A 72,089-nucleotide genomic window follows, 5' to 3' on the forward strand; every position below is an offset into this window, starting at 1 on the left:
TAAATACCACCAAAATAAAGCTCTATTTGTGCTAACAAAATGATAAAAATGTCATTTGGGTACAGCGTAGCATGACCGCGCAATTGTCACTGAAAGCGCTAGAGTGATGAAAGCTGAAAATTGGGCTGGGAAGGAAGGGGGCGAAAGTGCCCGGTATTGAAGTGGTTAATGTGCAAATCAACCAGACCTGCTTCCCTAACTATCGCATTGAGAGGAAGCAGGGATCGAGTCCTGCGGGAACGCATGGGAACGGCGTTCCCGTACTATTTCCACAACGGGAACGCCGTTCCCATTAGCAGCCCGAGTAGCCCGCCGCTCCTCTGCCACCCGAGTGACTGGTTGCTAGGCTAGGGCCGCTCCGCGTCTAGCAACCAGTCACATGACGTCGGCCGTACACGTGGGCACGCACTGGAGTCAGTGGGCAGTGCGCATACGGCCTCCAGCGCAGCCAGCGGCAGACGCACGCTGCTGGGATACGGACTTTCTCCTCCCTCCCCTCTACCCAGTGTAAACCAGGTTAGTCACTAGCACTCTGCAATACCCCGCCAATACTCTGCATTACTCAATACTCTGCAATACCCCGCCAATACTCTGCATTACTCAATACTCTACAATACCCCGCCAATACTCTGCATTACTCAATACTCTGCAATACCCCGCCAATACTCTGCATTACTCAATACTCTGCAATACCCCGCCAATACTCTGCATTACTCAATACTCTGCAATACCCCGCCAATACTCTGCATTACTCAATACTCTGCAATACCCCGCCAATACTCTGCATTACTCAATACTCTGCATTACCCCGCCAATACTCTGCATTACCCCACAAATACTCTGCATTACTCTGCCAATACTCTGCATTACTCCGCCCATACTCTGCATTACTCCGCCCATACTCTGCATTACTCCACCAATACTCTGCATTACTCCACCAATACTCTGCATTACTCCACCAATACTCCGCCAATACTCTGCATTACTCCACCAATACTCTGCATTACTCCACCAATACTCCGCCAATACTCTGCATTACTCCACCAATACTCTGCATTACTCCACCAATACTCCGCCAATACTCTGCATTACTCCACCAATACTCCGCCAATACTCTGCATTACTCCACCAATACTCTGCATTACTCCACCAATACTCTGCATTACCCCGTCAATACTCTGCATTACCCCGCCAATACTCTGCATTACCCCGCCAATACTCTGCATTACTCCGCCAATACTCTGCATTACTCCGCCAATACTCTGCATTACTCCACCAATACTCTGCATTACCCCGTCAATACTCTGCATTACCCCGCCAATACTCTGCATTACTCCGCCAATACTCTGCATTACTCTACCAATACTCTGCATTACTCCACCAATACTCTGCATTACTCCACCAATACTCTGCATTACTCCACCAATACTCCGCCAATACTCTGCATTACTCCACCAATACTCCGCCAATACTCTGCAATGCATTACTCCACCAATACTCTGTCAATACTCTGCGTTACTCCACCAATACTCTGCTATACCCTGCCAATACTCTGCAATACATACCCTGCCGATACTTACTCTGCAATACTTACCCTGCCAAGACTCTGCAGTACTTACCCTGCTATGCCCTGCCAATAATCTGCAATACCCAGCAATAATCTGCCATACCCTGCCAATACTCTGCAATACCCTGCCAATACTTATCCTGCCAATATTCTGCAATACCCTGACAATACTTACCCTGCCAATACATATTCTGCTAATACCCAGCCATACCCATCCATGCTCAGCCAAAATATTATTGGGGGAGATGATGTGGATATTACAGTGGGGGAGATGTATATTGCAGTGGGGACTATATGGTGGTGACATTTTTCACAGGTTTTTGCAAATTCAATTATTATTTGCTGATCCGAAAAAAGATCCGATCTGTGACTCAGATCCAAGGAATGATCCGATCCGTAAGTTTTTTGATCCGTTGCCGATAATCTTGCACGGCAAGGGCAACGTTATTCCAGTTTGTGTGATATTTTCTAATTTGCTGTATTTGAATTTGGAACAGGGTGTATTTGTGTTAGAAATTCCCTGCGAGGGTAAGATCATCACCCATTGTGTTGATTATTCTGTTTGACAAGTTAAGTTATTTTGTATTTGTAAACTGGCACTTTACAATAAATGTACTGTATTGTCTGTGAAATATATATGCATATGAGCGTACCTTTATTTATTTTTATTTTTTTTGGTGGGGGAGTGGATCTTGGGTGAGAGTTCCCACACTTTTTTCCCCAGCACTTGACCCCTGAGAGGAAGCCTGTCATAGCCCAGCTTATCTCTGAAACCTCTCCTGTCTTTAGACCTAGTAATGGTGTTGAAATCACCTCCAAAGATAACCTGCTGGGCTGTAAAAAGAAAAGGCTTAATCTTTGTAAAAAAGGCATTTCCTGTTCCACTTCGTCTGGGGACCATAGATGTTAATCAGGCGCAAGTCCTGCCCCTTCACAGAGACATCCAAGGCCATGCATCTCCCAATCTCTACCTCAATTACTCGTCAGCACGTTACCATACCAGAAAAAAGGACTGCAACCCCGCTGTAAGGCTCGGCCTCAAGAGACCAAAATGAGGGGCCACATCTCCACTCCTTTGCCAGATGTATATTGGCCAGACTACTCAGATGGTTCTCTTGCAAAAACAAAATGTCATCATCAAAACTCGCTGAGCAAAAATAAGGCCATATGACGAGCGCTTACTGATCTTAAGCTGGCAACATTAATGGTTGCCACTTTTAACAGAGTGGGAACTGCCATTAGGGTAGTTGAGGTAACCGTTTCTTAGCCTGACTACTCCCTCTCCCTGGAGAACCAGCACGCTTCATTGCACCCTGGCACTCATCATCCACAGATGACGCTGAACTGAACGAGTCCCATTCATCGTCATCATCATCTGACAGGACCCCAAACTTATTTTCTAAAGGCAAAACTTTAAGATTAGGTAACTGAACCCCTTTTTTTCCTTCTTTTGCCCCTCCTCCTATCTTCCAACCACTCCATATCATCCTTAGACAAACCAGAATCAACAGCCTCCCCACACCTATCCTCCCGTTCACCCCCCTACCCCTTCCCTTATCTACCACCAGACCAGCCTCTTCACCATTTTCCCCACTCCTCTTCACCCCATGATCCTCAATAGAAACCCTGCAGTGTCGGGAGAGGGGTACTGGCACTGCACTTGATGCACCTGCCTCAGCACCTCTTGTTGCCTCTGCAATTTTAGAAGACATAGACACAGAAGCAGGGTCGTCTTTAATTTTGATTGGGCCCTGGGCAAACATTTTCTTAGGGCCCCCCCTCCATTTTGACACATACAAAAAATAGCAGGCAGACTCAAAATCAGTTTACTACAGAAGATCACGCAGTGATTGCAATTGTTTGCCAGAGGTTACAGCCTATCCTTACTGCTCGCTGGCTGGTTGCTAGAGGTTACAACACATAATTTCTGCTTGCCGATTGGTTGCTAGAGGTTAATGCACATCATTACCACTTACTGGGGACATACTACAGGAGACAATCAGAGACTGCGGACATACTGCAGGAGATTACCAAAGACTGGGGACATACTACAGGAGACAATCAGAGACTGCGGACATACTGCAGGAGACAATAAGAAACTGTGGACATACAGCAGGAGACAATCAGAGACTGCGAACATACTGCAGGAGACAATAAGCGACTGCGGACATACAGCAGGAGACAATCAGAGACTGCAGACATACTGCAAAAGACAATAAAAGACTGCGGACATACTGCAGGAGACAATCAGAGACTGCGGACATACTGCAGGAGACAATCAGAGACTGCGGACATACTGCAGGAGACAATCAGAGACTGCAGACATACTGCAGGAGACAATCAGAGACTGCGGACATACTGCAGGAGACAATCAGAGAGTGCGGACATACTGCAGGAGACAATCAGAGACCGCGGACATACTACAGGAGACAATCAGAGACCGTGGACATACTGCAGGAGACAATCAGAGACTGCGGACATACTGCAGGAGACAATCAGAGACTGCGGACATGCTACAGGTGATGGTCAGAGAACTTTCAGCAATGCACAGCTTGACAGTTGAATAACACAGCTCAGGGTTTAAGCAGTCAGGCATTTTATGGGTGCAAGGACATACCTGGGCAGCCAAACTCACTACATACATTTAGAGGCATGTGGGCAGGGCTTCCATTCTCTGATCTCACTACAACAGCCGGGCCTCCGCCATTGAGGGCTCAGCAGATGTCTGAGGTGTTGAAGAGCTGGGCTCATCCTCTGGGCCCACTTTCTCACTCTCTGCTGACTCTGTCTGTACCTGCATCTCCTCACTGGTTGGGCCACCCTCAGTGCCGGAAGCGGCTCCTTTTCTCATTTGGCTAAAACGTTCTTAATTTTTGTACTTTTATTTAAAAGCTCCACTACTCTCCTTCAAAGAACTCACCAGTTCTTTCTGCTTCCGCAGAGCTTGTTCCAAGTCTTTCAGCTCAGGCCTCAGAGCCGGTCTTTGCTAACTGAACACCTTGGCACAAATATGTTTTTTCTTTTTAAATTCAGCTAACAATTTCTCTTCTTCCTTCTCAATCTGGTTCAGTGTTTCAACAATCCTCTGTCTAAAGGCCGACAGGGACTCGTCTTTCCTTGGGCCAGGCCCAGAATCTTCCACAGGCTGAGGCCTACGCAGTGAGCCCCCGCTAGGGTTCTCCCCAGGATCCAGCATCTCTCCTGGGGGCAGAGAAGCTACTCTAGCTCCTGGTCTCTGGAAGCACAGGAGCTAAGGAACTAGCAACCTCACTGTCAAGGAGCAGAATGGCAGTTTCCCCACCATCCCTGTGCTGAGTTCGGGTAAACCTGCTCTGCCCATTATGAGGGGTTCTCACCATCCCTGTGCTGAGTTCAGGGGTCTGTACACCTGCTGTGCCCATTATGAGGGGTTCCCACCATCCCTGTGCTGAGTTCCTGGGTCTGTAAACCTGTTATGCCCATTATGAGGGGTTCTCACCATCCCTGTGCTGAGTTCCTGGGTCTGTAAACCTGTTATGCCCATTATGAGGGGTTCTCACCATCCCTGTGCTAGACATGGGCGCCGTCAATAAATTTGTTTTGTTCTGTTCCGTTACGATTCGTAATAAAATTAATTCGTACTTCGTATCTGAAATTCCGTTTCGTTTCGTATGAAATTCCGTTAGGTTTGTTAATTTGTATGAACGACGTTAGTTACGATGAATTTAAAGGCAAAAATATACCTCAATATGACAGTCGATGCTGATGGAAGTTTGGTTTTTATCCTAAATACGAAAATCCGTTGAAGAATTTCCTATCCGAAATACGAAGTTTCATTAGATGAGAAAGAGAAAAGCGGATTGTCTGCCATGCACTGCTGGTCCAGTTTGTGCCTGCTCCTCCTGGGGCTGCTTATTATGAGGGCCCCCACCATCCCTGTGCTGTACTGACTTCCTCCTGGGGCTGCTTATTATGAGGGGCTCCCACCATCCCTGTGCTGTGCTGACTTCCTCCTGGGGCTGTACCTCTGCTGTGCTCATTATGAGGGACTCCCACCATCCCTGTGCTGTGCTGACTTCCTCCTGGGGCTGCTTATTATAAGGGGCTCCCACCATCCCTGTGCTATGCTGATTCGACGACAACTGATCCGAAACTCGTAAACAAAAATTTGTATTCCGTACAGAATTCGGACGCACGGCAATTCGTATTTCGGATCCTCCCAAAATTCGTACGAATTTGAGATTCGTACGAAACAAATCACACATGTCTACCCTGTGCTGAGTTCCTGGTTCTGTACTCCTGCTGTGCCCATTATGAGGGGCTCCCACCATCCCTGTGCTGCGTTCCGGGTCTGCACACCTGCTGTGCCCATTACAAGGTGGGCACAGCCCACCATCCCTGTGTTGAATTCCTTGATCTGTGCACCTGATGTGCCCATTAATAATTATTCATAAATGTGATTTAGAAATATAACAAAGAAAAGTTGATGAAGAGTTGTGTCAGTTTTGTCTCTGTCCCTTTAAGGATCGCTCTTCTGCTGTACGGAGTCTAGTCGCTCTTCTCTCGCCCCCTCTCTCTGTCTTGTGGTTTATTTTGTTTCCTTTAAGCCAAGAGTTGGACAGCTGAGACACAGCCGCTCTCACGTCTGATGATCAGTGGATGGATCTGTACCAGATGAAGAGCCTTTAATGTGACCCCCCCTTCACCATGTCATTATGAGTGCCCCCGGACCATTCATCTCCCTCCTTGGGATTTGTTCCCTTCTCCACCTACCAGGTAAGTCACTTAGTTACATTTTATTCTTATTGGTGGCCTACAGTGCCTTGAAAAAGTATTCATACCCCTTGACATTTTCCACATTTTGTCATGTTACAACCAAAAACTTTAATGTATTTTATTGGGATTTTATGTGATAGAACAAAACAAAGTGGCACATAATTGTGAAGTGGAAGGAAAATGATAAATAGTTTTCAAAATCTTTTACAAATAAATATGTGAAAAGTGTGGGGAGGCATTTGTATGGCGCCCCCCGGAGTCAATACTTTGTAGAACCGCCTTTCACTGCAATTACAGCTAAAATTCTTTTTGGGGATGTCTCCACCAGCTTTGCAAATCTAGAGAGGGACATTTTTGCCCATTCTTCTTTGTAAAATATCTCAAGCTCTGTCAGATTGGATGGAGAGCAATTTTCAAGTCTTGCTGCAGATTTTCAATTGGATTTAGGTCTGGACTGTGACTGGGCCATTCTAACACATGAATATGCTTTGATCTAAACCATTCCATTGTAGCTCTGGCTGTATGTTTCGGGTCGTTGTCCTGCTGGAAGGTGAACCTCCGCCCCTGTCTCAAGTCTTTTGCAGACTCTAAAGCCCCATACACACTATCAGTTTTTCTGCTGAGTTTTTCCTTCAGATTTACCAAATCCATGTAGTACAAGGGCCTGCCTGATTGCATACAAATTGAAACTCCTAAGGTTTGACCTCATATTATATGGTTTTGGTCAGGGGCGGACTAACAACTCATGGGGCCCCTGGGCAATAGGAGATTATGGGGCCCCTAGGCAATCAGAGATTATGGGGCCACACAAACACACACACAGTATACAATCACACAGTATACACAGACATGTTTCTATCGGCTGAGAATGTACTGGAGACTAGAGGTGGGGCAGCTATAATCTCTGGATTTTTAGACCAAAAGGATGTCGGTAAGGGACATTTCAGAGACAGATGTAAAAAAAAAACACAAATTTTTACATACTGTCCCTGCTTTTGCTGAGGCTGGCAACCCTGATGGGGCCCCCTAGTGGCATTGGGCCCTCGGGCAGTGCCCGAGTGGCCCAATGGTCAGTCCGCCCCTGGTTTTGGTAAATCTGAAGGAAAAACTCAGCAGAAAAACTGGTAGTGTGTTTGGGGCTTAACAGGATTTCTTCTAAAATTGCCCTGTATTTCGCTCCATCCATCTTCCCATCAACTCTGACCAGCTTCCCTGTCCCTGCTGAAGAAAACCATCCCCACAACATGACGCTGCCACCACCATGTTTCACGGTGGGGATGGTGTGTTCAGGGTGATGTACAGTGTTAGTTTTCCACCAAACATCATATTTTGTTTTTAGGCCAAAATGTTCAGTTTTGGTCTCATCTGACTAGAGCACCTTCTTCCACATGTCTCCTGTGTCCCGCACATGGCTTCTCACAAACTGAAAATGTACTTCTTATGTCTTTCTTTCACCATGTCTTTCTTCTTGTCACTCTTCCATAAAGGTCAGATTTGTGGAGAACACGACTGATAGTTGTCCTGTGGACAGATTCTCCCACCTGAGCTGTGGATCTCTGCAGCTCCTCCAAAGTTACCATGGACCTCTTGGCTGCTTCTCTGATGAGTGCTCTCCTTGCCCGGGCTGGTCAGTTTAGGTGGACGGCCATGTCTTGGTAGCTTTTCAGTTGTGCCATACTCTTTCCATTTTTCAAATGCAATCAATGGGTATGAATACTTTTTTTTTTTCAATGCACTCTAGCTCATAGCAGACACCACTCAGCCCCCCAAAGCAGACCTGTAATTGGGTAATGTGTCAGTGTAACACTTGGTTATTTTTTTTTACCTCTCACAGAGATCACAGTACTCCCCCACCCAACAATTCCTTAACTTGCTAGTTACAATGTTGCAGTCTGATCACCAGGAGAGGAGAGGATAGTTACAATGTTGCAGTCTGATCACCGGGAGAGGAGAGGATAGTTACAATGTTGCAGTCTGATCACCAGGAGAGGAGAGGATAGTTACAATGTTGCAGTCTGATCACCGGGAGAGGAGAGGATAGTTACAATGTTGCAGTTTGATCACCGGGAGAGGAGAGGATAGTTACAATGTTGCAGTCTGATCACCGGGAGAGGAGAGGATAGTTACAATGTTGCAGTTTGATCACCGGGAGAGGAGAGGATAGTTACAATGTTGCAGTCTGATCACCGGGAGAGGAGAGGATAGTTACAATGTTGCAGTCTGATCACCAGGAGAGGAGAGGATAGTTACAATGTTGCAGTCTGATCACCAGGAGAGGAGAGGATAGTTACAATGTTGCAGTCTGATCACCGGGAGAGGAGAGGATAGTTACAATGTTGCAGTCTGATCACCGGGAGAGGAGAGGATAGTTACAATGTTGCAGTCTGATCACCGGGAGAGGAGAGGATAGTTACAATGTTGCAGTTTGATCACCGGGAGAGGAGAGGATAGTTACAATGTTGCAGTCTGATCACCGGGAGAGGAGAGGATAGTTACAATGTTGCAGTCTGATCACCAGGAGAGGAGAGGATAGTTACAATGTTGCAGTCTGATCACCAGGAGAGGAGAGGATAGTTACAATGTTGCAGTCTGATCACCAGGAGAGGAGAGGATAGTTACAATGTTGCAGTCTGATCACCAGGAGAGGAGAGGATAGTTACAATGTTGCAGTCTGATCACCAGGAGAGGAGAGGATAGTTACAATGTTGCAGTCTGATCACCAGGAGAGGAGAGGATAGTTACAATGTTGCAGTCTAATCACTGGGAGAGGAGAGGATAGTTACAATGTTGCAGTCTAATCACTGGGAGAGGAGAGGATAGTTACAATGTTGCAGTCTGATCACCAGGAGAGGAGAGGATAGTTACAATGTTGCAGTCTGATCACCAGGAGAGGAGAGGATAGTTACAATGTTGCAGTCTAATCACTGGGAGAGGAGAGGATAGTTACAATGTTGCAGTCTGATCACCGGGAGAGGAGAGGATAGTTACAATGTTGCAGTCTGATCACCGGGAGAGGAGAGGATAGTTACAATGTTGCAGTCTGATCACCGGGAGAGGAGAGGATAGTTACAATGTTGCAGTCTGATCACCGGGAGAGGAGAGGATAGTTACAATGTTGCAGTCTGATCACCAGGAGAGGAGAGGATAGTTACAATGTTGCAGTCTGATCACCAGGAGAGGAGAGGATAGTTACAATGTTGCAGTCTGATCACCAGGAGAGGAGAGGATAGTTACAATGTTGCAGTCTGATCACCGGGAGAGGAGAGGATAGTTACAATGTTGCAGTTTGATCACCGGGAGAGGAGAGGATAGTTACAATGTTGCAGTTTGATCACCGGGAGAGGAGAGGATAGTTACAATGTTGCAGTCTGATCACCGGGAGAGGAGAGGATAGTTACAATGTTGCAGTCTAATCACTGGGAGAGGAGAGGATAGTTACAATGTTGCAGTCTGATCACCAGGAGAGGAGAGGATAGTTACAATGTTGCAGTCTAATCACTGGGAGAGGAGAGGATAGTTACAATGTTGCAGTCTGATCACCGGGAGAGGAGAGGATAGTTACAATGTTGCAGTCTGATCACCGGGAGAGGAGAGGATAGTTACAATGTTGCAGTCTGATCACCAGGAGAGGAGAGGATAGTTACAATGTTGCAGTCTGATCACCGGGAGAGGAGAGGATAGTTACAATGTTGCAGTCTGATCACCGGGAGAGGAGAGGATAGTTACAATGTTGCAGTTTGATCACCGGGAGAGGAGAGGATAGTTACAATGTTGCAGTTTGATCACCGGGAGAGGAGAGGATAGTTACAATGTTGCAGTCTAATCACTGGGAGAGGAGAGGATAGTTACAATGTTGCATTTTGATCACCAGGAGAGGAGACTGAGGAAATTCTTCCCTCTGCTTGCAGCAGACAGATGACAGCATCTCACCCTAGGCCAGTGATGGCGAACCTTGGCACCCCAGATGTTTTGGAACTACATTTCCCATGATGCTCAACTACACTGCAGAGTGTATGAGCATCATGGGAAATGTAGTTCCAAAACATCTGGGGTGCCAAGGTTCGCCATCACTGCCCTAGACAATGTGAACAGACTGCAGCTCAAGGACACCTTTTTACTAATTGAGCTTTTTCTGAAAAATTATACTGTGACCTGTCAGGGATGTTTTGGCTCTAAAGATGCACTGAGATTACGGCGGCCGAAAAATATCGACCGAAAATGGTGTTTTCAGCATTTTGCCAATAAAGAAAAAGATGCGGATAATGGCCGACAATAAATCCATATTTATTTAAATTCATAATATTAACGAAAAAGTTGAATATAATACAATTATATATAAAAATATATATTTTTTTAAGTACTGTAATTTTCGGTTTTGGCACCAAAATTTCCCTTTGCTCAGACTTGGTAGCTGACAAGTAAACAAAATTTAACTGCTTCAGCCCCGGAAGATTTGGCTGCTGAATGACCGGGCCATTTTTGGGATTCGGCACTGCGTCGCTTTAACTGACAATTGCGCGGTCGTGCGACATTTCACCCAAACAAAATTTACTGACTTTTTCCCCCCACAAACAGAGCTTTCTTTTGGTGGTATTTGTTTACCTCTGCGGTTTTTTGTGTGTGCTATAAACAAAAAAAGAACGACAATTTAGAAAAAAAAAACACATTATTTTATACTTTTTGCTATAATAAATATCCCCGTTTTTTCTTCTCAGTTTAGGCCGATATGTATTCTTCTACATATTTTTGGTAATAAAAATCACAATAAGCGTATATTGATTGATTTGCGCAAAAGTTATAGCGTCTACAAAATAGGGGATAGATTTACAGCATTTTGTATTATTATTATTTTTTTAATAGTAATGGCTGCGATCTGCGATTTTTATCGCGACTGCGACATTATGGCGGGCACATTGGACACTTTTGACACATTTTTGGGACCATTAGCATTTATACAGCGATCAGTGCTATAAAAATGCTCTGATTACTGTAAAAACTGCTGGCAGCGAAGGGGTTAACACTAGGGGGGATCAAGGGGTTAATTGTGTTCCCTAGTGTGTGTTCTAACTGAAGGGGGGAGGGGACTGTCTAGAGGAGATGACAGATTGTTGTTCATACTTTGTACTCAATCAGTCTCTTCTCCCCTTTAGAGAACCGGGATCTGTGTGTTTACACACACACAGATCCTGGTTCTCGCCATGTCACGAGCGATCGCGTAAGCCCAGCAGTCATTGCGCCCTCTGGGCACTCACATCGGCTCCGGGGGCGAGCAGCGGGCGCGCGCACCCCTAGTGGCCACAGGGCGAAGCGACGTAACATAACGTTGTTTCGCCCAGCCACGCCATTCTGCCGCAGTAAAACTGAGGCGGCTGGTCGGCAAGTGTGTAAAATGGAAACTTTCAAAGAGGAAGGTGACAAACTCCGCCTCCTGGATTTTCCCAACTAAAAGAGTGTCCTACATGTTTGTAAAGATGGCAGCTTTCATAATGCCACAGCCTGCGAGGGGCCCTTTCCAACCGTGCACCCCCTTCCTCAGCCGCTGGAGCTGCCCAGACTGTCACACCCAGTGTGGACACTGGCACTTCCCTACTCCTAAGGGGTACCTGGAGAGACAGATCCCGGCTCCAGACCTGGGAGCAGCGGCCATCTTGCTCCACCCAGACACCGGGCCAGAAATCATCCCTAGCCACAGTGCACCCCCTTCCTCAGCTGCTGGAGCTGCCCAGACTGTCACACGACTGCCTAAAGTGTGGACACTGGCACTCCCCTGCTCCTAAGGGGTACCTGTAGAGACAGATCCCGGCTCCAGACCTGGGAACAGCGGCCATCTTACTCCACCCGGGCACTTCATGGCTTGGTTTGCGCTCTGACATGCACTGTTAACTGTGGGACCTTTATATGTCCAAATCATGTCCAATCACCTGAATTTACCACAGGTGGACTCCAAGCAGGTTGTAGAAACATCTCAAGGATGATCAGTGAAAACAGGAGGCCCCTGAGCTCAACTTTCAGTGTCGTGGCAAAGGTTGTGACTACTTCTGTACATGGGATTTTTTTCATTTTTTTATGTTTAATACATTTGCAAAGATTTTAAACAAACTTCTTTCACGTTGTCATTATGGGGGTTGTTTATAGAACTTTGAGGAAAATAATGAATTTAACCCATTTTGGAATAAGGCTGTAACATGTGGAAAAAGTGAAGCACCGTGAATACTTTACAGACGCACTGTATGTAACCACACTATGACTTCCTAACGCAGGAACACGGTGGCGATAAGAATTGTCACATAACCCCCAATACCCTCATTGACTGTGATTTTTGTTTGACCCTTCCCCCCCCCCAGGGTCCTCATCGGGAACCTCTGTGAAAGCCCACAACCTCACCGTTACCATAGGAGGGGACGTCACTCTGAAGTGTCAGCTCCTGGTACAGGACACCAAAGTCACCCAAGTGAACTGGAACCTCTGCAATGACGTGCACATCGCATCCCACATAAACGGCTACACAACCAAAGGTGCCGTGGTGGGAAGATTCACAGAACGGGTGTCCTTGGCCGAGGATTATGGAATCCAAATCTCCAACGTAAACAGCAGTGACACCGGCTTCTACTGCTGCGTCTTCAACACTTTCCCGCATGGAAAATTCACAGGAAGGATTTACCTGGAGGTTATAAGTAAGTTCTAGACACTGGGGGGGTCAAATTATAAGGTAGATGTACTGCCACAGGAGATGGCCAGAGACTGCAAACATACTACTAGAGACTGTAGACATACTACATGAGATGTTCAGAGACTGCAAACATACTACCAGAGACTGTAGACATACTACATGAGATGGTCAGAGACTGCAAACATACTACCAGAGACTGTAGACATACTACATGAGATGTTCAGAGACTGAAAACATACTACCAGAGACTGTAGACATACTACATAAGATGTTCAGAGACTGCAAACATACTACCAGAGATTGTAGACATACTACAGGAGATGGTCAGAGACTGCAAACATACTACCAGAGACTGTAGACATACTACATGAGATGGTCAGAGACTGTAGACATACTACATGAGATGTTCAGAGACTGCAAACATACTACCAGAGACTGTAGACATACTACATGAGATGTTCAGAGACTGCAAACATACTACCAGAGACTGTAGACATACTACATGAGATGTTCAGAGACTGCAAACATACTACCAGAGACTGTAGACATACTACATGAGATGTTCAGAGACTGCAAACATACTACCAGAGACTGTAGACATACTACAGGAGATGGTCAGAGACTGCAAACATACTACCAGAGACTGTAGACATACTACATGAGATGTTCAGAGACTGCAAACATACTACCAGAGACTGTAGACATACTACATGAGATGTTCAGAGACTGCAAACATACTACCAGAGACTGTAGACATACTACAGGAGATGGTCAGAGACTGCAAACATACTACCAGAGACTGTAGACATACTACATGAGATGGTCAGGGACTGCAAACATACTACCAGAGACTGTAGACATACTACAGGAGATGGTCAGAGACAGCAAACATACTACCAGAGACTGTAGACATACTACATGAGATGGTCAGAGACTGTAGACATACTACCAGAGACTGTAGACATACTACATGAGATGGTCAGTGACTGTAGACATACTACATGAGATGGTCAGAGACTGTAGACATACTACATGAGATGGTCAGAGACTGCAAACATACTACCAGAGACTGTAGACATACTACATGAGATGGTCAGAGATTGCAAACATACTACCAGAGACTGTAGACATACTACAGGAGATGGTCAGAGACTGTAGACATACTACTAGAGACTGTAGACATACTACATGAGATGGTCAGAGACTGTAGACATACTACATGAGATGGTCAGAGACTGTAGACATACTACATGAGATGGTCAGAGACTGCAAACATACTACCAGAGACTGTAGACATACTACATGAGATGGTCAGAGACTGTAGACATACTACTAGAGACTGTAGACATACTACATGAGATGGTCAGAGACTGTAGACATACTACATGAGATGGTCAGAGACTGTAGACATACTACATGAGATGGTCAGAGACTGCAAACATACTACAGGAGTAGGGATGAGCCGAACACCCCCCGGTTCGGTTCGCACCAGAACTTGCGAACGACCCCCGCGTTCGGTGCGAACGTTAGAACCCCATTGAAGTCTATGGGACTCGAACGTTCGAAATGGAAAGTGCTAATTTTAACGGCTAATATGCAAGATAGTGTCCTAAAAAGGGTTTGGGGACCTGCCTCCTGCCTCAGGGGACATGGGTCACTGCAAAAAAAGTTTTAAAAACTGCCGTTTTGGCGGGAGCACTGATTTTAATGACGATTAAAGTGAAAAAAAAAAGGTGAAATATTCCTTTAAATATGGTGCCTGGGGGGTGTCTGTAGTATGCCTGTGAAGTGCCACGTGTTTCCCGTGTTTAGAACAGTCCCTGCACAAAATGACATTAAACGGAAATAACACCATTTAAAACTGCTTGCGGTTTTAATGTTATATCTGGTTCCTGCAATATGGTTGAAAATCATTGAGAAACATGGCATGGGTAGCCCTCCCTGCCCATTACCAGCCTATTTGGGTCTTGTACGGATATTAAGGGGAACCCCGTACCCATATTAAACAAAGGAAATGCGTGTGGCCCCCAGGCCCTATATACTCAGAACAGCAGTATACAGGCGGTGCAAACAAGACAGGGACTGTGTAGGTTTGTTGTGTTAAGTTGAATCTGTTTGTCATTTTCAACCGGTACATTTTTAAAGTGTAGCTCCAGTCAAAAAAACTATCTTTAAGCTTTTTGGAAAACATAGTGAAGGGTTATCACCCCTGTATAATTTGTTTTGTCGTCCATCTTTTTTCATCTCACTTGCTGCTGTCTCCTTGCGTTTGCAAGTAGGAGATGTTTGTAAGTTGGATGTTTGAAAGTAGGGGCCTGCCCTATATTATAGCGGTATGTACTGGGTACAGAGCACGCAGACAGCACGCACTATCTCCTAACACTACTGACTGCAAGCTCTATTATTAACCACTTGTTAGCCCAATGTTTGCATAAAGTGAAAGATGAAGTTATGCTGAGTAAATAGATATCAAACATGTCACTCTTCAAAATTGCACATGCCCGTGGAATGGCGCCAAACGTCGCTACTTAAAAAATCCCCATAGGCGACGCTTTAATTTTTTTTTTTTACTGGTTACATGTTTTGAGTTGCAGAGGAGGTCTAGGACTAGAATTATTGCTCTCGCTCTAACATTCTCGGCAATACCTCACATGTGTGGCACATGCGAGCACATGGGGACATGGGCGCTTTAATTTTTCTTTTATTTTTTTATTGTTCATTTTACTTTATTTATTTTAGTTTGACATTTTTTTCCGCAAAAATATATTTTTGATCACTTTTATTCCTATTACAAGAAATGTAAACATCCCTTGTAATAGGAATATGGGGTGACAGGTCCTCTTTACAGTGAAATCTGGGGGTCAATATGAGCCCACATCTCACCTCTAGGCTGGGAAGCCTGAAATAAAAAATAAAAAAAAGATTCTGGCTTTGATGGTACTGGCGAGTTGGTAGAAGCACCGGAGGGCGGTGAGGGGTGGGGGGCGTCTATGGCTGGGTATTTCAGGGTATCACCGAGTATGGCTGGGTATCTCTGAGTATGGCTGGGTATGGCAATTTATGGCAGGGTATTACAGAGTATTGGCGGGGTACTACAGAGTAATAGCAGGGTACTTCAGAGTATTGAGGGGTACTACAGAGTAATGGCAGGGTACTGCAGAGTATTGTGGGTACTGCAGAGTAATGGCGGGTACTGCAGAGTAATGGCGGGTACTGCAGAGTATTGAGGGGTACTGCAGAGTAATGGGGGTTACTGCAGAGTAATGGGGGGTACTGCAGAGTAATGCAGGGTACTGCAGAGTAATGGCAGGGTACTGCACTGCAGAGTAATGGCAGGGTACTGCACTGCAGAGTAATGGCGGGGTACTGCAGAGTAATGGGGGTACTGCAGAGTAATGGCAGGGTACTGCAGAGTAATGGTGGAGTACTGCAGAGTAATGGCGGGGTACTGCAGAGTAATGGCAGGGTACTGCACTGCAGAGTAATGGCGGGGTACTGCAGAGTAATGGCGGGGTACTGCAGAGTATGCACTGGTATTGCAGAGTATTGGCAGGGAATTGAGGGGTTAAATTCGGTGAGCAGCGATGTGGGCACTGCAGATGCAGCCCACATCGCTGCTGACACCGATCTCTTTCCCCTCCGCTGTACCGATCGGTACAGAAAGGGGAGGGAGGAACAGGCGTCATAACATGACGCCGGTTTGTTTCCAAGTGATCACTCCGTCATTTGACGGAGCAATCACGTGGTAAACGGCCACTATGAGCGGCCGTTTACCGTGATCCGTGATGCGCCGGGTCCTGTGGACCCGGCGGTCACGGATGCTCTCGAGTGCGCGCCCCAGGGGGCACGCGAGAGCAGAATTCTGGGAGGCCGTTAATTAACGGCCTCTCTGAGTTAAACAACCGCCCTGAAGCCGTTAATCGGCAATGGGCAGTTGTTAAGTGGTTAAAGCTAGATCACTAGCTATATAGGTGAGGTGAATATAGTGGTGTATACTGCAGTCAGGGCACAGACAACAACCACTACACAACAGCAAGATAGGAAATCAGCCAAAAACGATTGGTGTGTACTGTGTTGAAGGTACACTGAACACCCACTGCTTCAGATGCAAAGTAACACACTACAGGAGGCCGCCTTAAAGGCGGCCTTATATAGTGTGGGGCGTGCACTACACAGCCTGAGCTATGATTGGCCACAGGCAGGATGCCTGTGGCCAATCATGGCTCTCCTCGCTGCCGGCGCTGCGATTGGCCAAGCATGCGGGGTCACAGTGCATGCTTGGCCAATCATCGGGCAGCAATGCACTGCGCCAACGCAGTGCATTGTGGTCCGCGCGCGCGTCACTCGAATTTTGACGCGAACGGCCAAAACGTTCGGAATTCGCCGAACGCACGAACAGCCAATGTTCGAGTCGAACGTACGTTCGACTCGAACACGAAGCTCATCCCTATACAGGAGATGGTCAGAGATTGCAGATGCACTACAGTGTTTTGAAAAAGTATTTATACCCTTGGAATTTCCCACATTTTGTAATGTTAAACCCAAAAACTTAAATGTATTATATTGGGATTTTATGTGATAGACCAACACAAAGTGGCACACAATTGTGAAGTGGAAGGAAAATTATAAATGTGTTTTCAATTTTTTTTACAAACAAATATGTGAAAAGTGTGGGGGGTACATTTGTATTCAGCCCCCTTTACTCTGACACCCCCTAACTAAAACTTAGGGGAACCAATTGCCTTCAGAAGTCACCTAATTCGTAAATAGAGTCCCCCTGTGTGTAATTTAATCTCAGTATAAATATAGCTGTTCTGTGAAGCCCTCAGAGGTTTGTTAGAGCAGTGGTCATCAACCCTGTCCTCAGGGCCCACTAACAGGCCAGGTTTGCAAAATGACTGAAATACGAGACACGTGCAATTTGTTTCATTCCTAATCCGTTTTTTAACAGATTTCGACAAATTCGTTCATTCGGAAATATTTGAATTAACGAAAACCCAGTTAACAAATTTTTCAGAGTATTCGTAAATTAGAATATTTGAAAATTTGTAAGTTCGTACATTTGCACATTTGTAAATTCGTACATTCGTAAATTCTTAAATTAGTAAATTCAGAAATTTGTAAATTCTTTAATACTTAACTATTACTAACTATTAAATTATAGGTATTGTAATTTCCTTTCAAATTTGGCTGTTAGTGAACGTAAAAAATACAAATTTATCCGAAGTTACGAATTATTCGAAATAACGCATGTCGTATCCAAACGAATGGAACGTAATGCATTAATAATAATAAAAACTTTTTCTTTATTTTATTTATTTGTTCCGTTCCATTTGTTTCGATGCGGCATTCGTTATTTAGGATAATTCATAACTTCGGATAAATTCGTATTCGTTATGTTCACTAACAGCCAAATTTGAAATAAATTACAATATCTATAATTTAATAGCTAGTAATAGTTAAGTTAGTATTAGTTAAGTATTATTTCAGATTTCCGAATTTACAAATTTCCCAATTTACTCATTTACGAATGTATGAATAGTTAATAGTTAGTTACTATTCAGATTTTCTGATTTTCGGGTTTTCTCATTTTGAATTTCTAAATTTCAGAATTTTCTAATTTACAAATTTAAACAATTTACAAATTTACGAATTTACAAATTTACGAATGTGTGAATGTATGAATTTACTAATTGCGATTATAACGAATGACCCGAAAAACTAAAAAAACGAAAACAAACACATTTTTTTTCTTGGCAGAAAAAATACATGAAATACATCACAGGTGATATAATTTGCTGCTCAGTGATTGCAGTATTCTAGTCTGCATCTCCTCAAGGTAAAACATAAAACCTGGCCTGTTATTGGGCCCTGAGGACAGGGTTGATGACCACGGTGTTAGAGAACCTTAGTGAACAAACAACATCATGAAGGCCAAGGAACACACCAGACAGGTCAGGGATAAAGTTGTGGAGAAGTGTAAAGCAGGGTTAGGTTATAAAAAAAATCTCCCAAGCTTTGAACATCTCACAGAGCTCTGTTCAATCCATCATCCGAAAATAGAAAGACTATGGCACAACTGGAAACCTACCAAGACATGGCCGTCCACCTAAACTGACCGGCCGGGCAAGGAGAACATTCATCAGAGAAGAGCCAAGAGCCCCATGGTAACTCTGGGGGAGCTGCAGAGATCCACAGCTCAGGTGGGAGAATCTCTCCACAGGACAACTATTAGTCATGCACTCAACAAATCTGCCCTTTATGGAAGAGTGGCAAAAAGAAAGACATTGGTGAAAGAAAGCCATAAGAAGTCCTGTTTGGAGTTTTCGAGAAGCCATGTGGGGGACACAACAAACATGCGGAAGAAATTTATAATTTTCCTTCCACTTCACAATTATGGTGCCACTTTGTGTTGGTCTATCACATAAAATCCCAATAAAATGCATTGACGTTTTTGGTTGTAACATACATGACAAAATGTGGAAAATTTCAAGGGGTATGAATACTTTTTCAAGGCACTGTACTATAGGAGACAGCCAGAGACTGCAGAAATACTCCAGGAGATGGTCAGAGACTGCGGACATAATACCAGAAACTATTGTTGGCATCCCTTGTGACAGTAATAAAACTGGTGAATAAAAAAAAAAAAAAAAAACAGTTAACAATGTAACTATAAAACAATGTAAATTTTTTTTAAGCGCCCCCCCCCCCGTGATTGCACACAAAGGCGAACACACATGTTGGTCCCACACACATACGTAAATGATAAATCGCACCACACATGTGAGGTATCGCTGTGAACGTCAGAGCAATAATTCTATCACCAGACCGCCTCTGTCACTCGAAACCGGTAACCTGTAAAGGTTTTTAAAGCGTTTCCTATGGCGACGTAGTTTGTTGCCATTTTAAGAGTGTAAGCAATTTTAAAGCGTGACATGTTAGGTATCTATTTATTCCACATAGCAATATGTTTTATATTTTACGGAAAAATAGATATGATATTGTGTTTGTGTGCATTAACATTTTTTTTTTTTTCAAATATAAATTGTATTTATTTAGAAATGCCCAACATGGACTTAGACAATACAATACAATACAATACAATACAATACATATATTATAAACAACTGGGGATTTAAGGGAAGGAACATAATCAACTCCACATGATATATGTCAAGTGACAAATACTTCCCAACTAACCGTTGAGAGGCTGAAGCCCCCCCCACATCAGAAAATCCTGAATGTGACTAATAAACAAACTCATATAGTGTTGAATGGGAATGAACATAGAGTATAAATAGTATTAACCACTTCCCGACCAGCGCACGACGATGTACGTCGACAGAATGGCACGGGCAGGCATATTGGCGTACAGGTACGTCCAATATTCGATGCCGCCCTGCCATCGGGAGCGCGCCGCCGGCGGCGCGCTCCCGCGCTGGTCGGGACCCCCGTGAGTCCGGTCGCGGGACCCGCGGACTCGATCGCCGCGGGCATCCCCGCGATCGTCTCACGGAGCGGCCGAATAGAGCAAATGCTGTGTAAACAACATTTCTCCATTCTGCCTAGCAACTAGTGACGCTGATCTCTGCTCCATGTTGATTGGAGCAGAGATCAGTGTACACTAAATGAAAGCCCAACCCCCCCACAGTTAGTAACACACCCCTAGGAACACTTAACCCCTACACTGCCACCCACTGGTTAACCCTTTCACTGCCAGTGTCATTTACACAGGAATCAGTGCATTTATATAGCAGTGATTACTGTATAAATGACAATGGTCCCAAAAATGTGTCAAAAATGTCCGATGGGTCCCCCACAATGTCGCAGTCACAATAAAAATCGCTGATCACTGCCATTACTAGTAAAAAAAAAAATAATAAAAAATTATTAATAAAAATGCTATAAAACTATCCCTATTTTGTAAACGCTATAACTTTTGCGCAAACCAATCAATAATCGCTTATTGCGTTTTTTTTTACCAAAAATATGTAGAAGAATACGTATCGGCCTAAACTGAGGGAAAAAATGTTTTTTTATGTATTTTTGGGGGATATTTATTATAACAAAAAGTAAAAAATAATGCGTTTTTTTCAAAATTGTCGCTCTATTTTTGTTTATAGCGCAAAAAATAAAAACCGCAGGGGTGATCATACCACCAAAAGAAAGCTCTATTTGTGGGAAAAAAAGGACGTCAATTTTGTTTGGGAGCCACGTCGCACGACCGCGCAATTGTCAGTTAAAGCGACGCAGTGCCGAATCGCAAAAAGTGGTCTGGTCTTTGACCAGCAAATTGGTCCGGTCTGAAAGTGGTTAATGACCACAATGGGTTGTTACAGTCAGTAATGTCCATGAAGAATCAGGTAAAATAATTAAAATAGTTAAAATAATTAAAAAGAAGCTGTCCATAGGGGGCTTCCGGTTCCAAGTAGAAATGTAAAAAGTGCTCTGAAAAAGACAAATGGAAGAGGAACGGCGCCTTCTAAGTGCAGTAAAACGGTAAAGTTTTAATAAAATGTTAAAAATCAATACACTCACAAAAGTGGTTCATAGATGTGCATTGTAAAAATTTCAGCATCCGCTAGTCGCTGTCGGAGAGGAGAGGCCATTCGCTGTGAATCCGGCAGAGGGGTAGGTGATGTGGATGGTCCCAGGCCCGGAAATACCGCTGGATGCGATGTTTCCGGTGGTCATGGAGCGCTACAACACTAGGCACCAGCGCTGGTGGGGAACGGCGTCACTTCCGGGCGTCACTTCCGGGTTAGCGGGGAGGAGCTTGCGTTCGGGACTTGCGTGTCCCTTCTTCAGGCTTTAACTAAAGCCTGAAGAAGGGACACGCATGTCCCGAACGCTGGCGCCTAGTGTTTGCATTCCATGACCACCGGAAACATTGTATCCAGCGGTGTTTCCGGGCCTGGGACCATCCACATCACCTATCCCTTTGCCGGATTTACAGCTGATGGCCTCTCCTCTCCGACGGCGACTAGCGGAGGCTGAAATTATTACAATGCCCATCTATGAACCACTTTTGTGAGTGTATTGATTTTAAAAAATGTATTAAAACTTACCGTTTTACTGCACTTAGAAGGCGCCGTTCCTCTTCCATTTGTCTTTTTCAGAGCACTTTTTACATTTCTACTTGGAACCGGAAGCCCCCTATGGACGGGCACTGTTCCTCTTCCATTTGTCTGGTAGATGAAGAAAAGCCTCAGTCATCCTCTGCCTCCTCCATCCCTCGATCACCCCACCCAGGCAAAACCTCACTGCCCAAGACGGGTGGGGGGGGGGTGGGGGTGTCGGAGGAAGGCGAGATAACACATAAGGGAAAGGAAGAAGAGGAAACTAAGGAGGGGGGGGGGGGATACGGGTTGGGTTGTAGGGATGGAAGGAGATTGAAGGGCTCTGGTTGATTCAGGATGGCCCAGGATTCTGCGTTAACTGGGGAATTGACCTCATCAAGAAGTTCTAAGGGTGGTGCCCTCCGAAGAGAAAATTAAATGGTGCCAAAGTGCCCATGTCTTTTTATATTTTTTCTGTTGGTGTCTCACCGTGAGCACCAGGTCTTCCATTTTACTAATGTCCTCTACCCTCCGGATCCAGCTCGCCACCGTTGGTGGGGTTTTAACATTTTTTAAAGTGTATTTTTTCCCAAAAAATTGCGTTTGAAAAACCCCAGCGCAAATACCACGTGGCATAAAAAAATGCAAAATCCACCATTTTATTCTCCAGGGCTCTCTCTGCTAAAATATATGCGGTTGTGCTCATAAGTTTACATACCCTGGCAGAATTTATGATTTCTTGGTCATTTTTTAGAGAATATGAATGGTAACCCAAAAACTTTTCTTTCACTCATGGTCAGTGTTTGGCTGAAGCCATTTATTATCAATCAACTGTGTTTACTCTTTTTAAATCATAATCACAACAGAAACTACCCAAATGACCCCGATCAAAAGTTTACACACCCCAGTTCTTAATACCGTGTATTGCCCCCTTTACCATCAATGACAGCTTGAAGTGTTTTTGGTATTTGTGGATGAGGCTCTTTATCTTCTCAGATGGTAAAGCTGCCCATTCCTCTTGGAAAAAAGCCTCCAGTTCCTGTAAATTCTTGGGTTGTCTTGCACGAACTGCACATTTGAGATCTCCCCAGTGTGGCTCAATGATAATGAGGTCAGGAGACTGAGATGGTCCCTCCAGAACCTTCACTTTATTCTGCTGTAGCCAATGACAGGTCCACTAGGCCTTGTGTTTTGGATCATTACCATGTTGGAATGTCCAAGTACGTACCATGTGCAGCTTCCTGGCAAATGTTCTTCCAGTATTTTTTGTGATAACATACCACATTTAGTGCCATCAATTTTGACCACATTTCCTGTGCCTTTTGTAGCTCACACATCCCCAAAACATCAGAGATCCACCTCCGTGTTTCACAGTAGGAATGGTGGACCTTTCATCATAGGCCTTGTTGACTCCTCTCCAAATGTAGTTTTTATAGTTGTGGCCAAAAAGCTCAATTTTGGTCTCATCACTCCAAATGACTTTGTGGCAGAAGGTTTGAAGCTTGTCTCTGTGCTGTTTGGCGTATTGTAAGTGGGATACTTTGTGGCATTTGTGTAGTAATTGTTTTCTTCTGGCGACTCGACCATGCAGCCCATCTTTCTTCAAGTGCCTCCTTATTGTGCATCTTGAAACAGCCACACCACGTGTTTTCAGAGAGTCCTGTATTTCATCTGAAGTTATTTGTGGGTTTTTCTTTGCATCCCAAACAATTTTCCTGGCAGTTGTGGCTGAAATTTTAGTTGGTCTACCTGACTGTAGTTTGGCTTCAACAGAACCCCTCATTTTCCACTTCTTGATTAGAGTTTGAACACTGCTGATTGGCATTCTCAATTCCTTGGATATCTTTTTATATCCCTTTCCTGTTTTATACAGTTCAGCTACCTTTTCCCGCAGATCCTTTGACAATTCTTTTGCTTTCCCCATGACTCAGAATCCAGAAACATCAGTGCATCACTGGATGAAAGATGCAAGGGTCTGTCAGGAGTCCAGAAACTCATTGACCTTTTATACACACACACTAATTACAAGCAAACAGATCACAGGTGAGGATGGTTACCTTTAATAGCCCTTCAAACCTCTTTGTATCAACTTTTGTGCATGTTATCAGGCCAAAATCACCAGGGTATGTAAACTTTTGATCAGGGTCATTTGGGTAGTTTCTGTTATGATTTAAACAGAGTAAACATAGTTGATTGATAATAAATGGCTTCAGCCAAACACTAACCATGAGTGAAAAATTTTTTTTGTGTTATCATTCATATTCTCAAGAAATCATAAATTCTAAAACTTCTGTAAACTTATGAGCACAACTGTATATATATATATACACACACACACATATACACACACAGCGGGTAAAATAAGTATTGAACACGTCAACCCATACAATCCATACATACAAAGACACCAAAACAAATACGTTCAGAAATGAAGTTATGTATAATAAAATGTGATACAGGGAAAAAGTATTGAACACATGAAGAAAGGGAGGTACAAACAGGCATGGAAAAGCCAAGACACCAGCTGAAATCTATCAGTAATTAGAAAGCAATCCTGCCCCTTGTCAGGGCAAATTAATATCAGCTGGTTCTGTCTCAACTGATGGTCGATAAAAAGGTGTTTCATTACCAAGGTGTCACACAAGAAACATCTCATGATGGGTAAAAGCAAAGAGCTCTCTCAAGATCTTCGCAAACTTATTGTTGCAAAACATAGTGATGGCATTGGTTACAGAAGGATTTCCAAACTTCTAAATGTTCCAGTGAGCACTGTTAGGGTCATAATCTGGAAGTAGAAAGAACATAATTTCACCATAAACTGGCCATGACCAGGGGTGAAAAGAATTATCAGAAGAGTTGTCCGAGAACCAAGGAACACTTGTGGAGAGCTTCAGAAGTACCTGGAATTAGAAGGTACAATTGCTTCAAAGAAAGCAATAATTAATGCACTCAACCGTCATGTCCTATATGCACACTCACCACACTAGACTCCATTGCTGAAGAAAAAGCATGTTAAAGCTTGTTTAAAATTTAGACAAACACTGGGAGAATATAGTCTGGTCAGATGAGACCAAAATTGAACTCTCTGGATGCCATAATACACACCATGTTTGGAGGTCAAATGGCAAATCACCCCAAAAAACACCCCCCATACCAACAGTGAGGTTTGGAGGTGGGAACATCATGGTGTGGGGCTGTTTTTCAGCAAACTTCATATCATTGAAGGAAGGATGAATGGAAAAAAAATGTACCAAGACATTCCTGATAAAAAGTCTGCTGCCATCTACCAGGATGATGAAGATGAAACGAGGGCGGACATTTCAGCAAGACCATCATCCCAAACACAAAGCCAAGGAAACTCTCAATTGGTTTCAAAAAAAGAAAGTAAAGCTGCTAAAATGTCCCAGCCAATCAGCTGAATCAAATAAAAAATCTATGGAAAGAACTAAAGATCTGAGTTCATAAAAGAGGCCCACGGAGCCTTCAAGATTTGAAGACTGCATGGAAGAATGGGCCAAAATCACACCCGAGCAACGCATGGGACTCGTTTCTCCATACAGGAGGCGTCTTGAAGCCGTCATTACCAACAAAGGATCTTGTATCAAGTATTAAATATATTTCAGTTAGCGTGTTCAATACTTTTTCCGCATGTGTCATTCCATTTTATTACACAGAACTTAATTTTCGAACCTCTTTGTTTTGGTGTCTTTGTATGTATGGATTGTATGAGTTGTTACCGACGTAATGAAAATTTAATGTCAATAGCACCTTTCTATAAAATTGGTGACATGTTCAATACTACACAATGTGTGTGTATGTATGTGTATATATATATATATATATATATATATATATATATATATATATATATATATATATATAAAATGTTTGGGGGTTCCACGTTATTTTAAAAAAATACAGATTTTTACTTGAAAACAAAAGGTGTCAGGAAAAGGCCTGGTCTGAAAATGTTTTTAAAATACTTGACTTTTCTCTGCTTCAACCTCCTATTTTTGAAGTTGGTGTCAGGGTCTCTTTAAGGACCGATTTTATTTTTCACCAGCAGAGGTTTCTACATGGACACTTGAACATTATTCCTGGACTGCCCTCCCTTGTGGGATCCTTCTTCTGGCTGCTGGAGGTCTGGCGATTTTCTGCCACAAGGTGAGAGAATATTGAATAAACATCACATTTATCGATTTTGGGGAATGAGTCTAGGGAGATAAAGCTTTACTCCTCCGAGGCAAGGGTCACCATTAGTATTTATGGGGTGCCAAACCTGACAGGGCCTCCCCACCTGACTGAGGCCAGGGCCCTAGCCCACTTACCCGTCCCCAGCCTGCAATCGGCCAGTAGAGAAAGGAGGCAGTGTGCACAGTGCGAATAAGTCTCCTTATTTAGGGGGAAGACAACGCTACAATATTGGCATAAATCCAATGTAAAATGCAAGCAAATAAAGTGCTGTAATGCATAAGACAATCAGTCCAAATAATAGACGTGGGTTGGGCCCTCTTTGCCCCTAAGAGAAAATACCGCACTCACCAGATGTTGGCTTTTAAAATGAAAGATGTCAAATAGCGCCCTTCCATCGATGTGTCAAACGTGTAGTAATTGTTGGCCCTTGGTCCCTTTAAGTAAAAGTCACTGGCTCCTTTCCCTTTAAAGTCTATAGGATGCCTCCGTTCCTTGAAGGGTACTCAGCATTGCCCCCATGTTCCAAGCATTAAGAGAGAGTGAAGGAAACCTCATATAGTGTAGTATTTTTTTTATGACAAGCTCATTGAGAATAGTAATACACTTACACCAACAATTAGAAGTAGGAGCCAAAGGAAACCGAAACTAGGAGTGCTGGTTTGTGTTCCACATCTGCTCCAAGAAGCGGAAGTGACGTCACTGGAAGCCACGCCCTACACATTTCCTCATCTACGCGTGACGTCCTCTGGGTAGTTCTGGAGACAAAAGTGGGAAACGTACAGACTGCATGCATCAGAAGTATGTATCGTATGGTGTGCAGGGGGCAGGAGTGGGTGATATACTTAGTTCAGTGGCATTTAATGTACAGAGTGCAAGGGTCAGAAGTGGGTAACATACACAGTGCAGGGACCAGGAGTGTGTAATGTATTAGTTCAGGGGTCAGGAATGAGTTGCACATAGAGTGCAAGGTTCAGGGGTGTGTAATGTATATAGCCCAGGGGGTCAAGAGTGTGTAATGAACATACACTATATTACCAAAAGTATTGGGACACCTGCCTTTACAAGCACATGAACTTTAATGACATCCCGGTCTTAGTCCGTAAGGTTCATTAATGAGTTGGCCCACCCTTTGCAGCTATAACTCTTCTGGGAAGACTGTCCACAATGTTTAGGAGTGTGTTTATTTGTGAAGTCAGGCACTGATGTTGGACGAAAATGCCTGCTTTGCAGTCTCCACTTAAATGCCGTGTACACACGACCGGACTTTCCGGCAGACTAGGTCTGACGGTCTTCCTGACGGACTTTCGGTGGAGTTCAGATGGCCTTTCCAAACGAATGGACTTGGCCACACACAATCACACCAAAGTCCGATGGACTTGACCGTGATGACGTACGACCGGACTAGAATAAGGAAGTTCATAGCCAGTAGCCAATAGCTGCATTAGCGTCGGTTTTCGTCCATCGGACTAGCATACAGACGAACAGATTTTTCCACCGGACTCGAGTCCATCGGAAAGATTTGAAACATGTTCTGAGTCCGTAAGATTTTTCAACAGAAAAGGTGCGATGAAGCCCACACACGATCGAATTGTCCGACGTATTCGTTTTGTCGGACCTTTGCTGTCGAAAAGTCCGGCCGTGTGTACACGGCATAATTCATCCCAAAGGTGTTCTATCGGGTTGAGGTCAGGACTCTGTGCAGGCCAGTCAATTTCCTCCAACCCTAAATTCGCTCATCCATGTCTTTATGGACCTTGCTTTGTGCACTGGTGCGTTGTCATGTTAGAACAGGAAAGGGCCATCCCCAAACTATTCCTACAAAATTGGGAGCGTGAAATTGTCCAAAATGTCTTGCTATGCAGATGCCTTAAGAGTTCCTTTCACTGAAACTGAGGGGCCAAGACCAACCCCTGAAAAACAACCCCACACCATAATCCCCATCCATGAAACGATTTGGACCAGTGCACAAAGCAAGGTCCATAAAGACATGGATGAGTGAGTTTGGGGTGGAGGAACTTGACTGGCCTAGACACAGTCCTGACCTCAACCCGATAGAACACCTTTGGGTTGAATTAGAGCGAGGACTGGGAGCCAGGGCTTCTCATCCAACAACAGTACCTGACCTCACAAATGCATTTCTGGAAGAATGGTCAAACATTCCCATAGACACACTCCTAAACCTTGTGGATGGCCTTCCCAGAAGAGTTGAAGTTGTTATAGCTGCAAAGGGTGGACCAACTCAATATGGGTGGGTAACACAGACAGTGCAAAGGTCAGAAGTGGGTAACGTTCATAGCTCAGTGGTCAGGAGTGGGTATCACAGACAGTGCAATGGTCAGAAGTGTGTAACGTACAGAGCTTAGGGGTCAGGATTGTCTAATTAGGGGTGAGATAACCCCTACATTGGTCTAGCAGGTGTACATCATCTCCTAATGCCCCAAACGACTTACTTTCGTGTTGCTCCTGGGTGGATCCACTCTCAGGGATGATCCTTGGCGTGTATAATAGGTTGGGCTCCAGTTACTTTGGCAGCTTTTGAACTGTTATTGCTGACAACTTCTGGGAGAGGGATAGGGAAACATCATACCCAAAAACAATAAATAGCAGTACTTCAGGGGCATTTTTTTCCTTCCAGTGACACCACCGATTCAGGGGTCCACCACAGGGCTTAGTCAAAGAAATCTCTGTGATAAGGCCCAGTGGTGGGTAAAATGCATCAAAGGAAGAGGTGCCAGGCAGGTCTTGGAACAATGGAGTTTTACAAGAGTTTGACTTTATGGCGTGCCACTGGCAGTTTTTCTTTGGATGCATTGAAAGTTCAGAGTAAGGACAAATTACAGTTTTGGAGCTAGTACCCAGACAACCAAAAAGGTGATCCATTACAAAGGACTTGATAACAACAGGAAACCTTTATTCGTAGGAATAAAAGCTTGACGGGGGTTCAACCTCATGCCTAATCTATGAAAAATACTTTAATGTGTGTGTATAGTCACATTTTTGTAATTTCAACTAAATATTTTCTATATCAGGAGTGGTGTTGGTGGAGCAGGAGCCATTTATGGACCATGGGGGACAAAAGAGGAGGCAGACAATGGCTGAACATGGATGGGGTGGTGCACATAGAGGAGCTAGAACATGGAGTGGAGAGTTAAAGAAAGCAGAGTGCAATTTGATGACAGAGGGGAGGGAGGAGTTTTGGTTGAATATGGAACCTTGAGATGGCTTGAGAAAACAAAGTAGGAGCTGACAATGAGAGTGCCAGGACCCAGGTCTGAACCTACAACTTGTTTGTCTGGAGATGTCTTTTCTTGCTCATCCAACTGGGATCGTGGACTGCTCCTTGGACAACTGCTTGGATAATCTTGACTTGTACCTTGTTTCTTGTGACCCTTGAACTCTTTACTCCTCCCATGAAATTCCTATTATAAGCCGTGCCTTTGCACTTCCTGTTTGCCAGATTATTGTGCTCCCTCCAGCCATTTCTCTCTCTTGTCACTCCAGCTGCCCTCCGTATCATCACTACCAACCTTTGCCTCATTTCCCAACTATGCTTCTGCTTTATCCCCTGTAGTACTACTCGACTCTGACCCTAGGCTTGTTCATCGACTACGATTCTGTCTGATCCTGTCCAACTACTACTTGGTACTAACCCTTGGCTTATTCATCAACTATGTTTCTGCTTGTTCCTTATCTGATTCATCGGCTAACTGACCCCCACTTGCTCTCTCTCTGCTGGGGCAATCCTGAGAGCTGTAACCTGGCATTGGCAAGCAGCAAAACCCATCTCCACCATCAGGAGCTCTGGTGAAAACCAGCTGGTGCTTAGACCCAGTGTGTCAGGTCACCTGAGTCCAGGTGACAGGTGCACCCCATTGGGGTCTGGAGTGCACCACAAGGTAGTGGACCCTACGGCTGACTGCTGCGGATGAACACTGGGTGGTTCAGGAAGGCAGGTACACTAGAACAACAACACAGATCCCACTGAGAGCTAGAGCATACGATTTCCCAGGGATACGGAGTCTAAGCCCTTGTACACACGGTCGGAGAATCTGTCGGAATGAGTCTTATCGGACCGCGTCGTCAGATAATCCGACTGTGTGTGGTATGCATCGGACTGATTCCGTCCGAATCTCCGTCCGATCCAAATTTCCAACATGTTGGAAATATTTCCCGACCAACTGGGCCGGACGGACCTAATCCGATCATGTGTAGAGCATTTTGATCGGACCAAGTGCCACGCATGCTCAGATCAAATTCCTACATCAAAGCTATTGGCTACTAGCCTGAATGTAGTCCCATCGTAACGAAATTACGCCATCACGTTCTGAAAGATCGGATTTTTCGCCAACTTGGCCCGACCGTGTGTATGCAACAGTTTCGGACACAATCCGCCGGACTAAATCCGACGGGCAAAATCTGATGGATTTGGTTGGCAAAATCTCCGACCGTGTGTACGTGGGCTAAGAGCCAGCAGGTGTTCACCAGAGCCTCTAGTGGTGAGGATGGACTGTGCCTCAACTGGCTCCAGGTTGCGGCCCCCAGGGTCTCCCAGCTCATGCTCACAGTAGGCTACAGGAGGACAGAGAGGAAGCAGCAGTCCAGAACAAGGGATAGTAAGGAGATAAGCCAAAGGTCAGGGCAACTAGCAGACAGGAATAGACAGAGAACATGCCAAAAGGTCAGGGTCACAAGCAAGCAGGAATATTCAAGAACAAGCCAAGATTGGTAAAGAGTATCAGACGTAGGACACGGAAGCCAAATCACAATATTAATCAGTGAGGTTGGCTTGCAATGCACAGGTTAATATAGTGTTCCTAATTAGAGGCTGGGTTGGAGCTATGCTGAGGGAAGATTATTTAAGCAGCCAGGTGAGAGTAGCTGGCCTCTAAAGGTGAACATATGGAGGAGAGGTAATCGGACAGGCAAGCGTTACTGCATACCCATGACACAGTGCCTCAGGTGAGCCCGTGTCATCTGCTGTACTCGTGAATCTCTCAACTGCTACAGCCACTGGCCTCCAAGCCTGACTCCAGACCATGAAAGAGAAGTATGATGAGAATTAAGTGTTGTTTGAGGAGTAAAAGGGAGGAAGGACCAGCACCCGATCGTGCTCTATGGGGGAGGGTAAAATGGCAGACTGGCCATAGAGAGTGAAGAGAGAGGAGGCAAAGAGGGAGTTTATTGTGGTCTAAGGTGAAGGTTCATGTATAGACTACCATTTCTCCTCCTTGGGCAGTTCAAATCTCTCTCTTGATGTGTAAAGTCAGAGCACAACTGTTTTCTGCAAACCTGACTCACTTCTGAGACGGGGTGGGGCTTAGCGTGATAGGTCAAAGCTTAGCTCATGCGTGTTTATTAAAAGTCAGGTGGTATCTAATATCTTCTTTGAAGCTTGTCTCCAGTGTGGCAGTCAGTGGGGGCAGTATTCAGAGACAGCATTGTGGAGAATGGGGGCCATAGAATACCAGACACACTGGCAGCAGCCACAGGGCTTAGGGAATGGGAGAGTGTATTGGGCTAACTGCAGCAGATGCGATTGGGAAGTGATCAGGGTGGAATCCTGGTGTAGACTTGATTGAGTGTAGCGTGGTCAGTAGGGGGAGATCTAGAGAAGCTGCTGTAGACCATTTTTAGAAGAGCTTTCAGGAAATGTAGGGTGGGCAGAATCCCTGGGATGAGGGAATGCCAGAGAATGTAGTGCTGACTCTGGGGAGAAATGGGAAGATGATTGTTATAGAAGATATTCTGAAGAGGGAAGTGGTCAGAAAATGCAGTGCGGAGAGTGTGAGGGAAGGGGGCTGTCATTTAAGTCAGCTTTGCTCTGGGGCCAAGAGTGCAAAACACGCCAAGTGTAGAGGACAAAAGTACGTAAAAATTCCCTCTCCTTGCATTACAACCCCCATGACAAAACCACCTTCAGCAGAAAATTCTCTGCTTTTTGAATTGTACTCACCGGACCTTGGTATGCTGTTGCTGGTGAGTCCCCACAGTCCGCCATCTGCAATAATCTACCAATACACTCTTCTCCAGTTTGCTGTATATTTCACTTACCAGTTTTTTTTTTTTAAATCTTTGTAGAGAAGATCAAGATGGTGGCTTAATGCCGGAAAACCAAATAGCTTACCCATAGACCCAGCAAATATGGGAGTACCAAGTCCAGTGCCAGCTGTATCTGCTGCTCAAGATGGAGAGGACGACAGCCGAAGCCAAGAATACTTCAATGTCATTCCCTATGGCAGCCTACGTGCTCATTAACATTAACTTCTACATTTTTTGCTACAAGTACCGCACTGCAAAAAAATACACTTTTTAAGAGAACTGTTAGTGGGATGGTGATAACTGAAAAACGTTGATGATTGTGGTGGAGCTGTGTTTTGATGAAAGTGCCTGAAAAAGGAGACCTGTTATGAGAAATAGGTCAGCTGCCATTGCTGACTGTTTGTTCTCGAAATACCAGTTTCTTAACTGTCATGCTGATTCACTGACATCTGTAATTTTTAAGTCACTGGCTCAGGAGTTCATGAATTTTCTTGAAACTGTTGGCTAAAGATCTTGCAGAATCTGACACTTCTGGGACTAGTTCCTAGCCCGAACCCACCTTAGCTATCCCACCAGAAAGCTGTCACAGCGCCCCGGCAATCAGAAGCGGCCCGGGGCATTCCTCGCCGTGCAGCCACACTTATATGTGCAGGGCAGGGATTGCTTTCAACCACTTATCAATGGCGGTCCACAGTGACAGTTTCCTCTTGGGACAGTTCAGGCAGGTTGGGACTAGGATCTGAACATGCTCGAGTTCATCCCTACTATGGACACGCAGGAAGAACCACACTGCAAAGAGTGGGAAAAAAAGAATGTGCTACTTCCAGAAATGTCGTATTCTCCAGGATCATTAGTTGTTTTATTGTCTTCACTACTTCAGAGATCAGTGGCCCAAGCAGGAGAGGTGAATATTCCATATCTCAGGGGGCACTTCATGTTTTAATATGTATTTTGCCTACTCATCACCTTAATAGATTTTTTTTGTGGGCTCTTTTTTAACAGCCTGCATACGTAGAAATACAGCTGAACGGATAAAGGCTTAGAATAACTATGTCAGTCCTTTAAGGAGGATTTGGCACAACCCTATGCCCCCATACCAGACAACATGGGCACTGACTAGCCTGTTGGCAATTTGATCAGGGCACCAATGCTTTGGAAGCATTTTGGGGAGCTTGCCATCCTGAAGGTTATGCAGGCTGGTAGCATGCCATAATGCCGTACTCGGCACCATGGGGGTTGAACAGCCTGTTGGCAATTAGAACCTGTCAACAGTGCTTTCATAGCATTTGGGGGGGCCTTCTTAAAGCACCTTGTTATTCCAAAGGTTACATGGGTTGCTATCAGTATCCCACTACCATGCTGTACTAGACACCAGGGGCGTTGAAAAGCCTGGTAGCAATTAGGATTAGGCTCCAGTGCTGTGGGAACATTTGGGGGGGTCCTAACTTAGGGACCTTGCTTAGGGTCCTAACTTAAGGACCTTGCTATACCTTGCTATACTAAAGGTCATGCAGGCTTGTATCAGCATGATGAGGCCTACATGCTTGCTGAACACTTGCTATAGGAGTCTATGGGGATACCAGGCCACATTGTTGGTAGCATTGTACCAGACATCACGGTATACTAGATACCAGGGGAGTTGAAAAGCCTAGTGGCAATTGGCATCAGGCACCACTGCTTTGGGAGCATTGCTTTGGGTCCTAAAGGACCCTAGCATGCTAAAGGTCACGTGGGTTGGAATCAGCATGATGAGAGATTCCTGACTTAGTTGGGGTAGGCGGAACACTTTGATAAGGGTGGGTCAGCCTTGCCTAATGACATTTGACCCCGGGGACACGCCTACTGACCTTTGACCTTTGGAGGAGGTCCCTATTCCAATCCCTGAGTCCTAACCTTGTTCTTCAAGGTGAAACCCTAACCCCTAACCCCAACCCTAACGTTTGCTGACCACTTTCTATAAGGGACTATGGGGATACCAGGCCACATTGCTGGTAGCATTGTACCAGACACCATGCTGTACTAGACATCATGAGCAGTTAACAGCTTGGTGGCAATTAGCATCAGGCACCAGTGCTTTTGGGAGCATTTAGGGGAAGCTTTTTAAAATAACTTGTTATGGTGAAGGTTATGCAGGCTGGTACCAGCATGCCACAATGCCATACTAGGCACCATGGGTGTTGAACTGCCTGTTGGAGATTAAAATCAGTCAACAGTGCTTTTGAGGAAGCCTTCTCAAGGTGCCTTGCCTAGTACTACCATGCTGTACTTAGGCACCATGGGCGTTGAGGAACCTGGTGGTAATTACAACCAGACACCTGTGATTTGGTTGCATTTGAGGGACGCTTCCTAAAGGACTCTTTTATAATAAAGGCCATGCTGGCTGGTATCAGCATGATGAGGGCCACTTTCTCACTGACCAATTGCTATAGAGCAGTGGTCATCAACCCTGTCCTCAGGGCCCACTAACAAGCCAGGCTTGCAAGATAACTGAAATACATCACAGGTGATATCATTTGCTGCTCAGTGATTGCAGTATTCTAGTCTGCATCTGCCCCAAGGTAATACATAAAACCTGGCCTGTTAGTGGGCCCCCGAGGACAGGGTCGATGACCACTGCTATAGAGGACTATGGGGATACCAGGCCACATTGCTGGTAGCATTGTACCAGACACCATGCCGCACTAGGCACCATGGGCATTGAACAGCCTGGTGGCAATTAGCATCAGGCACTAGTGCTTTGGGAACTTTTGGGGGACCCTTCTTAAAGGACCCTGTCAATCTAAAGGTCATGCTGGCTGGTATCAGCATGATGAGGGTCGCATGCTTGCTTACCACTTGCTATAGGGGGCTATGGGAATACCAGGTATCGGGTACTGGGGGGGTATCCTTTTTTTTTTATTTGAGAGTTTTTATATTTAAAAAATAAAATAAAATCCTGAATTCTTCCAAAATCACATGCGCTAAAAAAACACTTTCATAAAATAGGTTCACAGAGAAAAGATACTCTTCCTTATTTTTTAAATGTGTTATCTATTTTCAAAACCTAAAACAGGCAACAAAAAAAAAAAGAGACAATAAAATCTATGCCAAGCAGACACAAAAACAAAAAGAATGTTTTCATTTTTTTTTTATTATTCCTTCATATTCAAACTTCACAAACAGTGTGAATTTACAATACCTCAGAAAGTGAAACTTACAAAAAAGTGCTGGTAACATTTAAAAAAAAAAAAAAAAATAAACAAAAAAACATCATCCTTTAGCAACATCAATAACTCTTCCACACAGAACAGAAAACTTGTAAAAGTTTTTTTTTTTTCGTATTTAAGGCGTAATACTTCTGTATAAAGTATATGCAAGAGATAAACTTTCACAGTATTCAAAAAATGTCACAAGAGTAATATAATAGAATATTGAAGCGCTACAATTATGTTCTTTTTTTTTTTTGTTGCGTTTTTTAATATTTTTTTTTTTTGTCCTGTTTAAATAACAATACAAATCACAGGTAAATATAGGTGAGAAAGAGAAGAGGCTAGTTATAGATGGCCTTAAGGGTGCTGCCTTACTGTTGAAAAAAGCTGTCAAGATGTGAGTAGTAATTCTATACTTTAAAGCACTTGATTAAAAAAAAAAAAAAAAAAGGCGTATGCATTTTTTGTGTTTTTTTTTTTTTTTTTTTACCATTATATGTCTATATTCTTTTCTGTTCATCTATTTTTTTTTTTTTTTTATTTCTGTAATTGACAAATGTTTACTGAAAGAAAGAAACTGGAAAAAAAAAAAAAAAAACAATTATAAGAAGTGACAATTAGCTTTTCACCAATCTGCGTCAGGAACTGTTGGCCTGCCTTAGGCAAAAAAAATAAAAAATAAATGAAATGTGTTGAGCTGTTCGGCTGCAGCATTCAAAAATAATGGCAGGATGCTAGGCTGCTAAGACACGATGACAAATATTTTCGGTACACTGATGGACTTTTTATTTGTTGTTGGGGGAAGAATTAAAATTTCATTTTGGCAACAACTGCAGTTTTTTTTTTTTTTTAATTGGGGGGTAGAAGACAAAAAAAAAAAAAAAATGTCCATCTGACGATTTTTAAGTGCTTGTGTTTACTAAGTGCAAAGTCACCAGAAGTCCCGACGGGAAATTTAATATCGGGAAATTGGCTCGGTTTGAAGTGGAGACGCCACTTTAGCCTTTTTCGTAATATTGACAGGCTCTGTTAAATACTGATGTAGCCCCCCCCCCCCCCAAAAAAAAAAAAAAAATATGGCTGGTGTGCAACGTGTTTTCTTGTATAAAAAGTGCAGTGTTAAGTTAAAAAAAAAAAAAATAAAAAATTAAGCGAAAACACTGGAATGAATGCGAAAGCTGAAAAGCACAAAATCAGACGGGGAAACCATTCTACAAAACACGCGTGTGACACTCTGGCACTCCCACGTTTATAAGGTGCTCAGCGTAGAGACAATGGCACGCCGAGTGCCGAATTAAGGTGCTTTGAGAAGGTTGTCTTATTTTATTTTGTCACAACCAACGATCACACACATCCCTCACGACACCCCGATTGACAAAACCAAGGACATGATATCGAAGTAAATAAAAAAAAAGGCAGGCCAACAGCCTCTGACGTCTCCCGCGTGGGATAGCATACGTATACCAGTAGATCACCAGCAATTGAAATTCTTCATAACCAATCATTTGTAATTTTTTTTTTTTTCTGTTAAATACAAATATATACATGTCAACCCACACATACAGAATACATAAATGTATATATAAAGACATAGTACATACAGTATACATGTATATACACGTGTGTATATATACACAGATACTGCATTAACACCCACTTGTAAAGAGGAAGAAAAATCGAACAGTACCAAAAAGAGTTAGTGAAATGATGTGGTGGTCTTATTATGTAATGTTTTGCCCATTTAATATTTTTTTTTTTTTTTGTTTCCAAAGAAAAAAAAAAAAAACACAACTTCTTCCTTTCCTCCTCAAGTCTCCTTTGAACTGTAATATTAACGCAACGGTTGGAAAATAATAGCTGTTCACTTGTGTGTGGATGACCAGTTAAGCTCTGCTTTGCTGTTCTGTAACGGTGCAATTGTTGTGAGTACGTGATCCGGTTTTATTTTTTTTGGAGGTCGTGACCTCAGTCTGGACTGTTTTGTGAGGGATTCTGCAAAGTCTGGGTTAGTTTTATGTCCGTTTTTTTGTAAGGAATTGAGGAAGCGGAATTCAAAATCTGTATGTCCCCGTAGGCCTTTGGCTAACCAGGCTTGTTTACAAATTCTTTCATCCTTGGGTTATTTTGGAGCTTAGTCAAGGTTAGAATTCAACACCATAGATAACATGCAGCACTCATGGTCTCAGATAATCGAAGATTCGATTTTTCCAGATCAGTCACTACACTATCAAACCAAATATAGCTTCTTCTGGTTAAAAAAAAAAAAGCAAAAACAAAAAAAAACAACATATATAGCTCCAGGAAAAATTGGATCTTATTACAAGGCACCAAGAGGGCTTCTAAGTTTAAAATTTTTACGCTTGGGGTGTTTTTTTATTGCTTTTAAAAAAAAGTTTGATAATGATACACAATATACCTTTTTTTTTTTGTTAATTACTTAGCCTGCAGTTGGTAAACTTTTGGTGAGTGGAGACTGAGTTGGATTATCCACAAGGAACCCTAGGACTAGGACTGGAGGATGTCCAATGGGCCCAAGCTTCAACTTTCATGCTCCTGCAGTAAACCAGAGGGGTAATACAGCTGGTTAAAGCAGTGCACCCAAGGGGGAATAAACTGGCAGACAGTTGGTCTCTGATACGGCAGACCATGCCAAATAAAGCACCTTCTCTGTACCTATTGCAATCTTTAGTAATATCAGTTGAAGGGGCTGGATGGGGGCACAGCTGCTACCTTGCCTAGGGGCCCCATTCTGTCCTAATCCATCCCAGAGTGGAAGAAAAAAATATTTCCAAGGATAAAATCCTATGTAATATTAAGTCCTACTGGTAAAAGTGGTCCACTGCTTTTGGTGAGTGTTATCCCAGTTTGTTGGTTAATACATAGTAGTCAACTAGATGACTTATTCTATTGTTGAGAGTTAATGATTATATAGGCTGATTTATTAAAATGGATTGCCAAACAGGATGTTATTTTTATATAAAGTTTTACATTTTATTTAAATGTATTTAAAGCGGAGCTCCACCCTAAAGTAGAGCTTCCGCTCATTGGAACCCTCCACCCCTCCGGTGCCACAATTGGCTCCTTTAAGGGGGGAGGGGGGTGCAGGTACCTGTACAGTACAGGTATCTGCACCCACTTCCGGCATAGATATCCGTAGAATCTGCGGCTATTTGCTCCCCTTTCCGCAGGTCCCCCGCTGTCTGCTGGGAAACACACGGATCCCAGAGACAGCGGGGACCATCCTTATTGCGCAGCGCGACTCGCGCATGTGCAGTAGGGAACCGGGAAATGAAGCCGCAAGGCTCCACTTCCTGATTCCCATACCCAAGATGGCGGCGGCAGCACCCGAGAGGCGATCGAGAGATCGGCTTCGGGGGCCGACATCGCGGGCGCGCTGGGCGGGTAAGTGTCCTTATTTTAAAAAGTCAGCAGCTGCAGTATTTGTAGATGCTGGCTTTAAAAAAAAAAAAAAACGGCGGAACTCCCGCTTTAATTTGTTTGGCAATAATAAAATGGATTGCCAAACAGGAGGGCAAATAGTTCCAAGGACCAGGATTTAAGTGTGTGTATATCATCCTATGCAATATTAAGTCCTACTGCTAAAAATGGTCCACTGTTTCTGGTGAGTGTTATCCCAGTTTCCTTGTTTATACATAATATTCAACTAGACAAGCTATTCTGTTATTGAGAGTTAATGGTTATATGGACTGATTTATTAAAATGGATTACCAAACAGGATGCTCATTTTATATAACATTTTATATGAATCTTTACATTTTATTTAAAATTAAGTTTTACATTTTTAATAGTTTTTATATTAAATGGAGCACTGGTCATTTTATAATAAACATAATTATGCCATTATGATAATATTAGCAGCTTCTGCTTTTTTTCAACTTTTTTTGAGCCACGCTTTTTTTTTTTTTTTTTTTACAAATATTGAAAATAAGGAAGAAAGCCTTAACATTTCAAAACATAATTTATGAGTTTAATTATTCTAGATGTCCACTCTATACCCTGAGGAAGAGCTTATTGAAACGCGTTGGGCTACCCACAAGAATGCATCACATACTTTGTTACAGGATTTGTTGGTGCTTGCACTATAGTCTGAAATATAGAGTTGGACAATATGTATATTGCCTTGTATGGGGATGAAGCATCCTTTGTCAGCATTCAACATTATGTATTTTAGTGAAGTTTCATGTTTTTTCTTTATTATTTATAAGAATATGGTGGCATAGATATGAGTTTGTGCACATTTGCACCTGGAAAGTCCCTCCACTAATAGAACAGTTTTGCCACTTTGCTCACCATATAGTCATTAGACTTTTTATGGCATGCACAATGTTTTATGTGGCACCATTTTTCAACCATATATATATCTAAGTAAACTCCTCAATCTAGCGTAGTGGAGGACTAAAAAGTATAAAATATTAATTTCATAGGAAATCGTTAAGGTTGGTCGTAGATGTCCTAAATCTTTGGTCAACAGGCTGACTGGTTGATGAACTGAATGAGACTTTGAGGATTGCATGTTTGATGGCTTATTTGTTGAACCACCTCTGCAGCTACAGGATGAAAGTATTTGTTTGTACAGCCTTTCAACTTGGATATTTCCAGAATATATGTCCAGTACAGGTAGTGAGGCTAATGATCCGCAATGGATGGCTTGAAGTCTGACCATCTCCTGCTTAATCGGCCAAAATTCAAGCCATGGGTGGCTCTCCATGCACCACCGGGCTCAATAGAAGTCGATTTAATAAATCGACCGAGCCGGGTGGAAAACTACTGGCCGAAGTGTGACTACATCGTAATAGATGCAGTCAAGATTCCACTAGCATTGATGGGGAACCAATTGATTTTTTTCTCATTCTGCTCTCGGGCTGAATGAGAGAGAGTGGACCCATGTACAGCAGCCTCAAGTCATGGGTTGAATGAGAGAATATCGAGCCATGTACGGCAGCCTTGAGTAATGGGCTGAATGAGAGAATATTAAGCTATGTACAGTGGCCTCGAGTCATGGGCTGAATGAGAGACTATCGAGCTATGTATGGCGGCCTCGAGCCATGGGCTGAATGAGAGAATATCGAGCTATGTATGGCGGCCTCGAGCCATGGGCTGAATGAGAGACTATAGAGCTATGCATGGCGGCCTCGAGTCATGAGCTGAATGAGAGGATATCAAGCCATGTACAATGGCCTCAAGCTGAATGAGAGAATATTGAACCATGTACAGTGGCCTTAAGCTATGTACAGTGGCCTCAAACCACGTACTGTGGCCTTAGGATACAGGGACATACAGATCTACCCCTTTTTTGTATATTGATTACAATACTTTTTTCATCCTGAATTTGGTTTTGAATTGTAAAGATAAGAAAATATGTCACTTGGAATGGACCTGGAGGAGGGCATAAATGAGAAGTGATTGAAATTAAAAAGATGTAATATTCAAGTCTTTAAGAAGGCAGTTTTCACAGTGAAAGATAAACACTTATCTGGCAGTGATGAAGTCTTTTAATCCTCAATATTCGGAAACATTTTAAAATGTGGCAAAGTGCCCAACCAGAACCTAAAGAGGTTATTTGTGGGGGGGGGGGGGGGTTAGGGGGTCAACGGCTGTGGTAGGAAGCACTAAACCTGTCTATGCAATCAACTGGATCAATCCACGACAACTGTCCGATAAACCGTTTTACACCCTGGGTCCGAGACTGATGGGACAGAAATAAATAAATAAATAGATGGACATAGGTGAACTAAGTCATGGGAATTTGTGATGAGCTTAAGGCCACACTCTATGTTTTTATTTAAACTGAAATAATTGTCACAGTTGTGATTAATGGATTCTTAAGGTAGTGACAGACTTTTAAAGGAAAGACGTTGAAAAGGATATTCAAGCCAGAACTTTAGAGGTGCACTACATTATTTGCACGGCTAAACGGTGTGGCTTCAAAAAGATTGATTGTGCTGATTCTGAAAAGGAACGGTGTACGAGACAGTGGACAGTGAAGTTCCAGCTGGGCTACTTTATAAAAGCAGAAAAGAAGGCACATACTAGAAACTGTATGATTGCTCAAGGAAGATACCAGGAGTGAATGGAAGGGGGAGGGGGCATGAAATTAACAAGCACCTAAAGCGCTTTCTTGTGCTCACACCGAACGGGGAAGAACGTGCCTCTCAGGGTCGGTCCCAAGTGACTCTGAATTTGGTTGAAATTAAAGCTTAGGATGGAAAAAGATCAGGGATGGTAAATGAATTTCCGCAACTCAAGACCAGAAATGATATTTGTGTTGACTGCCAACGGTGTCCCCTTTCCTCCTCTCTTTTTTTTTTTCATCAGGGTACAAAAGCAAACTTTCTGAAGTTGGGTGGCTTGACTTACGGAAGGATAAACCCATCCAAAACTGGACTTCTTATTTTGTGTGGAGTTTTGTGCGTGGTCCAGATTTGGTGGGTTACCCAACGTCAGTTAATGATCCATCGTGTGTTTATGATATGACATGGATGTGGATGCCTCACCTCAATGGTTTTGTGAAGGGCAAGAACTGCCTGATTTGAAGCAAGGAAGCAGCATATAAAATACAAGAACATGGTTAGGGCAACATGGTGGGCATCCAACGTCAGTTCATTTATCGGTCAGTATAATTGTTTGAGTTCATAATTAGTTTTCCAACCTAACTCATAATTATCTTTAAAGATCTTTGCAAACCATGATCATCAACTTTGCTCATCTAAAGTTTCATGAAAGTCTGTTTTGATTGATTCTACATGTACATTGTGAAATTTGCAATATGGAGAGGTGTAAAAAAAAAAAAGGGAGGGGGAACACCGTTTTCCATGGATGACTTGAAAATATATATTTTTTGTTTTTTTATTTTTACACTTAAACTCCAAGTCCAGTGTTTGACATCTCATAAATAATATTTTTTTTTCTCAATAAAAAAATTAAACTTGAAAACACAACAATCCCTTTTCTACGTCCTTTTCAACACAAAATAAACAGCAGTGGATACAAATATTATCTTAACAAGTACAAAAAAAAAAATTCTTATCCATCTTTAACACTCATCGACAAATCAGCTTTAACGTCTCAGAACTGCAGCATATCCGTAAGGGCAATCATAGATTGTTTCAAATTGTCTCTCCATTAATTTGACTTTTTAAAAATTTTTTATTTTTTATTTTTGTAATTAATGCCTTCACCAAAAAAAAATAAAATAAATGAAAATAAAACAAACTAAAAACAGTCTTATACCAATAAGATGCATTCAAAAATAGAAAATATTACACAACAAAAATAGGTCTCCTTCCTTTCCAAAGACTTTGAAAAAAAAAAAAAAATCTGACATTTACCTCTCATTGCAAGACAATTTCAGTCAAGGGCACACATTGTACAAATAAAGTTTCTTTTGTGGTGATTCTGAAATTGCATTCAGAGAAGGGTAAACAGCTTAAGTTAAAAATTAAAAATTTGAATAGCTGACTCAATAATTAAGATCTATTGGCAGGCTTTCAGTTTGCAAAAAACTGTGAAAACAACATTTTATTTTTAATTATTTTTAATTTTCTTGACATCAAGAAAAGGTGTAATAAAAAAAAAGGACAGGATGAATTACAGTGCAACTCTGTCCAAATTAAGTGCATTATAAGTCCGTAAGGGTGGTGTTTTAATTGTACACCAGCCACAGAAAGAAGGTTGCGGTTGGAAGCACTGGGCACCAAAAAGATCTTTGTATAAACATGCACGGCCATTTAGATTTGGGCGTACTAAGTAGAATCCCTTGGGGCCCTCCCAATCTTTGGGAAGAGAATGATCCTCCATGAAAATCTATTTTGGTTGACTAATTTCCACTCCTCGAGATTGGTCAGTGAGTCAAAGGTTGCATTCTATATGACAACAATTGGGATGCCTTAATATGGAGATGCCTTAATCACAACCAAATGATTTGTAGAAATGTATGGTACTTTATGTTTAACACAGCCTTTCTCATCCTTTGTACCCAAAGGAACCCTTGCAATACTTTTCAGGTCTCATGAAACCCCTGATCATGTTACTAAATTGGTGGTCATTGGGACAATTCCCCTTACTTTGGTGGTGGTTAATGGGAAGAATGCTCATTACATTGGTGGTGATGGGAAGAAAGTCCATCACATTGGTTTACAGTGGGAAGAATGCTCCTTACATTGATGGTGATTAGTGGGAAGAATGTCCATCACATTGGTGTTCAGTGGGAAGAATGTTCCTCACATTGGTGGTGGTTAGTGGGAAGAACACTCTTTACATTGGCGATGGTTACTGGGAAGAATGCTCCTTACATTGGTGGTTAGTGGGAAGAATGCTCCTTACATTGGTGGTGTTTAATGGGCAGAATGCTCATTACATTGGTGGTAATGGAAAGAATGTCCATTAGATTGGTGATCAGTGAGAAGAATGCTGCTTACATTGGTTGTGGTTGGTTCAGTTGGAAGAATGCTCATTACATTGGTGGAAGTGGGAACACTGTCCATTACATTGTTGGTCAGTGAGAAGAATGCTCCTTACATTGGTGGTGGTTAGTTGGAAGAATGTTCATTACATTGATTGTCAGAGGGAAGAATGTTCCTTACATTGGTGGTGGTTAATGGGCAGAATGCTCATTACATTGGTGGTATTGGGAAGAATGTCCATTACATTGGTGGTCAGTGGGAAGAATGGGTCTTACTTTGGTGGTGGTTAGTGGGAAGAATGACCCTCCCCCTTTAGTGGTGGTCAGAACACCATGCCTAGAGTCACGCTGTAGGCTCTGCCAACTGGTGTTGGAGCTAGAACTATGCAGGCGGCATCACATAAGAGGTCAGTTAGCCACTGCTCAAGGAACCCCTAGCTATCTCTGGAGAAACCCAAGGGTTATACAGAACCCTGGTTGAGAATGGCTGGTTTAACTCAAGGGAAGACAATATCTAAATGTCACATGGACTTTGACAATAGTTGATTTTCTTTCATGGAGAAAATAAATTTGTTGTACGTTTCAAACTGTTTGAAAGGTGGGTCATTTTTCACAGCCTGCACCTACTTGCCTGATATATTTACAAACATGAGGGGGAAATAGAATTTAGTACCTCATGGTCCAAGCATACCCTCAAGGCCTAATGGCTTGGCTGTACTCAGCACATTCTCTACATATAGCCACGGCATTTTGGCCAGTATACACAGGCCTAGGCACAATCTATGCCCACCACAAGGGGTACCTAAGGTATGAATGCCGGAATGACCTGCACATGAGACTAAAGTACAGTACCAGCAAATTCTATACACAAAGCTGTTGTACAGTTGCCTGTATGCTTTGCAGATAAAACCACAGTATGGGTACCTGGTGCATGCCCTTGACCGGCTAGAGTGTATTGACCATGCCCTGTAGAATTCACCACAGCATAGTACCGTGTACACCCTCTAGTGCACAAAGAACATTCAGCGAGATAGCTTCTCCTTTCCTACTAGAACAATATAAAAATCTATATGTACAATTGAAGTAAAACTCACGGTATTAACTAAAACATGGAGTCCCTAGGATAGATTCAGCTCCTTAACTCACTACCACCTGCAATGTGTCTCTGTCTTGGTACTGAAGAAATTTACAAGAACACAATAACATGAATATATGAAAAAATAAAAATAAAAACATGAAATAGTGTTTTTTTCTTATAAAGTTCCCTATAACTGATAAGGGCTGTCTTGTTATTTTGGCCACCAGACGGGCAAATCCTACGAGGCCACCTGGAGACCTAAAGGTAAAAAAAAAAAAAAAATAAGGCTTCTTAAGATACGCTAAGCATATACAGTAGATGCTCTTGGCGTTTTATTTTTTATTTTTTTGCTTGTTGCACCTTTACACGCTGTTTGCCTTTGTCCGAAATTAAGCCTCCGTTCTAATATTTGGTCTACAGTAGAAATACATATCGACAATATGAAAAAAATAAAACAACAAAAATACAAACAAAATATTTTTTTTTTTTAAATCTAACAATATCATTTTTTATTTTATTTTTTTATTTTTAAGTCATTGCTTTTTCACATGAAAGGTTGATACTGCTTGTAAAGATTAAATACAAGGAACGGTGTTAGTAATTTTAAAAAGTTAATAAAAAGTCTAAAATAAAATCTGTTCTATCGATAACTAGTATTTAGTGAAATTAGTGCTGCGGAAAGTGATTCATTGTGGGGGGGTTGGGGGGGGCGGAAGGTGTCTTAGCTCATGTTGCTTTATTCCTAATCAAAATATATTACTGTAAAATGTACAATACAAAAAGAGAAACATCAACTTGGGGGACCAGCAAAGTATTTTGGTCTTATTGGTCGAGCCCAAAAAATGATTGGCCGAACCATTGGGTTTTACAATGTTTCATGACGATAGACAAAGGCAGAAAGGTGTTTTTTGTTTTTTTTTGTGTTTTTTGTTTTTTTGTGAACAGAATCGATAGTCTACGACAATATAGACGTCTGCTATCTTGCCCCGAACTCAGGCTTTCAATGGGTTTAAAAAATAACTAGTAGCTAACGACACTCCCTACGAAGACCAGCACCAGATGGTAGTTGCCAAAAAGTTTAGTCGGAACTTTGCTGATTTGGTCAACTTCCAAACTGCTTAAATATTATTTTATTTTTATTTAATTTTTTTTATATTTGTTGCAAGAAACAAATACCTAACATATTCCCCGTGTTTTACAAAGGGAAAAAGTGCAATGCCTTATTATTAGCACACAAATAAAAAAAAAAAGAAGGAGACGCCGACAAGCTAATAACTCACATAAAATAAAAATAAAAAAAAGAAGACTTCCCCGCTCGACAAGACCGAGAAGGGGGAGATGTAAACGACAGCAAGCAGTAAGCTGGAGCCGTGTTTGGGTAAGTTTAGTGTGATTTTATATTTTTTCCGGGTTTTTAGTCAGATACTGGCCAGATGGTGGGTGCAAAATGGAAATCATATGGTGGGAGGAGGGGCAGGGTGGCAAAAAAAAAAAAAAATTGAAGCCTCTCACTCCCCCCCCCCAACATTTGCCACTCAATCCAGTTTGTGTGTGTGTTCTCGTTATCGTCAGCTCCAGGCGAAAGTAATTTTTTATTTTTTTATTTCTCAGTCTAGTGCAAATATAAACTAATCACAGCATTGCGGGCGTGTAAACCCCACCTCTTCAGGCTAGTTTTATTTTTTTATTTTTTTATTTTTGGCCTGAATTTCAGTAGGATTTTGCAGCAAGCAGGCATTGAATAACTGAATACGTTTAAAGTTTAAACGTTCCAAGAAAAAAGCATAAGGCTGAGACAATTAAACTTCATCGTCCTTATCGCTTGTAGCCTGGACTTCTCATGGTTTGTGTGTTCAAGGACCGGCTTGTTCTTTCGTCCTTTTTTTTTTTTTCCGCTTGGAAAATATTCTACGACAAGACTTGAACGATGTCCCTTCCACAAGCACAACTCGACCGTGAAAAAAAGCTTATCATAGACCCCCCCCCCCCCACTCCATCATAGACTAGCAGATCCCACTGTGGTGCGAGTTGTCCGGATAGGCTGGACAGACCTTAATTATTGGCCATTAGACTCTGTAATCGCCCACTGCTCCTAAATCCAACCAACGAGTTACACAGTATTGGACAGATATCATTTATCATTGACTACATCATGTCTTTTTTTTTTTTAGGAAGCACAGTTAGTTTTCGTATCACAGAATACTACTTTTTTTTTTTTTTAATTCAGTCTCCATCTGAAGAGTTTGGTGTAGTCGTACGTGTAGGTACGCAAGTTGTAAACTTTCACTTTTTTATTTTTTATTTTATTTTTTTAATTCAGCCCTCGGGGCTGAACGTCATTAGTGGTAGCGGCACCTCAATAAACACCTCTTTAAAGTCTTTCTGACTGGATGATGGTGTTGAAATATCTAGCTGGCTCTTTCACAAAGTACAAGTAGGGATTTAAAAGGTAGGAAGGCAATCAACTGTGGTTACATCTAGGAAGATCAACTTATTAAAAAAAGTGGGTTAGACCCATTCCAGCTCTCTCTCTCTCTCTCTATCTCTTTTTTATTTATTTATTTATTTTTTTATCTTTAACTAGTTCTTACCGCCATCGAACTTGGTTCTGCTTTCTAATCTCTCCGCCTGTGCAATGACTTGTCAGTAGTGCAATGCAGTGCAGTCAAACTTAGTGCAATAATTATCAACACAAAGCAACAAAGGCAAAAGAGCAAGACTTTGCAATCCAGGACGAAAACTTTTACGGAAGAAAGTTGGCTGCAATACTCAACAACAAAAAAATAAAAAAAATTCAAAACATAAATTACAAGTGAAACCCCCCCCCCCCAAAACAAAAATCCAGGACAGTTGTTCCATGCACAGCATCTCAAATAATCTTAAACAAGGGACAGTGATCCTTACACGACTGTGCTTGGAGCGTATTCAGCTCGCTCACCTCTAAATGCAATGGGAGTTCATATGTACAGGAAGCAGTCTAAATCAACTGGCAGATTGCACTAACCTACGAAACGCGTTGACAAGTGCCCCCCCCCCCACCTCAAGAACATAATTCCAGGACAGTTTTTCCATGTACATAGTCTTAAACAAGGGACAGTGATCCTTACATGACTGTGCTTGGACCATATTCAGCTTGCTCGCCTCTGAATGCAATAATGCAATGGGAGTTCGTATGTACAGGAAGCAGTCTAAATCAACCGGCAGATGGCACTAACCTGCGAAACGCATTGACAAGTACTCCCCTCCCCCAACCCCAAGAACATAATTCCAGGACAGTTGTTCCATGTACATAGTCTTAAACAAGGGACAGTGATCCTTACACGACTGTGCTTGGACCATTTTCAGCTCGCTCGCCTCTGAATGCAATGGGAGTTCGTATGTACAGGAAGCAGTCTAAATCAACTGGCAGGATAGCACTAACCTACGAAAAATGCGTTCACAAGTGCTCCCCCCCAACCCCAAGAACATAATTCCAGGACAGTTGTTCCATGTACATAGTCTTAAACAAGGGACAGTGATCCTTACACGACTGTGCTTGGACCATTTTCAGCTCGCTCGCCTCTGAATGCAATGGGAGTTCGTATGTACAGGAAGCAGTCTAAATCAACTGGCAGGATAGCACTAACCTACGAAAAACGCGTTGACAAGTGCTCCCCCCTCCCCCAACCCCAAGAACATAATTCCAGGACAGTTGTTCCATGTACAAACAAGGGACAGCGATCCTCACGACTGTGCTTTTGACCATATTCAGCTTGCTCACCTCTAAATGCGATGGGGTTCCTATGTACCTGGAAGCAGTCTAAATTGATTTGCAGATAGGACTAACCTACAAAACATGCGTTTCACAAGCTCTCTTTTTTTTAAATACTATTGCTAAAAATAAGAAGTAAGATCAGGTGACTAAACTGGCATCATATTCAATTTACTTCTGTTTTTTTTTATTTGAGCCGACAAAACAGTTGTGTCCCTTCGCTGTCTCTCCAACCATTAACTCCTCTCTTTTGACTATTTACACAATACTCTTTTCTTTTTTTTTCTTGGCTAATATGAAATATCGATCGTGGTAAAGATATCTGCTTCCATATTAACTGCATGCTGGGGTGAAGCAAGGCCATCTTGGAAATTAAAATACCTTTATGGAGGCAAGGCAAATAAATAAGTCTGGGTAGGTTTATCTCTGCTACACCGGGCTAGATGTGGAAAGACAATGTAAGCAAAGAAAGGATAGAAATGTCGGGGTGGGGGGGATAATTTCTAGTTGATTGCACGCTGTGCACATGTGTCAAGAAATTAATTCTCCTTTCTTTTTATTGCAAAACGTGAGACAATGGAATAATTCAGTCTGAACTGTCACATTTAAAGCAGAGATAAAGGTCTGTACCGAAGCTCACACCTGCTCCACGGTGGAAGACGTGCACACATCTTAAATATTCTTTTCTAATAAAAATGAATATCAAATGCCAAGCTCAGAAGAAAATCGGAGACAGTATGCATTCAATATCTGCTTTTGGGATTTAGCGTAGCGATGCTTTTCAATGCTAGTGTTAAAATTGGCCACACACACATATGGGCATGGGGTTGTCCAACAGCTCTCCTACGTGACACAATTTTGCAACATTTAGGCGTCCAAAATGACGTCCAATTTTGGACGTTCATAAAGGGTTTTCAATGTCCATATTATATGGAGGATAATGGAAGCAAGAAATAGGCACCACTGTAGCTTTCATGGGATCCCAACGTGAATACAAGGCATCTGATTACCAAGCGAAATATCTGTAGACCTTGAAAGTGGGCCAGTGGTGCATACAGAGGCCAGTTATCAGCAGAGAAGAAGGTCTAAAACCAGCTTAAGGACCTTTCCAACTAAGACAAAGCTAGACAGCCATGCCAAGACTAACCTTGGTCAAGTGTCATGGCAAAGCCTTAATATAGATAGATTCAAGGAATGGGGATTTAGTGTAGCGATGCTTTCAATGCTAGTGTTAAAATTGGCCACACACACATTAGGGCATGGTGTTGTCCAACAGCTCTCCTACGTGACACAATTTTGCAACATTTAGGCATCCAAAATGACGTCCAATTTTGGACGTTTATAAAGGGTTTTTAATGTCCATATTATATGGAGGATAATGGAAGCAAGAAATAGGCACCATTGTAGCTTTCGTGGGATCCCAACGTGAATACAAGGCATTTGATTTCCAAGCGAAATATCTGTAGACCTTGAAAGTGGGCCAGTGGTGCATACAGAGCCCAGTTATCAGCAGAGAAGAAGGTCTAAAACCAGCTTTAGGACCTTTACAACTAAGACAAAGCTAGACAGCCATGCCAAGACTAGCCTTGGTCAAGTGTCATGGCAAAGCCTTAATATAGATAGATTCAAGGAATGGGGATTTAGTGTAGCGATGCTTTTCAATGCTAGTGTTAAGTAAGCCACACACATGGGCACGGGGTTGTCCAACACATCTCCTACGTGACACAATTTTGCAACATTTAGGCGTCCAAAGTTATGTCCAAATTTTGGACGTTCATAAAGGGTTTTCAATGTCCATATTATATGGAGGATAATAGAAGCAAGAAATAGGCACCACTGTAGCTTTCATGGGATCCCAACGTGAATACAAGGCATCTGATTTCCAAGCGAATATCTGTAGACCTTGAAAGTGGGCCAGTGGTGCATACAGAGGCCAGTTATGAGCAGAGAAGAAGGTCTAAAACCAGATTTAGGACATTTACAACTAAGACAAAGTTAGACAGCCATGCCAAGACTAGCCTTGGCCAAGTGTTATGGCAAAGCCTTAATAGAGATAGATTCAAGAAATGTATGGGGCTCATCAGCTGCCAAGGGTCATGAGTTTGCCATGTAAGGACCAATCCAAATTTCAAAGTATATGTCAGGGCAGGGGGGGGAAAAAATTGTTTTTTTTTGTCACCATAAATCCCTTTCTCTGAGTTCATTAATGGACAGAGTTCTGAATCTTAACCCATAGGGTTATAGCGCCACTAGGCAGAAAAACAACACTACTTGGGGCAGTCCTAGCTGGTAAAAAAAACCCCTCTCTGCTACAGGCAACCCAGTTCGTAACAAAGCAGTGTCAGAAGTATAAGCTCCAATAGAGGAGAAGGTGCTGTGTCAATGACCTCAGAGAAAAGGATTTTAAGGCGAGTAACAAAAAATAAAATCACATTTTCTCTTACGTTTATTGACGTGCACGGTTGTTCAGAATCTTGATCATAAGGATGTCCCAAAGCAGTGCCTCAGCCAAGGATGGGAAAATAACAAAAACAACTGGAACAACCAGGCAAAGTTGCTTACCACCCAAACAAGACCTAAAGGGGCAAACAAGGGACCTTGAACCATGTGGCCAAAACGAGCAAACCCATCAACTTTGTAAAATTTTGTAATGGATTACCTGTAGCAGAGAGGAGGTTTTTATACCAGCTAGGACTGCCCATAGGTGGTGCTGTTTTCTGCCTAGTGTCCTACTCCTGTAGATGGCGCTATAACCCCTACCATCAAGATTCAGAAGAGCTGTGTCCGTCAATGAACGTAGGAGAAATCTTTTTTTAAAAGTGCAAGAATTACCCATTCAAAGTGTGTAGGGACCGCCCTGTCATCCGCTGGCTCGGCGGGGATCAACGGATCAATCCCCGGTGAGCAAGCGGATGTTTACGGGGCGGATCATCACGGATCCGTCCTGTGTGAAAGGGGCCTCAGCCTCTCTTTTTCTTGTGTATTTGTGTAATACAGGAAGGCAATACCCAGTTAGCCTATGGCTTATTTTGCAGGAAGGGAAAAAAAAAGCTTAGATAGCCTCAGCTTTATTTTACTGGAAGCGGAAACAAAAAGCTCAAATAGCCTAAGCTTTATTTTACAGGAGGGGAATAAAAAAGCTCAGATAGCCTCAGCTTTATTTTACTGGAAGTGAAAACAAAAAGCTCAAATAGCCTAAGCTTTATTTTACCAGAAGGGGATAAAAAAAGCTCAGGTAGCCTAAGATTTATTTTACTGGATGCGGATACAAAAAGCTCAGATAGCCTAAGCTTTATTTTAAAGGAAGGAAATAAAAGGCTCAGTTGGCACAGGCTTTACTTTGATATCACAAACTAACAAGACTTTGGGGTTGATTTTCTAAAACTGAAGAGTGCACAACCTGGTGCAGCTGTGCACAGTAGCCAATCATCTTCTATCTTCAGCTTGTTCAATTAAGCTTTGAGAAAAAAAATCAAAGAAGAAAAAAAAAAACTGTAAGCAGAGCTGCACCAGATTTTGCAGCCGTCAGTTTTAGTAAATCAACCCCTTTTGTGTGCCTGTGCTTAATGATTTATCTATGAGATAAGAATTTAGGAGGGTACAGCTTTTCCTACATTAGCATAATCATAAGTTGTAGATAGTTTTTAAATAAGTAGAACGTTAAAAAAATTTACATTGATTTGCAATATACAGTATTGCATGGTTATGCTTTCTGTTGACACCCCCGAGCCTATGCTATGTTATTCCTTATTAAAATATTATATGTTTTTCTGACACTGAAATATGCAAATGTTATAATTTTTGGACAAAGCTCACCGTAGCTTACTTGCACATAATTTGCAGCTTGCTAGTGGAGTCTAATGGGTAATGATGGCGGGCTAGTGGCCAGCAGGCAGCAGTTCAGAATACATTATTTTACCATTACAGCCAATAATTCTGACTCTGTAATAGCGGACAGGTCTGAGAAATGCAGAGACATCTAGTGGAGAAAAACGAGAAGGCAGCACAGGATATTTCAGTCTCCGTAATGCTACATTGTATCCTTGTGGAATATAAAATGATGCATAACCCCTGGCCTATCCCCCTTGCTTCAGCTTTGCCCCATAATGGGCAACTGATAGCTCAGAGCTGGAGAAGACCAGGATGCTCCACCCCGTTGGTTGGCTGCTGTCATTTTGCCAGGATTTGCCAAACACTCGAGCAACTGGTGGGATGGGCACTTGCTTCAGCAAACACAGGCAGGTAAGATATCCTGGAATAGGCTTAGATATAAATAATTTAGCCCTCATTCACACCAGTGCAATTTGTGATTTGACAGTTCCAAATTACAAGACAAGTCGCACCCCATTGCTGCCGATGGAACCATTCAAATTGCTGCAACTCATATCGCAGAGACTTTGAAAAAAGGTTCCTGCACTACTTTTTTTTTTCGATTTTATTGCAACTTGCATAGACTTCTGTTAAATGAAGTCTCAAGCCGCAAAGAGATCGGAGGTGCAAATCGCACTGATCTGGTTGCTTTGAAATCGTGCTGAAGTAGTGCAATTTCAAAGCCGTACCCATGTGAACCAATTTACATTAAGAATATATTGCTCTTCAAAAATGGTTCTCCAGGAAACTGGTCAAAATAGATGACAGCTGAATGATTTATATCTTTCAGCTCAGGAACTTCTATTGGAGAACTGGGGGATGTGTGGGGCCTGAGCCTGTATCTGAAATCAGCTGTGATGAGAATGGGAGTTGTAGAAGGCCCAGGAGGATAAGGCCCTAAAGCTGGTGTTGGACTTTACTGACCACAGCACATCTGGTTTCTGCTCCTGACGGTAATGCCTCCAATGCAAACGAAGAAATCATTTTACTCTATGTCCTTATCACCTTTTCATTGTCATTAAGATAGTGTTGGGTGCTACCAATATTAATTAATTTGGTTTGGGTGGATTGATAATTTAGATGTTAACAAATTGTGTCACGTTGGTAAATCTCTAGGAAGTCCTAGTAGGTCTAAAATGAAGGAGATATTACAAGGCCATATGGTGGTGTCACACTGCCCCAATGAATCCTCCATAACATGAATGGAGTCAGGCTGTGAGAGAGTGAAACCATTATTATGGCTTTGTGGAAGAGTTGGACAAAAAACTAAAGCAGGAAAACCTCAACCCCCCAGTCTCTGAAGGTTACAGTATAAGAATCTAGTAGGAAGGGTGACTCAAGCTACTTGTGCCCATCCCAAACTGAAATCTCAGTCTTGGGTTGGTATTTACAGCAACTCACAGACATTAAAGCACAGTCTTGAAAAGGTTTATTGATTGGCCATCAGGTGTTGTGAAGCATCAGTGACACCATATCCCGGACTTATTCTCATTGTCATTATGATGGCGTTGGGTGCTGCCAATATTAATCAACTTGGTTTGGGTAGATTGATAATTTAGATGTTAACAAATTGTGTCACGTTGGTAAATCTCTAGGAAGTCCTAGTAGGTCCAAAATGAAGGAGATATTACAAGGCCATATGGTGGTGTCACACCACCCAAATTAATCCTCCATAACATGAATGGAGTCAGGCTGAGAGAGAGTGAAACCATTATTATGGCTTTGTGGAAGAGTTGGACAAAAACTAAAGCGGGAAAACCTCAACCCCCATCTCTGAAGGTTACAGTATAAGAATCTGGTAGGAAGGGTGACTCAAGCTACCTGTGCCCATCCAAAACTGAAATCTCAGTCTTGGGTTGGTATTTACAGCAAGTCACAGAGATTAAAACACAGTTTTGTAAGGGTTTAATTATTGGCCATCTCGTGTTTTGAAGCATCGGTGACACCATACTTATGCTTAGACGACCGATACAGGTAACTCATGGTCGGAGTACAAGGCTGCTTAGTATTTTGCAATTTAGTTATTGGGCTCTTCCATCCTGAACTGTATTTCGAGAGCTTTGGTATATTTGGCTAGCTCAGAACCAGCATTGGGGATGTTTTAATCTGTCCTGTAGTGCAAACTCCAACGGTACTGACACTTGGTTCTATCTTCAATGGCACTTTCACATTACATGTACTTGCCCGAAATTATACAGCAAGTTCAAGAGTTTGTACTTCTGCAAATTTAGCATATAAGAACACTAAGTAGATCAGACATTTAAAATTAAAGTGGAGCTCCAGCCAAATAGCTCAACACACAGCTGAAATGCATACATATATACAGTTTTACCTACCGAAATATATTCAATTCTATTCAGCCGGTCTTGTGATTTATACATCCCTCTCAATGCATAGTCCAGGACAGCACTAACCTTCGACTGCAGCACGAACACCCTACTGACTGACTGTCCAATGGGCAGGCAGGTGACAAAGAAAGCTGCAATAGTAAGTGGTGACACTAACCTCCTGGCTTTGCAGTGTGGCAGATGTATGCAAGTCACAGGACCTGGCTGAATGGAATAAAACTAAAATTAAGTTCACTATGAATGCATTTTAAATGTGGATGTAGCAGTGTCCGAAGTTCCTCTTTAAGATCCAAAGTAGCTTATGGTTTAGTCAGCATTGCCCAAAATGGAAATTATTAGTGCACAACAATAATGATCATTCCTACTCCCGTTACAAAATGCAATTCGATGCAAGAATTATCTTGGAGCTGCATTTCACAATGCAATGCTCAGTGCCACCTCCACCCCCCATCTATGGGCCTGGGTATTGCCATGCATGCGGATGGACCCATGTTCTAATGCTTTAGGAAGTTACTATTGGATCAGCATTTTGGGAGGCTCTGACAGCTCTCTAGGGGGTCAGCATGTAAGACTAAAGGTATGTCCAGACACTGTTGCCTGTTTTCCTGGTGATGCCTATTTTGTATTAAAGCAGACCTGCCACATTTCATATCCTGCCTACTCAAGTTGCCTCCTCCAAACAGATGCATAAAAGCACCTGTGGGGTAAAATATAGACCAATTATTTCTTTTTCCTTGACTTCCTCCCACAGTGCCTAGATGATGGGCGTCATTTTCCTCCTTCCGCTCAGATTTGGAGAAAGTTTCAGTAGCTCAAATATCGCAAGGAGGTGATTCAGAACTGTGTAGAAGCATCTTCTAATGATATTTGGGCTACTAAGCATTCCCTGGGATCTTGTCGGCAGGAGGATGATGTCAGCCGCATGCACTAAGGACATTGAGAAAAGGTGACTATATTATCTAACCATCCGCGACAAATACTTTATATAAAGAGTTTTAGGTTGGGAGAGGGGGCACCTTGAATAAGTAGATCTTGCCACTAAGGTGGAAGGTCCACTTTAATCAGGCTTAAGCTTAAAAGGGTAGCGGAGGTATATTTTTGGGGAATATTTGTGTAAAAGATTCTTGGCCTTGCTTACGTTTCCAGTCCCCACCCTGCGCAACCTTTTTAAAGAGCTAACCGAGTATTTTTATTAGATTATGAACCATATTGAATGTGCCTCGTTAATTTCTATGTATATTGCATCAATGCCTCACATAGAAGCAGCCATGTGCTTCTTGGTCAAAGCCAATATTGAGTGCATAGGGCAGAGGTCTCCAAACTGTCCAATCAAAGGGCCAGTTTATTGTCCTTCAGATTTTAGGGGGGCTGGACTATGGTCAGTGCGAGTGGAAATTTTTATGGCATCAGTGGGAGAAAACATCACCACATTTCGTATTTGGGGAAGGAGCAGTACCCCACCATTGGGAGGAATAGTGCCCCATCATTGGTGTTAGTGGGAGATATTGTGCTTCATTGTTAGTGTGAGTTGGTGAAGTAGTCTCATATTAGTGTCCCAAGGGCCCCCAGTTTGGAGACTACTGGCACATGTTGTCGTACAGATGAGAGTGCCACGCTAGTTGGATACTTCGGGGTACAAATGTTTATTTGATACAATACAAAGGTGGTCAAACATTCATATTGGATTTGCCCAACTTGAATGTGTCACTTTCACCCCTATAACACCCAATGGATTGCTTCTGGGGACGCCTTGTAATACCCCTGCCAATAAAGAGCAGCCTATAAAGATTTTACCCACCAGACCTCTGATTTCCAATCATTCTTGAGTTCAGTGCTCCTACACCACACAATGAAATCCAATAATCAGTCCATAGGGTGTTGTAAGGATCAGATCGTCATACTAGTTGGATACTTCCAGTACGAATGTTTATTTGACACAATACAAAGGTGGTCAAACATTCATAGTGGACTTTCCCAACTACTGTGGTCCTCTTGTCCTTTTAATTATATGAGGACCCTTGCAGGGGAAACAAGTACCCCCCGGTACTTGTGTCCCCTGCAAGGGTCCTCATATAATTAACTATAATAGGGATGTTGGCAACACTTTACTAGAGAATACATTATTTCTCTTCTTTGGTTCACCATTTATATTCTTGTCCTTTTAACACCCAATGGATTGTTTTGCTACCCCTGCTGATAAAGAGCAGCCTATAACGATCTTGCCAACCAGATCTCTCATTCCCAATCATTCTGGAGTTCAGTGTTCCTACACCATACATTGAAATCCAATATTCAGTCCATAGGGTGCTGTAAGGGTGAGTGCACCACACTAGTTGGATGCGTCCAGTATGAATGCTTATTTGACAAAATATAAGGTGGTCAAACATTCATAATAGACTTATCCAACTAGTGTGGTGCTCTTGTCTTTTTAACACCCAATAGATTGTTTCTGGGGGCAACTTGTGCTACCCCTGCCGATAAAGAACAGCCTATAACGATCTTGCCAACCAGATCTCTAATTCCCAATCATTATGGAGTTCAGTGTTCCTACACCACTCATTGAAATCCAATATTTAGTCTATAGGGTGTTGCAAGGATGAGAGTGCCACACCAGTTGGATACCTCCAGTATGAATGTTTATTTGACACAATACAAAGGTGGTCAAACATTCATAGTGGACTTTCCCAACTACTGTGACCCTCTTATCCTTTTAACACCCAATGGATTGTTTCTGGGGACACCTTGTGCTACCCTTGCCGATAAAGAGCAGACTATAACGTTCTTACCAACCAGATCTCTGATTCCCAATCATTCTGGAGTCCAGTGCTCCTACACCATACACTGCAAGCCAATATTCAGTCTATAGGGTTTTGTAAGGATGAGAGTGCCACACCAGTTGGACACCTCCAGTACGAATGTTTATTTGACACACTACAAAAGTGGTCAAACATTTATACTGGACTTGCCCAACTAGTGTGGTGCTTTCATCCTTTCACCCAATGGACTGTTTCTGGGGACCCCATATGATACTAATGCCACTAAAAAGCAGCTTATAAAGATCTAAATCGACCAGATTTCCGATTCTCAATCATTCTGGAGTTTAGTGCTCCTACAGAACACATCTAAATACAATATTTAGGGATCAATAACTTGAAATCCAATATCCATGGATCAACAACTTGAAATCCAATATTCAGGGAACAAAAACGAACTTCTCAAAATGACTCATTCATCGAGTAATTTTTTTTCTTCCCATAATGACCCTGGTATTCATTTTTGCTGCTATCAGTTTCATAATTTGAACTATGTACAAAAAAAAAAAAATACAGTCTACAGCACTGTCCCTTGTTTCTATGGTAGAAAAGTGAGGAGGATTCACTGGCTTTCCAATACAGACAAGATAATAACAGGTGAAACACGAAACAAGAACTAAAGATACAACAGGCTGAATACAAAACTAAGCCCTAAAAAAAAAAAAAAAAAAAAAAAAAAAACATGGAGGGGAGTAGCTATGTGGACTGTCACCGTCCACAGACTTAATTTTTTCTGAATTATGCACGCCATAACAATATAATTATTTCATATAAGGATGGTTATGGTTTGGATGAAAGATTCATATCTTTCAAGAACAGACTACTCTAAACAAATGTTCCTCTCAAAGGAACTATTGATCCTGGCAGACAATCCAGTCAAGTTGGACCAAATCAAAAACGTTTTTACCATTGCGCCAAACGATTGATCAAATTTTTTTTTTTGAAATGATGGACTCTATGAATAAATAATAGGTTACAGTGTTGTTACATTGATTGCCAGCATAAAAGGCAAGATGGCCATTGGTTGAAAAGTATTTAGAAGTGGATTCAGACACGTCAGTGTGTTGGAGTAAATTCTGTTTAAAGAGTATTTAAACCCAAGAACAATAGTTTAATATCTCGCAGCTCAACAGTTGTTAGATGTGGTAGCTGCCTTAGTTTTCTTGTTTTTTCCCCCAGACTTTTTGATTTATTTTCAATTGGTGATGTTGCCAGTAATACAAATTCAATGGTATAGTTACCAGAACAAAAAGGAGCAATTAGAACAGTTTACATACATTCTATGTAGCATTGACAGATGCATTTTAATTTTGATGAAGAGGCCAATTTTTTTGGATCTAGTCACCAATTGTTAATGCAGAAGTTTGCACAAGATTTGATGCACATTTTTGGAGTGAAGAGAGATAGTTTCTCTGCTCTACATATGTTTTTTCAATAGAATTTCTACCATAACTGGTAGCTGCAGTTGAACTTACGCCAAACACCACTGAAGGTGCCAATGCCATAGGGTTGATTTACTAAAACTGAAGAGTGCAAAATCTGGTGCAGCTGTGCATGGTAGCCAATCAGCTTCTAACTTCAGGTTGTTCAATTACGCTTTGACAGAAAACCTGGAAGCTGATTGATTTCTATGCAGAGCTGCACTGGATTTTGCACACTCCAGTTTTTGTAAATCATCCGCCATGCATTGTAACATAAAGTGACATATGTTTCAGAGATGGCACCAGATCCCAACCCAAACCTTGGTTCCCAGCACTCCATAGCTACCTTCACCCTGCTTGTGCAACAATTCAATTTTTTAACAACAGAACAACAAAACATTCCCATTCGTAAAAGTTTTCAAACGTCTCAAAACCAAAGCTGCATATCTAACGTGCTTGATGAGCTTACACCTCAAGAGCCTTCACGGAGAAGAACTACATAGTCAACCAATGGCCATTAGCCTTGCCATTACACCTCAAGAGCCTTCACGGAGAAGAACTACATAATCAACCAATGGTCATTAGCCTTGTTGGGCTATTAATAGTTTCCAGTAATCTGTTAAAGGTCTTCTTTGAAGGGTTGAAACACAGAATAGAAGATAGTATGAGCACCAAGGACCTAGGGATGGATTCTATACACTGCATTGCTTTCTAAAACTTTTAAAAACTACAACAAAACCAGCATGGAGCAGCATCTGGATTCAAATGTTTGCTCTGAATTTCACTCACTTATTCCCTCTTTTGCCCAGAAGACACATAATAAACTCCCATACCCTTCCATAAACACCAGCCCCAGTTTAAATCATTGTACATTCAGTTTAAGCCTTGCTTATTATTCCTTTAGACTTCAATATTGATAATTTACTTCATACGGCTAACCCATTCTACAAAGACAATCACTCCATAAAACTGTTAAAATGTCACGATGTTGGGGCTTATTTCAGAGAACTGTCACAAACAGAGAGGGATGCTGTTGGTCAAAGCAACCAATTTTATCCCAGTTTATTGTTTTTCCCCATATTTTTTTATATTTTTTTTTGCTATAGTTTTCATGAAAGAGCCCCAATTTGCAGAAGTTTTGTTTGCTGCTGAAATAACAGATTTCAAATTTTCCAAACCCAAACACCAAAATGATCTTCAGGAACAGCAAGCTGTCTGAAAGACTGTACCTCAGAACTTAACCAACATGAGCTGTGATAATAGTAGTTGCCCTCCCCGTAGATCAGCCTTTCTCATATTTATCAACACAGAGGAACCCTTGACATAACTTTCTGGGCTCAGGGAACCCCTGCTAAAAATTACGATATCTACAACTCATAATACATTAGTATAATGTTCAATGGGAAGAATGTTCCTTACATGTGGTCACTGGGAAGAATTACTACCTCACAGATAGCTACAAAGAACAATGGTGTCAATGGGAACCTACCTGAGAGGCAGAAATTCCTCATTGTTCAAGGGACCCCTTTAAACCCTTGGAGGAACCAGTGTATCTCCAAGTGTATTTTTAATTCTTTTATGACTGTGACAGTATTAAACTAGTCTTTCAGTAGACCGAAACATCTACTTGAAGGAACTGAAGAACTTGTCGTATGGGTTTAGAAAATTCCTTTGACCCTACCACCTTCCAAAGATATTTTGGAACCTTCATTGAAATGGAAACTCTACAACCATTTAAAGTGAATGAAAACAGACTGTTTCTAACTTCATGGGAAATTGTGGTTTTCCAAACCCATACTGAAATGATCTCCAGGAACAGCAAGATGTCTGATTGATTGTAACTCAGAACTCAACCACCATGAGCTTTAATAATGGTAGTTGCTCAACACATTGATGGTGCTCATCATCAAACAATGCTTTATTTCCATCAGTATTTGAGGTTGACTAATCTACTTCTAATGATCTCCAAGTGTTTTTGTAATTCTTTTACGACTGCGACAGTATTAAACTAGACTTCCGGTAGACTGAAACACCTACTTGAACAAGTAGGCTGAAACATCTACTTGAAGAACCTGAAGAACTTGTAGTATGGGTTTAGAAAAACCTTTGAGCTAACCACCTTCCAAAGACATTTTGGAACCTTCATTGAATGTGAAACTTTACAACCATTTTTAAGTGAAGTGAAAACAGACCACTCCTAACTTCATGGAAAACTGTGGCTTTGAAACTTAGAACAGTGGCTCTAAGACAGACTTGGAAACACAAAGTTTTTGGAAACAGCATACGAGAACCTCAAGAATGTTACCTATGATTCACAAGAGGTGGCAGCTGCTTTGATAGACATCTCAATGGTTAAATCAACACAAGAAGACAATACAACCCCCTCCCCCCCCCTTTTGGTATGCCCTCTCATACTTCAGTGAAGAGTTGTGCCATGCCGCAGGGGCGCCACTGTACACTTGATGTTTGAGTGAAGGAGCCGAAACGTAAGAACATTTTTTCTTCAATATCTCAGGTGTTCGTCTGTGAAATTGGTTCCGTAGACAGAGTATTTTTGGGCTGTGCCAGCCTCTCTCAGTCCTTGTCCTGTACTGCATCAGGAACTCTGAAAATGACATGAATAGACAGGTGTGTTGAAGTGCTAATTTCGTCACTGCAGATTTGCTGATTTTCGAGAGAAAAAAATAATAATATATATATATTTTATATATATATATATATATAACAGCCACGTATTTTTGCCCTTTTGTATTTTCATGTTGCTCTAACAGTTCCTTCTTGTCCTCAAAGCTGCAAAAGAAATTCATGGACGGGTAGGAGGTGAAGAGAGGGGAGTTATGGGTATCCAGGCAGAGCAGAAAACACATTGGACCATGCCGAACCCAGAACAGGATACTATTCAGTGACGGTACTAAATCCTTCCTTGGTTCCTCTCATCTCAGCTTTTAACAACTGCCGTTAACAATGAACCCACTTCCACCGCCCCATCCCACCCCCTCAAAAAAAAAAAAAAAATAGTAAATCAAAATTACATGTTTAATGCCGCAGAAACCAACAAAGAAACAAAAAGAAGTGCTCAGTTTTTATCCTCCAGATACCGGGAAATCTGGGCGGCTAAATGCGGGGAAAAAAAATGTCCACCAGAATGAAGTTTAAGAAAAAAAAAAAAGCCACAAAGAAACAAAAACACTGTAAGCGGCATGTTAAGAGACAGTAGGCCTTCTGTAATATCTTGTTATATTATTTTCTTTGTAGTGCTCTACACAAGTGGAAAATGGTTCATGTTTTATTTTTTGTAGCTTTTTCATGAACTTTTTTTTTTATTTTTTTTTTTACGTGTCTTTTTTGTCATTTTTTTTCCTTTTTTTTTAAAGAAGGGTTGTATATTTAGAGGCCAGTAGCGTGAATTCCAACCAGTGGAATCCAGGTATATCTACCAGGCCTTAAGGCCACCATCTGAGGGAGACTGGATAAAATATATATGCAGGTTATATATCTTGATATATATATATTCACCCACTCTCCGGAAATGTAATGTACCAGCAGGCAATAAAGTTCTTCATGTAGTACAAAATGTCAAAAAAAACAAAAAAAAAAACCTAAAAATAAAAAGAAAACTCTTAAATTCTAGTGCCATAGCTTTTGTTTTTGTTTTGTTTTTTTTGTTCGTAAGAATGAATGGTATTTATCCGTCTGAAACGTGCATTCTCATGTGGTCGTTGAACTGCTCGATTTGGTCAAACTTAGCTGGACAGACTGAGCAAACGTACGTTGTGCCCTCGGAAAATTCTGGGCCCACACTATTTGGAGGCCCGGGACGAGGGACTAGAACCGGGCCGGGAGTCGGAGCAGCGCTGGGGGGTGGAGCCAGTGATGGTGCCGGTGCTAAGGCAGAGACCAAAATTGGAGCTGGAACTAAGGCTGGAGTCGGAGCCAAAACCGGAGCAGGTGCCAAGACGGGTGTCGGAGGCAAGACCGGTGCTGGAGCCATGGTGGGAGCTGAAGGCAATCCTTGACCTGGAGTGGAGGCAGGAGCCTGCGCTGATCCTGAAATAGAGTTCAGAGGTGGACCGGGGACTGGGATGCTGGCAGTGCCATTGGTGGCGTTGTGAAGGGCCACGTGCCTCTCCAGCAGCGTCTTGTGAGAAAACTTCTTCTTGCACATGTAGCACTCATAAGACTTTTCCCCCCGATGCAGGCGCATGTGCACGTTGAGGGAACTCTTTTGGGTGAAACGCTTGTTGCATATGCTGCACTGGTAAGCCCTGACGCCTGTGTGCGTCACCATGTGTTTGATTAGGTAATCCTTTAATGAAAATGACCTCCAGCAGATGCTACACTGGTGCGGTTTCTCACCTGCGTCACACCAAGGAGAAAAGGAAAGAAAAAAGACAAAATGTTAGAAAAACTCAAAAAATAGTAACAATTTTGGGTGTTGTCAAAGTCTATATAAAGCTAAAACCTTTTTCGTTTTTAAATAAAGTGTGGATGGGTTAGAGCTCCTCTCAGGTTCGTACAGCTGTCTATGGCTTCACTCTATGTTCTGGTGGCCAATGTCACCAAGATAAAAAGTGAGGGGAATCCAAAATTTTGAGCTGTGACCACGTTATAGAGGGGGAAATCTTCCAACTGGAGCACCTGTTGCAGTGACAACTGTGCTAAAAGAGGGATTATGTTCACTTTGGAGGGAATTCCTCTCACTTATTGTTGTGTCTACAGCAGTGGTCATCAACCCTGTCCTCACGGCCTAACCCTGTCCTCAGGGCCTAACAGGCCAGGTTTTATGTATTACCTTGGGGAGATGCAGACTAGAATACTACAATCACTATATCACCTGCGATGTATTTCAGTTATATTGCAAACTTGGCCTGTTAGTGGGCCCTGAGGACAGGGTTGATGACCACTGGTCTACAAGACAGGAAGTGAAAACTCCCAACACAGAGGGCAAAAAAAGAAGCGGACAGGTGTTTCCACCTTTCTCTACTCTGTCAAAAACGAAAACAAGGTGTTGGCTTTGGGTATAAAGGTCTGCTTCCGAATTCTCTCTGTAGTAACCCACATTTAGTGATATGGGAGCTTACACAGTCTTGTTTTCTAAGTGCAAGCTCTTGGAATTTTACTTTGAAACTAACTTTACTACTTAGCAAGCCCCTGGCTTAAAACCAATATGTTTGACAATTGATGCGTTGGCCGAGCGCTGTACCCATGAAGGAAGACTTGGGTGTCCTTAGGGGTCACTAGAGTAGTCTTAAGGATGCAGAAAGGATTGGAGCACCACCGATCTAATGTGACAAGAGGCCGGAAGAGAAAGCCAACGTATTTTGGGGGTTTAAATACTGGAAAACATGTTTCAAAATTAAAGGATAGAAGTACTGTCTTCTCTGTTCCTGCCTACACTGACCTTTCTGTGCACTCTGTTTCTGCCTATATGGTCCTTTCTATGCACTCCGTTCCTGCCTATACAGTCCTCTCTTTCCATTCTGTTCCCGGCCCCCATATGGTCCTCTCTTTCCATTCTGTTCCTGCCTATACTGTCCTCTTTGTGCACTCTGTTCCTGCTTATACCATTTTCTCTGTGCACTCTGTTCCTGCTTATACCATCTTCTCTCTGCACTTTGTTCCTGCCTATATGGTTCACTCTTTCCATTCTGTTCCTACATATACTGTCCTCTTTGTGCACTCTGTTCCTGCCTATACCGTCCTCTCTTTCCGGTCTGTTCCTGCCTATACCATCTTCTCTGTGCACTCTGTTCCTGCCTATACCGTCCTCTCTTTCCATTCTGTTCCTGCCTATACTGTCCTCTTTGTGCACTCTGTTCCTGCTTATACCATTTTCTCTCTGCACTCTGTTCCTGCTTATACCGTCCTCACTTTCCATTCTGTTCTTGCCTATACCGTCCTCTCTTTCCATTCCGTTCCTGCCTATACCGTCTCCTTTTTCCATTCTGTCCCTCCCTATACCGTCATCTCTTTCCATTCTATTCCTGCCTATACGGTTCACTCTTTCCATTCTGTTCCTGCATATACTGTCCTCTTTGTGCTTTTTGCACTCTGTTCCTGCCTTTACCATCTTCTCTGTGAAATCTGTTCCTGCCTATACCGTCCTCTCTTTCTGTTCTGTTCCTGCCTACAGTATACCATCTTCTCTGTGCACTCTGTTCCTGCCTATATCGTCCTCTCTTTCCATTCTGTTCCTGCCTATACTGCCCTCTTTTTCCATTCCGTTGCTGCCTATACCGTCCTCTCTTTCCATTCTGTTCCTGCCTATACCATCTTCTCTGTGAACTCTGTTCCTGCCTATATCGTCCTCTCTTTCCATTCTGTTCCTGCCTATACCGCCCTCTCTTTCCATTCTGTTCCTGCCTATACCGTCCTCTCTTTCCATTCTGTTCCTGCCTATACCATCTTCTCTGTGAACTCTGTTCCTGCCTATACCGTCCTCTCTTTCCATTCTGTTCCCACCTATACTGGCCTCTCTTTCCCTTCTGTTCCTGCCTATATGGTCCTCTTTGTGCACTCCGTTCCTGCCTATACCATCTTCTCTGTGAACTCTGTTCCTGCCTATATCGTCCTCTCTTTCCATTCTGTTCCTGCCTATACCGCCCTCTCTTTCCATTCTGTTCCTGCCTATACTGTCCTCTCTTTCCATTCTGTTCCTGCCTATACCATGTTCTCTGTGAACTCTGTTCCTGCCTATACCGTCCTCTCTTTCCATTCTGTTCCTGCCTATACCATCTTTTCTGTGCACTCTGTTCCCACCTATACTGTCCTCTCTGTCCATTCTGTTCCTGCCAATACCATCCTCTTCTGCGCTCTTTTCCTACCTATAGAGCCCTCTCTGTACACTCTGTTCCTGCCTACACTGACCTCTCTGTGCACTCTGTTCCTTCCTATACTGACCTCTCTGTGCACTCTGTTCCTGCCTTTACCATTCTCAGTTTGTGACAGTACCCCATCATCCTTTATCTAGGAAAGCCAGAGAGAGATATGCACTCAAAGTATGGAGCATGGTGCAAAGGCTCCTAGGTGAGGCCTCAGCAATCAAAAACCAGTCTGAACGAAAATCAAGAAACAATGCTTCAATGGTCCCACCGCATCTTCACCTGTCCTCGGTGGGAACTGTGGTGGAGATGTGGTAGAATAAACAGCGAATCCCTCTCTATCCCCTTTCATCAGCAACAAAAGCTGGCTGGTTGCTATCGGTTTTAGCACTTCCCTTTACAAGATAATAAAGGCTTTGTGCATGAGCTGCAAGAACAGATGTTAAAATGTTTAGAGATGTGAACATATACCACTCCTTAATAACAGCACCCCAGGGGGACGGGAAAATGATTGTTATAAGGAATCTGGCTTCCGAAAAAAAAACACCATTATTCCCTTAAAAAGAATAACACCACATTGTGTATGGTGTGTGCTGTGACATCCTGTCCAATTAGACATTTATGGCCGGACTGGGAGCTTGCAGCCTGTCATTACGTCATGCAGCCAGCGGTGTGGTATCCCAACACTTACACAGGATCAGGGAACTACCCAGATTATTTAAAGGGGAGATACAGGACTTTATCCAGATACACCGACAGAAATATTCATTTTGGAAAGAATATAGGGATTGATAGACAGACAGACAGATAGATATCTGACTGATAGCCATATAAAGATAGATAGATAGATAGATAGATAGATAGATAGATAGATAGATAGATAGATAGATAGATAGATAGATAGATAGATAGATAGATAGATAGATAGATAGAATAAATTATTGATAAAACAGAATGACAGACAGATCAATAGCTTACATTATATAGATTCAACAAATACAGAGGTTGAGGGAGCGAGATAGATAAATAGAGAGATAGATAGATAGCTGATAAACCTGAATAACAGACAGATCAATAGCTCAAATTATTTATATTTAAAACAAAGGCGAAGAGAGTGAGAGAGAAATAAATAAATAGATAGATAGAAAACATCTATCTACTTAACTTTCTATTTCTCTCACTCTTTCTATCTTTGTATCTATCTGGCTAATAGCCATATAAAGAGAAATAGATAGATAATATGACTGAATAACAGATAGATCAATAGCTCAAATTTCAAAGCTCGATAGAAAGACAATAGGGATAGATAGATAGATAGATAGATAGATAGATAGATAGATAGATCGATAGATAGATAGATAGATAACTGATAAAACTGAATGACAGACAGATAAATAGTTCAAATTATTTAGATTAAAGGTAAAGAGAGAGAGAGAGAGAGAGAGGAATAAATAAATAGATAGATAGAAAACATCTATCTATCTACTTAACTTTCTATTTCTCTCAATTTTTCTATCTTTGTATCTAACTGGCTAATAGCCATATAAAGATAAATAGGTAGATAGATAGATAATATGACTGAATAGCAGACAGGCTAATAGCTCAAAATTCAAGCTCGATAGAGGACAGTAGGGATAGATAGATAGATAGATAGATAGATAGATAGATAGATAGATAGATAGATAGATAGATAGATAGATAGATAGAGAGATAAAACTAAACAACAGACAGATCAATAGCTCAAATTATTTAGATTTAAAATAAAGGTAAAGAGAGCGAGAGAGAATAAATAAATAGATAGGAAACATCTATCTACTTAACTTTCTCTTTCTCTCTCACTCTTTCTATCTTTGTATCTATCTGGCTAATAGCCACATGAAGATATAAAGATAGATAGATAGATAGATAGATAGATAGATAGATAGATAGATAGATAGATAGATAGATAGATAGATAGATAGTTAAATAAAACAGCATGACAGACAGATTCAATTATTTAGATTAAACAAATACAGAGGTAGAGAGAGATATATAGATAGATGGATAGCCAGATAGACAGATAAATTATTGATAAAACGGAATGACAGACAGATCAATAGTTTAAATTATGTAGATTACAACAAAGGTAAAGAGAGCGAGAGAGACATAAATAAATAGATAGATAGAAAACAGCGATTTACTTAACTTTCTATTTCTCTCTCTATCTTTGTATCTATGTGGATAATAGCCATATAAAGATAAATAGATAGATAATATGACAGATAACAGATAGATCAATAGCTCAAATTTCAAAGCTCGATAGAAAGACAATAGCGATAGATAGATAGATAGATAGATAGATAGATAGATAGATAGGTTAGCCTAATAGCCATATAAAGATTGATAGATGGATAAATGATTTCAACGAATTATCCAACTTCCTTTACATAGAAAATTACTGATATGACTGAATAACAAATTGATCAATATCACAAAATAATATAGTTAAATAAAAAAAGAAGCTTTTTCGGCCATATTTCTCCTGTGGGTCACAGGAGCACACTAATGCCCTGTACACACGGTCTGACTTTCCGACGGAAAATGCGCGATCGGACTGTCTTGTCGGAAGTTCCGATCCTGAATTTCCGACACACAAAGTTTGAGATCTGGATCTAAAAATTTTCCCAACAACAAAATCCGATCGTTTAAATTCCGATCGTGTGTATACAATTCTGACGCACAAAGTGCCACGCATGCTCAGAATAAATTACGAGATGAAAGCTATTGGCTACTGGCCTCTTTATAATCCCGTCGTACGTGGTTTACTTCACATCGTTCTGAACGTTAGGATTTTCCGACAACTTTGTGCGACCGTGTTTATGCAAGACAAGTTTGGGGCAAAATCTGTCGGAAAAAATCCAGTGGATTTTGTCGTCGGAATGTCCGACCGTGTGTACGGGGCATTACTCTTGCAATTCCTGTGACTCGGCAGAGGGACTCGGGTGCGATCTCGCACGAGTGCCCACACGGGAAGCGGCTTCCCATGGGGGGTACTGGCCAGAGGGGAGGGGCCAGGAGTGACAAGCGGGGAACCCGAAAAGTGAAGGTTTTGGGGCCGCTCAGTAAGTATAGATGTGTTATTTTTTTTTTATCTTTTACAACCCCTTTAAGGAAATAACTATGATTGTCCATACTCAGACACAAGGTAGTAATAGATATACAATCCAAAAAAGGAAAAATAATGTACTCATATGCCATATGGCCAAAAGTGTGTGAAAACCCCTCCAGATTACAGACATTTTAGAGAACTGTATACTTCCAACAGTTTGGTGAAGGCTCTTTTCTGTTCCGGCATGACTGTGCCCCGATGTACAAAGCCAGCTCCATAAAGACATGGTTTGACTCGTTTGGGATGGAGGAACTTGAGTGATCTGTACAGAGCCCTGACCACAACCCTACTGAAAACCTTTGGGATGAATCGGAGCCAGGTTATCTTATCCAACATCAGAACATGAACTCACAAATGTTCCTTTGGTTGAATGGGCACAAATTCCCAGTGACAACCCTCCTAAATCTTTTTGGAAAGCCTTCACAGAAGAGTTTAGGCCTCTATTTATAGACACCAAAGGTGGGGGGCTGACTCTACATTAATGGCCATGGTTTTAAAAAGGGATGTCTAACAAGCAAATACAGTGCCTTGAAAAAGTGTTCATTCCCCTTGACATTTCCCACATTTTGTCATGTTACAACCAAAAACTTAATTTTATTGGAATTTTATGTGATAGACCAACACAAAGTGGCACATAATTGTGGAGGGAAAATGATAAATGGTTTTCAAAATTCTTTAAAATAAATATGTGAAAAGTGTGTGGGGTGCATTTGTATGGCGCCCCCCTGAGTCAATACTTTGTAGAACCCCCTTCCTCTGCAAGTACAGCTGCAAATCTTTTTGGGGATGTCTCTACCAGCTTTGCACATCTAGTGAGTGACATTTTTGCCAATTCACAAAGTAGATATTTGTCAGCACACCATGGATCGACACAAAGTAGCATCCGAATGGATTATTTATTGCATGATCACAACACAAGGAGAGTGCAAGGTTTCAGAGTCACCCAGGACCCCTTTGTCAGTATTTTTGCCCATTCTTCTTTGCAAAATATCTCAAGCTCTGTCAGATTGGATGGAGAGTGTCTGTGAACAGCAATTTTCAAGTCTTGCCACAGATTCTCAATTGGATTTAGGTCTGGACTGTGACTGGGCCATTCTAACACATGAATATGCTTTGATCTAAACCATTCCATTGTAGCTCTGGCTGGATGTTTAGTGTGGTTGTCCTGCTGGAAGGTGAACCTCCGCCCCAGTTTTACAGGTCTAACATCATCCTGTATTTGGCTCCATCCATCTTCCCATTAACTCTGACCTGCTTCCCTGTCCCTGCTGAAGGAAAGCATCCCCACCACATGATGCTGCCACCACCATGTTTCACGGTGTGTTCAGGGTGATGTGCAGTGTTAGTTTTCTACCACACATAACATTTTGCTTTTAGGCCGAAAAAGTTCAAATCGGGTCTCATCTGACCAGAGCACCTTCTTCCACATGTGTGCTGTGTCCCCCACATGGCTTCTCCCCCAGATTTGTGGAGTCCCCCAGATTTGTGGAGAGCACGACTAATAGTTGTCCTGAGGACAGATTCTCCCACCTGAGCTGTGGATCTCTGCAGCTCCTTCAGAGTTACCATGGGCCTCTTGGCTGCTTCTCTGATGAATGCTCTCCTTGCCTGGCCGGGTTGATGGATTGAACAGAGCTCCGTGAGATGTTAAAAGCTTAGGATATTTTTTTTATAACCTAACCCTGCTTTAAACTCCTCCACAACTTTATTCCTGACCTGCCTGGTGTGTTCCTTGGCCTTCATGATGCTGTTTATTCACGAATGTTCTCTAACAAACCTCTGAGGGCTTAAAAGAACAGCTGTATTTATACTGATATTAAATTACACACAAGTGGACTACATTTACTAATTAGGGCACTTCTAAAGGCAATTGGTTCCACTCGATTTTAGTTAGGGGTATCAGAGTAAAGGGGGCTGAATACAAACGCTTGCCACACTTTTCAGATATTTGTACAAAAGTTTGAAAATCATTTATCATTTTCCTTCCACTTCACAATTATGTGCCTACTTTGTGTTGGTCCATCACATAAAATCACAATAAAATACATTTACAGGTTTTGGTTGTAACATGACACAATGTGGAAAATGTCAAGGGGTATGAATACTTTTTCAAGGCACTGTACTTTAAAAATACAAAGAAGCAAAACGCAATGAAAGGCATGAACGTACCTGTATGTACAAACATGTGCTTCACATAGTTTTGTTTGGCGGTGAAGGTTTTGTTGCAGAGAGTGCACTCATAAGGCTTTTTCTCTCCCTGCACGCTGCCTGTGCTATGTCCTCCTTGGGGTTGTTGGTTTTGGATTTGGGAAGGATATGATGGCATTCCTCCCTGGGAAACAGACACAAACTGGGGCTGCTGACCAGCCAGGGGTTGGGGCAGGCTGAAGAGAAAAGGCTTGGGTCCGGTGCCAGCCGCCTGCGTTGTGAACAGGGCCGGAAGGTAGGTATTGCCCGCCGTGCCGATGACCTGGGTGTTGCTGGTCAGAGTGAGCGGCATCCTCAGGTTGCTGGTGAGGGTTTCGGTCTGGCGTAAGTACAGCTGAGTGGTTGGCATAGCTTGCCCTATGGACTGGGTTACAGAAGTCTGTAAGACCCCTTTCTCGGTGCTATTGCTAACACTGATGACTGTGCTGTCCATTTTAATGTCATTGCTCCTCTCCGGAGAAGACGAGCTGGTTTCTAAGTGCTGTTGGTTCTGGTTCTCAACGCATTCGGTGGACAAGGCGTTAGACTCTAGTTGAGAGGGATCCTGTTGACCCTCCCGTACAAGGTTAGGCATATACTGCTGCTCCGACGTGTCGGGCTCTGTGCCAATGGATGAGCTCACTCCAGAGTCGAAGCTCTCTCCTTTTGGTTCACTCTCCGTGCCTTCTGCTTGATCGGTGTCTTCAGTGCACTCTTCGGACTCATTGCGTTCGAGGCCCTGCGGCCTTTGCTGACCG

At 42.4% G+C, this 72,089-nt stretch overlaps 2 protein-coding genes across 3 annotated transcripts in view; one reads left to right on the plus strand and one right to left on the minus strand.

Annotated features, from left to right (window-relative positions):
- The first annotated feature begins 6,139 nt into the window (after positions 1-6,139).
- On the plus strand, positions 6,140-37,004 carry TIGIT (T cell immunoreceptor with Ig and ITIM domains). 2 transcript variants are annotated; one of them, XM_077479697.1, is made up of 4 exons: positions 6,140-6,322; positions 12,667-12,996; positions 26,115-26,215; positions 32,324-37,004. In XM_077479697.1, exons 1-4 carry the CDS (start codon positions 6,262-6,264, stop codon positions 32,498-32,500), a joined length of 669 nt encoding a protein of 222 aa, XP_077335823.1. In that variant the 5' UTR covers positions 6,140-6,261; the 3' UTR covers positions 32,501-37,004. The 2 variants fall into 2 exon arrangements, with proteins under 2 accessions (XP_077335823.1, XP_077335825.1); XM_077479699.1 differs by having other exon boundaries at positions 26,118-26,215.
- Positions 37,005-62,222: 25,218 nt separating this feature from the next.
- ZBTB20 (zinc finger and BTB domain containing 20) overlaps positions 62,223-72,089 on the minus strand; it is a 10,736-nt gene continuing 869 nt past the window's right edge. The window contains exons 1-2 of the mRNA XM_077479700.1: positions 71,314-72,089; positions 62,223-63,531 (exon numbers count right to left, since the gene is read on the minus strand). The exon at positions 71,314-72,089 is cut by the window's right edge and continues 869 nt beyond it. Of these exons, the coding sequence (XP_077335826.1) occupies positions 62,861-63,531; positions 71,314-72,089 (1,447 nt within the window). The 3' untranslated portion in view covers positions 62,223-62,860. The remainder of the gene's footprint in view (positions 63,532-71,313) is intronic.

This window comes from Lithobates pipiens, unplaced genomic scaffold (genome assembly GCF_037356315.1).
Source record: "Lithobates pipiens isolate NorthernLeopardFrog02 unplaced genomic scaffold, aLitPip1_a1.2 Scaffold_16, whole genome shotgun sequence".
Lineage (NCBI taxonomy): Eukaryota > Metazoa > Chordata > Amphibia > Anura > Ranidae > Lithobates > Lithobates pipiens.

Coding starts and splice junctions, on each gene's coding strand:
- TIGIT (XM_077479697.1), top strand. CDS start 6,262: ATGAGTGCCCCCGGACCATTCATCTCCCTCCTTGGGATTTGTTCCCTT. Junction 6,323..12,666: donor TTCCCTTCTCCACCTACCAG/GTAAGTCACTTA, acceptor CCCCCCCCCCAG/GGTCCTCATCGGGAACCTCT. Junction 26,216..32,323: donor TGGCGATTTTCTGCCACAAG/GTGAGAGAATAT, acceptor AAATCTTTGTAG/AGAAGATCAAGATGGTGGCT.